The sequence below is a fragment of the Xyrauchen texanus genome, chromosome 28 (assembly GCF_025860055.1).
Source record: "Xyrauchen texanus isolate HMW12.3.18 chromosome 28, RBS_HiC_50CHRs, whole genome shotgun sequence".
Taxonomy (NCBI): Eukaryota; Metazoa; Chordata; class Actinopteri; order Cypriniformes; family Catostomidae; genus Xyrauchen; species Xyrauchen texanus.
This window is the reverse complement of record NC_068303.1, coordinates 42,028,267-42,080,497: the sequence shown is the minus strand read 5'-3', so window position 1 is coordinate 42,080,497 and position 52,231 is coordinate 42,028,267. Positions and strand designations below refer to the sequence as shown.

General features: G+C 40.7%; 2 non-coding genes across 2 annotated transcripts; both read right to left on the bottom strand.

Annotated features, from left to right (window-relative positions):
* Nucleotides 1-32,899: 32,899 nt before the first annotated feature.
* trnaq-uug (transfer RNA glutamine (anticodon UUG)) lies at nucleotides 32,900-32,971 on the bottom strand. The gene has a single exon. It is a non-coding gene; the product is annotated as a tRNA-Gln (tRNA).
* A 6,118-nt stretch (nucleotides 32,972-39,089) lies between these two features.
* On the bottom strand, nucleotides 39,090-39,162 carry trnav-cac (transfer RNA valine (anticodon CAC)). The gene has a single exon. It is a non-coding gene; the product is annotated as a tRNA-Val (tRNA).
* Nucleotides 39,163-52,231: the final 13,069 nt, after the last annotated feature.

The following is a 52,231-nucleotide window of genomic DNA, read 5'->3' as shown; positions in this document are numbered from 1 at the left end:
AGAACAATCTAATATTGAGACTGTTATACTGTCTGGTTATTAGTCCCTGATTCCAGGGTGGTTCCCCGTCGATGTTAATCCTAATTAATATTTGTAAAGCAGTTCGATGGAAAGGAGGAGGCGAGAACTGGCTGACAATACAAATAATATTTTAATAATAAACTTAAACAAAAGACACACACATGACGGCATGTCTGTAAACGATCTCTCTCTCTCTCGCACCATCCTCCACAGTCTGCCTTTATCCTTCTCTGAGGCTTAATTAACCTGATAAGGGACCGGGTGTGTAGAATCCCAACCTGGCCCCGCCCTCCACCCTGACGCAATATTCTATTGATTTTGATTATTGACAATTATCTTTGATGATGGTTGATTTAATGGATTAAAACTAACATTGATTCTAATCAGTGTTCTATTTATTTTAATAATTGATAATTATCTATGATAATTATTAATTATTGCTAATAACCAAACCCGCTCCTAAACTGTGAGCCCTACATAAAATGGTGCCCCTTGTGAGGCCTCCTATGTGCCAGTTTGTCACAGTGTGTATTAGTGTTGTCACGGTACCAAAATTTCAGTAGTCGGTACCAATACCAGTGAAATTTCATGGTACTCAATACCATTTTCAGTACCAAAGCAAAATCAGGTTACTAAACAACTCTTTTATTAACAAAGTCTACAAAACATTAGCAGCAGAACTAAGAACAGAAATATACCATTGAGCAACACTTTAATTTAAATATATTATTTTTTAATTATAACAAAACTGAACAATGTATGCTTTAAGTATTTTTGAACACTTATATAAGATTTGCTTCAAGTTTTGCAACTTTTAATTTAAGTTTTTACCAAGTACTAAAAAAAGCCTAAATAAACAAGCATACAATAGAATTAATAAAAAACAATTTCCAAACTAATGTGCAAAGTGCTCTCTTATTAATAAAGCTGCATATTGACAATTTTCTTCAAGATAAGAAATACACAGTGACATATATTATGATTAGCCTAAATAAGTTGGGAGCAATCGCTTTCTAATTTAGCTGCATTTAGCGCGCGAGTATGGAAGCCGGTTTCCGCCACAGTTAAATAAAAAAAGGTGATTTTGTAAGTCAATATAATGAGATACTAAGTCATTATTATGAGAAACTTTCTCATAATAATGACTTAGTATCTCGTAATAATGACTTAGTATCTCGTAATAATGACTTAGTATCTCATAATAATGACTTAGTATCTCGTAATAATGAGAAACTTTCTCATAATAATGACTTAGTATCTCGTAATAATGAGAAACTTTCTCATAATAATGACTTAGTATCTCGTAATAATGAGAAACTTTCTCATAATAATGACTTACTGTATGCATGCTAATGTGCTCAGTCAGACGAATTGTGCGTTTCAGATTGAGACGGATCACACAAATGACAACAGCACAACTCTTTTGAAAGTAAGTATAGTTTTATAGCAAGAGGTTTGCAAATAACAACAATTTAGCGCGATGTAAGTGCAGGGCAAGTGTGTTGACTCATGAATCGGTTTCACACCGCAAGCGAGGTGTGCATTATTAAAATACATATATAATAATCTCGTTTATAATACCACAGTTGTTACACCTCAAGACATTTTCAGGTTTTAATTCCTAAAACGCTCTTGTGAGTATAACTACGTTCTTACGTCAGGGATTCAGGGGTGAACCTCACTGTTTTTAGTTCTTCACCTAGGGTCTTGCGTACAAAGTCTCCGTTACGGATTCGAAAGCGTCACTTTAGACCTACTAACGGAGGTTTATTGGAGTAACGTGTGTGTGCGTGCGTATGAGCGCTGGAAAGAAAGTGTTCAGACCTGCGTGTGTACCTGTGGGTTCGAGCTGTTATGAATCAACTGGGGATCGTTTTAACTGTGGATGTGCGCTTGCACACTGTGGTAAAGTTAGTTTTACGTTTACTGTTACAATGTGATATGTAAATAAATAATAAAACAATGTGACAAGCAATACATCTTGGAAAAATGAACCTAACATTTATATACTTGCACTGTTTTAAAAAGATGCCCATCCAAAAACGTAGGTTTACATTCCATGTTTAAAAAAAGTTACTCTGGGTGCTATTGGATGTTATTTAAATAAAATACTTGATTTTAAATTTGTTATTTAGGTGATGGCTTAAATTTCATAACTGACATATGTTTGTCTACAGGATGGAAGATCTAAAGGAATTCTTGAGACAGAGGAATGTCCCTGAGGAAACAATAGAGACACTGGAACATGAAACGGTGAAACAGATACAGATTAACACAGATAATGTTCATAAAAGTTTAAAAGTATTGTGTTAGAGATTAACATTTTAGCTCCAAACTCAAATATAAGCCGGCAAATCCATTCTTGCACTGACATTGGTAGTATTACAACATGTTGCACAAGTAATTGATTAATCGAGTACTCGTTCAGCTTTAAACATTCGACTAGAAAAACTTGATTTTCATTTGTGCCAGCTGTGGGCAACAATGAAACTGCTTTTCTCACTAAAATCTTGCAGTTACAACCAAATGTATTGGCTGGCATTGTACACTCCTGAGCACAAAAAAAATGGGTCAAGCCCAAAATGTCAAAACATTAAGTGAGGAATATTAGCAAGAATTAAACAAATGCTCTCCCGAGGCCTTCTGTGCCACCATTTGTTCATTAACTGTTTGGGGGGAAAAGATGGAAATGGGGAAATTCACTTATATAGTCTTACTATAGGCAAATGTAAAACCTTGATAACATTTTCCAAAAATGTCACTTAGCCTTCACAGTGGTGCGCAATATTTGGGCGCTACTCAAGAACAGCATCTCAGATGTAGATGCTCAATAGTTCGGTTCACATTCATGCATTTAGAACGGCACCAGAGGTGAATTTTAACAGAATATGAATGATAAGAAGCAAATTAAACTACTGTGAACTTGCCTACTTTGAGGGACAGAGGGTCAGAAACAAAGAACACAAGCTCTTAACTGAAAAGATTGGTCTTTATTTGAACCCAAATAAAAAAGGACTTACAAACTCATAAATTTCTTATAACAAAATCCACAAACAAAAAGAAAATAAAATAACACAACATTCAATAGAAAACAACTAACAAACTAAAGCTGTCCCCTGTAATGAACAAAGCAACAGCTTATAAAGGAAAGGATGGGCCCATTACATCACAAGAAGGAAAACAAAGTAACTTTACATTTAACAATTAACTCTACTTAAATCATGATCAAATCAACAAATACATTTATGAAATCAAAATTGAAGAAAAGCAAATTTTATAAAGATACCATAAATATAGAACTAAAGAAGTCAATTAATAAAGATATCAGTTTTTCCTCCTCCCCATGCAATCTGAGCAAAATGGTATGTGCGGACGGAACCAATAATGCTTAAATTCCTCATCCTGCCCGGACTCTAATTTTCATCACCACAATATGCTGCTTCTGCCATCCTTGTCTGAAGACCATCGCCACTCATCACCGGTAAACTTAAACTCAAATTGAAACAAATATAAATAACAGACACAACGAAACTAACTTGTGTGCACTCCAAATCAGTAACGATGTAAATAAAGTAGGGCTGTCAATTGATTAAAATTTTTAATCGAATTAATTACATGGTGTCCCGATTAATTAATCGCATTTACAAATATTTGCTGAAAAAGCCCCTCATATAACAATAATTCAATATATAATGATGAAATAATGATACATAGTTATCTTTAAATATAAAAAAAATAATATATATATATATATAAAATAAACAAATATTCAGATAATTAAAATGCATTACATTCCTGTAGCAGAAGAGTTAATCATAGATAAGACCATACAAAATTTTCAATTTACACCTACATCAGATGTCTCGGGTGTGTTGCATCATAAACATAAAATGTTTAGGTCACTGTGTCAAGTTAAATATAGTTTAATACTCAATCTTTAAACACATCTTGAGATCCCTTAGATTGCATTTGCGCTCCAAGTGTTTTGAACGCAAGAACTTAACGCATGTTGTTCTGCCTACTAAAGTGTTTTCTTCACTGTATAAACTGTGCGTTGCTCATACAGCTGAAATTTCACTTACTAGGTGGTACTACAAGCTTGCATTTCTCAGGAATCTTCCTTATTATGGTCCGTGGGCATGCGATTAATTGCATTAATTCAGTGCGATTAATTGTACAAAAAATTACTTAAATTAATTGCAATTAAATGAGCATGTAAATTGAGACATTCAAAATAGTTTTTTTTAATATTTCTTGTTGCAGTTAGGTAAATGCTTCAAAAAAAATCCCAAACTAACATTTGGGCTTTCTTTAAGATTTTCTTTTCTTTATTTCTGTATTTCATTAAATTTTTCAAGTTTTTTTTTTAATATTGTGACGTATCTCCAGCAGGCTCTCTCGAAAGGCTATGAAATTCCTCATCCCCTTCCCCTCCTCTTACTTATGTGAGTGCGGGTTTTCAGCTTTGACCCTGCTTAAAAGCAAATACAGATCAAGGCTGCAGGTGGAGGACGATTTACCTTTATTCCTTTCTAACGTTTATTTTTTTTGCTTAATGTAAGCTTATACTGTGACAAAACAGCACTGTCCATCTTGCTGATGTTGTTTGATGTCTGATGTTGATGTTTTCAAAGTTGAATTGGCTTAAGACCACTGTGCCACGTGCTGTGAAAGATTGTCAGGTGTGCCGTGGAAAATTATCAAATTCCACAAAATAAATAAATGCATGAAAATAATAATAATTTCAGGGATCTAAACTGCTCACCTTTCGGAGAAATTCGCCATTATGAAACCACAATCTGTCACTTTTGTGATTGTGAAGAACAATGATTAATGTGCAAAAGTGAGTGATATTTATACACATTAAGAATCTTTCACATGACTCGCATCAGCACTGCAGAATACATTGAAGTCTATGAAGTGACTTGACAACAAAGTGTTTTTCACACATATGTTTTTTCTTCACGATAATATTTTTGAGATACTAAGCAACAAGAAATATTATTTTTTTTCCCCAAATTTGGTAAAAAAACAAGTGCATTTCCCGTTTCCAGCTTTTTCCCCAAACAGTTAATGAACAAATGGTGGCACAGAAGGTCTCGGAGAGCATTTGTTTAATTCTTGCTAATATTCCTCACTTAATGTTTTGACATTTTGGGCTTGACCCATTTTTTTTGTGCTCAGGAGTGTACAATGCCAGCCAATACATTTGGTTGTAACTGCAAGATTTTAGTGAGAAAAGCAGTTTCATTGTTGCCCACAGCTGGCACAAATGAAAATCAAGTTTTTCTAGTCGAATGTTTAAAGCTGAACGAGTACTCGATTAATCAATTACTTGTGCAACATGTTGTAATACTACCAATGTCAGTGCAAGAATGGATTTGCCGGCTTATATTTGAGTTTGGAGCTAAAATGTTAATCTCTAACACAATACTTTTAAACTTTTATGAACATTATCTGTGTTAATCTGTATCTGTTTCACCGTTTCATGTTCCAGTGTCTCTATTGTTTCCTCAGGGACATTCCTCTGTCTCAAGAATCCCTTTAGATCTTCCATCCTGTAGACAAACATATGTCAGTTATGAAATTTAAGCCATCACCTAAATAACAAATTTAAAATCAAGTATTTTATTTAAATAACATCCAATAGCACCCAGAGTAACTTTTTTTAAACATGGAATGTAAACCTACGTTTTTGGATGGGCATCTTTTTAAAACAGTGCAAGTATATAAATGTTAGGTTCATTTTTCCAAGATGTATTGCTTGTCACATTGTTTTATTATTTATTTACATATCACATTGTAACAGTAAACGTAAAACTAACTTTACCACAGTGTGCAAGCACATCCACAGTTAAAACGATCCCCAGTTGATTCATAACAGCTCGAACCCACAGGTACACACGCAGGTCTGAACACTTTCTTTCCAGCTCATACGCACGCACACACACGTTACTCCAATAAACCTCCGTTAGTAGGTCTAAAGTGACGCTTTCGAATCCGTAACGGAGACTTTGTACGCAAGACCCTAGGTGAAGAACTAAAAACAGTGAGGTTCACCCCTGAATCCCTGACGTAAGAACGTAGTTATACTCACAAGAGCGTTTTAGGAATTAAAACCTGAAAATGTCTTGAGGTGTAACAACTGTGGTATTATAAATGAGATTATTATATATGTATTTTAATAATGCACACCTCGCTAGTGTGTGAAACCGATTCATGAGTCAACACACTTGCCCTGCACTTACATCGCGCTAAATTGTTGTTATTTGCAAACCTCTTGCTATAAAACTATACTTACTTTCAAAAGAGTTGTGCTGTTGTCATTTGTGTGATCCGTCTCAATCTGAAACGCACAATTCGTCTGACTGAGCACATTACGCATGCGCACAGTAAGTCATTATTATGAGAAAGTTTCTCATTATTACGAGATACTAAGTCATTATTATGAGAAAGTTTCTCATTATTACGAGATACTAAGTCATTATTATGAGATACTAAGTCATTATTACGAGATACTAAGTCATTATTATGAGATACTAAGTCATTATTATGAGAAAGTTTCTCATTATTACGAGATACTAAGTCATTATTATGAGAAAGTTTCTCATTATTACGAGATACTAAGTCATTATTATGAGATACTAAGTCATTATTACGAGATACTAAGTCATTATTATGAGATACTAAGTCATTATTATGAGATACTAAGTCATTATTATGAGAAAGTTTCTCATTATTATGAGATACTAAGTCATTATTACGAGATACTAAGTCATTATTACGAGATACTAAGTCATTATTATGAGAAAGTTTCTCATTATTATGAGATACTAAGTCATTATTATGAGATACTAAGTCATTATTACGAGATACTAAGTCATTATTATGAGAAAGTTTCTCATTATTATGAGATACTAAGTCATTATTACGAGATACTAAGTCATTATTATGAGATGCTAAGTCATTATTATGAGATACTAAGTCATTATTATGAGAAAGTTTCTCATAATAATGACTTAGTATCTCATTATATTGACTTACAAAATCACCTTTTTTTATTTAACTGTGGCGGAAACCGGCTTCCATACGCGAGGGATGGGTTCCCCGGGGCAGAGTCTCTCTCAGCTATGGCACGCCGTTTTAACTTTTATTCATTTCCAGAATATGAATCCTTGATATCAACAATTTAATTTTCACTAGTTAAAATGATATCAGGAATTCGATATCTACTAGTAACAATGGCAATTTTTGATATCAGAAATTACATTTCCACTAGTAACAATGCTAATTCTTGATATCAACAATTACATTTTTACTAGTTAAAATGCTCATTCTAGATATCAAGAATTGTATTTCAACTAGTAAAAACTATTATTCTTGATATCTGTAATTGTATTTTCACTAGTGAAATGTCACCATAAAATCAATTGATTTCTTACTAGTTATAATTCCGAATACACATATCAGCTTTGTATTTCTTACTAGTAGAAATATCATTTTTGATATCAATAATTACATTGTTACTAGTAAAAATGTGAATTGATATCAAGAATTACGTGGTTACTAGTAAAAAATGACTATTCTAGATATCAACAATTGAATTGCTACTAGTAAAACTGTTAATTTTTGATATCTGAAAATGTATTTCTGATATCAATATAATTTCAGATATCTAAAATGGCTTTCTTACTAGTAACAATCACATTCATGATATCAGAAATGAGCATTGTCACTAGTGAAAATGGAAGTATTGATATAAAAAATTACCATAGTAGCAATTCAATTGTTGATATCAAGAATAGACATTTCAACAAGAAATCAATTCTTGATATCAACAATTGATTTTGAATGGCAGCCTATGGTGACATTACACTAGTGAAAATACAATTACAGATATCAAGAATTATAGTTTTTACTAGTTGAAATACTATTCTTGATATCTAGAATGAGCATTTTAACTAGTGAAAATTGAATTGTTGATATCAAGAATTCATATCCTGGAAATGAATAAAAGTTAAAACGGCTTGCCATACTCAGCCGGGTGCAGTTTCAATCTCTCCCCCTGAGATCGGGACATTCGCGCAACTCATTGAAGAGGCGCCGACCACACAGAGAAATGCCAGTTTCTTAGTTTATAGTTATTAACATGACCTGCTGCTGTATTATTTGAACTTTAATAAGGACATTTTACTGCATTTAAGATGTTACGCCGGGATGCTTCCTTTAAAGAGCCCCGCCTCCGCTTATTCCACGGTACATGCTTCTGAATTTTTTATTTTTTTTTAATCATTCCCTAATACTTTGGGATCTACATAAAATAAACTGTGAAAGTTTCGAGTGCATCTGGACTGATCTGTGTAATTCTTCCTCCATCAGACGTGAACTGCTCCTCTCACGCGATATCGTTACAGTTTAATGTGATTTCTTGTTACGTTAAATGAGATCAAACGGCTATTCGACAAGAACATTTTTCTCATCAATTTTGTATTTTCGACGATGTCGATAAAGTTGACTAAACGTTTCAGCCCTAATGCAAATGATAATATTCTTTTCAACTCACCTGCTTTATTTGCTTGAATAAATCTGGGTGTCTGTCTTTATTAAGTTTGATGTGTTCCCTCCTATCATCAGAAAATTGCGAAAGCAGCGTTTACAGCCTTTTCATCAGCCTCAAATGCAAATCATTTCCAAACCTGGCTTTTTCCACTTTTCATTTCGACATGATTCAGTTGAGACTCAGCAGCTACTTTGCTTAGCTGCAATCTTTTGCTTGTTGTGAGTGTTCGAAAATTCCCGCCTCTGCGTGGGTACCGGGTAGACCCGGTACTCGGTACCTTCAGAAATTCTGGTATCGTAAATAATTTTTTGTTTGAGTACCGACTTGGTACCGGGGTACCGGTATTTTTGACAACACTAGTGTGTATGCATAGGAATCCAAAGTAATAACTTGAATCATTACTTCAAAGTTTGGTTCTGTTTGACTTCTCACGACTTGCCAAACATAAGCCAGTGTGGTGTGAATGTGGTCTTAGAGAGAATTAGGGGTTGGTAAGTGTACTATAGTCTGCTCACAGACTGCTGTTGTTGTTATTTAACTCCTAACGCTTTCACCTAGATGTTACAGAGTGGTGTCAGGTCACCTTAGTGACATCCACGCAGTGAAATTGCATAAAAGTGAAACATTACATAACAGTAACTCGTAAGCCACAGGTCGAAGCCTCAGCTGTGTGTTCGTGTTAGCATTACAGCAACTGTAACTCAACAAGCTATCAGAGCCACTGTGTTGTGAGCATTTGTACTGCCCAGTAAAATGAGTCGCCAATCACCCCACGTGGCCGGAGCTGAAGCTCCTCAGAGGTCAGACAACCCAGCACTGCAAAGTGTGGTCACTGCTGTCCTCCATATCTCCGTAGAAGAGATAGATAACCTTAACAGCTACGATATTAGTCGTTGTGATGAAGCATTGCAGGAACTAGCTGATTATGTCAACAACCCGGTCGGGAAGCCAAAGCACACAATCCTGGATCTCGTGGGCCAAATGTTCCTCCTCCATCACCACAGAACCCAACTGCAAACTGCAGAGCACCAGGCCCTGCTCGCCCAGCTGCAGAACAGCTACCAAGCGGTGCAGAGGGAAAATATCAGCCTGCGCCAAACAATTAGGTGCACCCAGCTAAGAGCAGTGTCAGATCAGGCAAGTGCAGCTGAAATGCACAGCACAACATCTGACATCGAAGCGGGCCCCCTCTTTAGCACAACACATGCTAGGAGCCGAGCTGCCCCTAGTGGTACAGTCTCTGACTTTGTCCTCCTAGACGCCTTTCAAGCTCCTCTAGCGGCCCGCTGGTTGGACACAGGTGTCCCTCACTACAGTCAGGTTTCAGTCACGCCACCTTGCATTTCAAACCAACTTATTCCACAGCACGGAGGGGGGAATTTTACTTCAGAGCCCAGAGTGGTGTAAGCAGCTTGAAGATCCCATTAGCCAGGGTGTTGTACGCAACCCGGGATCCACCCCCACGCATCGACTGTACTCCTTCCCCACCATGAAAGGGAGGAAGTCGTCCTCATCGCCATAGCGATCTGAGTGACTATGGTGCTTCGGAAGACTCGGATGACCCGCAGTCATACCAACACCAAGGTTTAAAAACTACCAAAGTTACCACCTCGCTATTAAGAAATGTACCTTGGCTAATAACTTTCCTATTTGTAATGAAGCTACTGTCCATCATTGCTTATAAGCATGTTCGAGTGTGAACAAATTGCATGTTCGCTCAACTGATAGAACTTTCACTTGCAATACAAAGTACTGGGTGCAAGTCCTGAAGATCACGTGAGAAAATGTAATTGAAGCACCACAAAAATATGTGGTTTGTTTTTCATCTCACATTTATTTTTTGACACTACCGGAAAATGTAATGAACCACAATTGCGCCATTTTCATGAGAACATTTGAACACACTTTACCTTTAACTTTACCTAATCTTGATTCCACAGTTCTATCAAATTTTAGACCCATTTCCAACCTCTCTTTTTTATGAAATACAATGGAGAAAGTAGTTCTCCACCAACTTCAGTTTCTTGGATGAAAACAAGATCTTTGATACATTTCAATCAGGATTTAAGAAATCTCATTCAACTGAGACAGCCCTCTTAAAAATTTTAAATGATGTTTTATTAGCCACTGACTCCGGAGATTCTGTAGCGCTAGTGATGTTAGATCTGAATGCTGCTTTTGATACTGTGGATCATAATGTTCTTTTATCTCACAAAGAAGAGGTTGTGAGCATAAATGGTTCTGCCTTTAGTTGGTTCCAATCATTCCTTACAAAGTTTTTCAGTCAATATAGGGCAATTCCACTCTGAGTCTGTTCCTTTGACTTGGTTCCCAAGGTTCTAATCTAGCTCCCATTCTATTCTCACTCTAAATGCTACCACTTGGTTCTATTTTTAATAAACATGGCATATCTTACCACTGTTATGCAGACGACACACAAATGTATCTTCTGCTGACTCAAAAGAGCAGTTTAGACAAGATTAGGGTTGTAGCTTGCTTTGTGGATGTTAATCCTCTGGGGTCTGAGGGTATTTTGGGCCCTGGAGAAGTTTTGACATGCCTTGACATTTGTGCTTTTTTCAGTTGCTTAAAAACATATTAATGGCTAAAGTCTGATAACACTGTATTCAACACAAACTGGGCTACAATAATATGTGAGCAACATGTGTGTACATGTTTGTATTTTTGATAAAATAACGTTTATGCGTGGTTTTTGAAAAACTAACATTTTAAGTCACTGAAATAAGGTCATATAACACATACTAAACATTTGTCCACAATACTTTTGAGAACTGGATCTTGTAGCCTAGAGTTTGTGCTACAAAATGATGTGAAAAGCTCATTCATACAAAACAATATAGTAATTTAACTTTTGTAAGACAATTTTAGTGTTGAAAGGCAATATGCGAGGAGGCGTGAACGATCATGAATATTCATTGTAATTCACACATAAGAGACAAAGACCCTCCCCTGGCCTATCAATGAGGGACAGAGAATGAATGTGAGGAGACTTAATGATCCAAATCAAGTTTTAAATTAAAAGAAGTAATCTGACTATATATTTTTTTACATAAAGTCTTTACTTAATTTTAGACCTACACCTAAAAGAAGTCTCTTCTGCTCACCAAGACTGGATTTATTTGATCCAAAATACAGAAACAACATTGATATTCTGAACTCTTTTTACAATTTAAAAGAACAGTTTTCTATTTAAATATATTATAAAATGCAATTTGTGATCAAAGCTGGATTTTCAGCATCATTACTGCTGTCTTCAGTGTCACATGATCCTTCAGAAATCATTATAATATGCTGATTTTCTAATATGGGCATATTTAAAGGGCATTTTACTAATTTAACCCTAACACATATTTGCAAGCACAAGCTTTGTTGATGATAATGAGGCATTCTAAACACTAGATAAATATAATCTAAACATTCATATTATTTTTATATCATATTTATATTATACAGAAAACAATTTAAATACCTGCTTTGCCAAAACAGCATTTCAATGTAACTAAAACTTGCTTATTAGGACATATTTCAAATGTCAATACTCTGAATCCTGGCTGGCAAGTCTGGAAACAGTCCCACTAGTAAAATATGTACATGTTTATATAAAATAGTATGTCAGCTAATGAAAACTAAATGACTTACCTGTCCGAAATTGTATCCTCGGCTGGATCAAATCTCTCCCGCTCTTTTTCTGAGGAAAATGTTAACTCTTCCTTAATATCCTGGAGCTTTCTCGCCTGTGTATCGTTGCAAACTAGCAGAAAAATGAATGAAATGCATTTACATCAAACCTCACTGTCGGGGGCGTTTAGCATTTGCATTGATCGTCTCAGCACATTAGCGTATGAATGGCGCGCTCTGCTGGTGGGTGGGATCACATTAGAGATAAATTACATCGCTTTGTTTCATACAGATTACATTACAGGAGAATATTTTTTTTTAAATTTGACTTGTTTTATTTAAAAGTAGACATTTTAAGCTTTCTTTAGACATATGTTTCATGTTTGTGTGATAAGTATTCACAGAGTTTCAGTTCATTTTTGTGACGTGTTTCTGAAATATGCTCGTGAACACAGAGACTGCTGAAAGCTCACCCTTTTTATTTTCTTTATTTTACAAAAGCACAAGGTTTTGTTGTTATTGTGAGTGTACACAAATAAAAGTAGACCCTTTATAGTCTCTAATGATGTCTTACACTAATCTGTATGCCCCAAAATGATGGAGTATTTTAAGTTGTTTCTGACGAAATGTATGAAATGATGAAAATATCCAGCAGGACGTGCCGGCGCCGTCAACCCCAGAGGGTTAAAGCATGATGTCTTTAAATTATTTAAGTTGAAATTAGTCTAAAACAGAGATTGTAGTATTTGCTTCTTCTAACATAAAGAGTAATGCCAATTTAAATTGTTCTAACACTCCAGTTAGGGACGGAGGTATTGCCCCAAGTGAAGGAGTTCAAGTACCTCGGGGTCTTGTTCACGAGTGAGGGGACAAAGGAGTGGGAGGTTGGCTGGAGAATCGGGGCAGCGGGGGCGGTATTGCACTCGCTCTATCGCACTGTTGTCACGAAAAAGAGAGCTGAGCCGGAAGGCAAAGCTCTCTATCTACCGGTCAATTTTTGTTCCTACCCTCACCTATGGTCATGAAGGCTGGGTCATGACCGAAAGAACTAGGTCGCTTGGGCTTCCTCAGAAGGGTGGCGGGCTTCTCCCTTAGAGATAGGGTGAGGAGCTCAGCCATCCGTGAGGAGCTCGGAGTAGAGCCGCTGCTCCTTTGCGTCGAAAGGAGTCAGTTGAGGTGGTTTGGGCATCTGGTAAGGGTGCCCCCTGGCCGCCTGCCTAGGGAGGTGTTTCAGGCACGTCCAGCTGGGAGGACGTGTAAGGCCTCGGGGAAGACCCAGGACTAGGCGGAGAGATTACATCTCCACACTGGCCTGGGAACGCCTCGGGGTCCCCCAGTCAGAGCTGGTTAATGTGGCTCGGGATAGGGAAGTTTGGGGCCCCCTGCTGAAGCTGCTGCCCCGTGACCTGACTTCGGATAAGCGGTTGAAGATGGATGGATGGATGGATGTCCTAACACCCTATGTTAAGCCCTATGTAAAAATAGAGTCCTTTTGGACAGTGCTCTAAAACTTGATAACTGTTTCTTAACAAGTTAACCAGGTTGTTAAAGCTAAACAATCTTTTCTCTCATTTCAGAATTTTTAAACTGTGATTCATGCTTTCATTTCCAATAGGCTCAATTACTGCAACTCTCTATACCTGGGAATTAGCCATTCTTCTTTAGGTCGCCTTCAGATGGTTCAAAACACGGCTGCTAGAGTTTTAACAGGGGCTCGAAAGTGGGAACATATTACCCCATTTTACAGTCTCTGCATTGGTTACCTGTTCACTATAGAATTAATTTTAAAGTGCTCATATTGGTTTTTAAGTCTAGAAATGGTTTAGCACCCTCATATCTCTATGACCTGTTGATAGATCACCACCCAGTGCGAGCTCTCAGGTCTGCCGATCAAAGTGGTGGTTCCAAAATCAAAGTTAAAGTCTAGGGGCGATCGGGCATTTGCAGTAGCAGCTCCCAAACTATGGAACAGCCTACCAAGTCAAATTAGAACTGCCCCCACACTGCCTAATTTTAAATCTAAACTTAAAACATTTTTATTTGATTTGGCCTACAATTTATGACGTGATGCTTCACTGTATCTGCTCTGTTTCGGTATTATGTGTGACTTTGTGCTGATTGTATCTGATTGTATTTTATGTTTTATTGTACAGCACATTGGTCAACGGTAGTTGTTTTTAATAGTGCTCTGTAAATAATAAATTGAATTGGAATGAACTTGACAATCTTAAAAAGGAAAGGCATAAATGTAATATAAGAATGCATTTTGCGTGAATGCGCCTATAGGACATAAAATCAACAAACCTGATTAAAGGTCAGAACTCCTTGTCCAAACACTCTGCATACAAGCAACGTGATTATAAACTCAGTGAGTGGTAATTTGCTGATGGAAGGTTATTGAGAGAAATAAGAAGCCCATTCACTTATAGTGGCCATGATGAGAGCTTATTAACAAAGTATGCAGTTTGGAACACATTTCTCCAGAGCAGCTTAATGGGCTTTTTGAGGAAACGACTCAATGATGTATTCTTTTACACCAGTAGTATGTGGACGACTAGGATATATATGCTGGATATTTGGAACAACACAGAATAACTGTTCATGAGCTGAGCAGGACTTTTTCTTCAGATATTAATGGTTGACCAGCTTAAATGGCATTAAGTAATTTGATTTTCTCTCTGCCTGGTTTCTCTACTTCATCCGACAGTGTAGCCACTGCTCACCAAAGAGTAGAGGATTGACTATCACCCATGGAGACTCAGAATCATCTGAGTGTGCAACTACAAAGAATAATCAAGTAGAGACAGAGAGAGAGAGAGAGAGAGAGAGAGACTTTTTTTTACTTTTAACACACTTTATTAAAACATCTTAAAAACGAACACTTCATTATACTTCACACATCATATTGTAAAATGTTCATAAGAAAAATTAAAAATTAAAATAAATTCCACTCAAAATGACCACCATACATCACCAATTAAACATTAATCCTCCTTCCTCAGAAAATGACAAAAAAGCTCCATTTGCACACCATTTAAACTCAAACTCAAGCAAGTTATTTGTCATTTGAAAAAATCTATGTTCCACTTTTATTCTGGATTCTACCAAAGCAATAAACAGCAGAACAACATCTATATTTCACCCTTCAGCAGCCAGTCTGCAAGACTTCCAAATGGCTAATTTGGCTTGTCCAGTTATAAAATTTGCTACAGTACACTGCTGTCGGTGCGCTCTTGAATACTTACAACCATATATAAACAGCATCTTGTTAAAAACAAAACCTAAATTCCCAAATAGTCTTTCAAGCAACATAAATAATGGAGCCAATCTAGAACACTCAGTAAAAACATGAAAAACAGATTCTGGTAAAGAGCAGAAAAAACTAAACGGTAGTACATTCAGATTAAATTTAGAAACATGAGAATTAGTAGGTAGTGCACAATGTAATAACCTCCACTGTAGGTCTCCAGATCATTTAGGTAGTGGACCCTTATAAAAAAGCCTCCATGAAGGAGAAATAGCTGCAGGAACTGTTAAAAAATCTCTCCATTTTGTATCATCCCTGCCCTTAATTTTCTCAAAATAATCTACTTTAACACATAACTGATATAGGTCTCTTTTTCCTACTAGCTGAAAATCAAGCTCTTGTAACCTGTTAAATGTCAGCAGCCTTCCTACATGATTATCTTCCAAACCTACCTTGGGAGAAACAAATAGCTTAGGAAACAAAACTTCAGAAGGACCTCCAGACAGAAAATTGTTAACAAACAGGAGGAGTGTGGAGGGAAAACCACCAATGAGCCTCTCCATCGTCCTGACTGATTTAATACCAGCCTGATTAGCAATCTCTATAATTGGCCTCCATTTTTTAGACAAGGTATCAATCAAATCTGAAACTTTTGTCAGTCTTTTCTCCCAAAAATTTTTAACAATTGTATTAGATGTACAAATGTTATCACCCAATATTGTGTTGTAAAACAGTGGTTCTTCAAGGCCAAAATGATTATTTCCATTTCTAATCAATTTAAAACTTGTCCAGGAGTTTAACACAGAAGTATACAATTTTACATCAGCTGAAAACTTTCCATCATAAGAAGACATTAAAAACAAATGCCTATCAAGACAGAAACCACCAAAAGTTCTAAGCAGAGCCAGACCAAATGATACCCATGGCCTAAAATCCACCGTCTTTAACCTCATAGATTTAACCTTAGCTGCCAAATCAATCAACCCTTGGCCCCCTTCATTGACTAGCAAATACAGAATTGCAGGGGGAAGCCAATGGTACCCATCCCAGAAAAATTCAACAAAAGTCTTCTGCAGACGTTGCAACAAATATTTTGGTGGGTCAAGCACATTTAAGCGATTCCACATCATGGAAGCTGCTGTTGTTAATGATGAGCACTCTTCCTCTATATGACAGTTGAGTTAATATCCATCTCCATCTTTGTATACGCCCAGAAACTTTTTCAAACATTCCATCCCAATTTTTCTGAATATATTGGTCAGTCCCAAGGAAAATTCCCAGCACTTTAAACTCCTCTAGACTCCAGGAACCGTTCTGAGGAAGTACTAGAGGGCATCTATTCTCCCATTCACCCAGTAAAAAGGATGCACACTTTTGCCAATTAATTTGAGATGAAGAAGCTTTCTGATAAACCTCCAAAGATTCTCTCAAAGTCCTGACATCCTGAGCAGATCTAATAAAAACAGTGACATCATCAGCATAGGCACTAAGCTTAACAGTTTTCAGGTCTGAGGTGGACGGACACACTGTTGATATGCCACCCAACTTGTTTCTCAGTGCAACCAAAAAAGGTTCAATTGCAATTGCATACAGGATTCCTGAGAGACCACACCCCTGCCTTATGTCTTTGCTTACTCTGAAAGGTCTTGTAAGGGTACCATTCATTTTCAGCATGCTGTAGGTGTCAGTATACAACAGTTTAATATAGGCAATAATAGATGGACCAAAACCAAAAGCCTCAAGGCACTTAACTAGGAAACGATGATCGACTCGATCAAATGCCTTCTCCTGGACCAAAGACACAAAACCAATGTCAAAATGTTGTATCTTTGCAAAAGAATCAGATCTCGAATCAAAAAAAGGTTATAAAAAATAGTCCTTCCTGGAATGCAGAATGACTGATCTGGATGAATCACTGAGGAAATGTACAATTTAACTCTGTTAGTTAAAGACTTTGAAAATATCTTATAGTCTACTCCGAGTAAGGAGACCGGACGCCAGCATCTAATGTCTTCAAGATCCCCCTTTTTAGGTAATAGGGTGACCACAGCTCTTCGTAGACTCAAAGGAAGTGTCCCTCTTTTAAAACTCTCCATCAAAACGGCAAACAAATCCTTTCCGATGACTGGCCAAAAATGTTTATAAAACTCTGCATTAAGTCCATCCAATCCCGGAGCTGTGCCAGAAAACAAGTCTTTAACAGCAACAGATAGTTCATCAAAAGTCAATAGTTGATCAAGCTTGGTTTTCTCTCCTTCCGAAAGCTGAGGTAAATCCTTAAAGAGAAGTTCAGCCATCTCTTCATCACAAGGTGCAGCTCTGTAGAGATCCTCATAAAAAGATAGTGCATAAGAAATAATCACATGACCTTCAGTAACTTTCCTCCCCTCTGGAACTTTCAAACAGCCTAAAATCTTCTTATCCACAGTCTTCTTCTCTAAGTTAAAAAAGAACAAAGTAGGAGAGTCCATGCTATTGAATGATGCAAATCTTGCACGGATCAGCGTCTCCTGGGCTCTTTCCTCCAGTAGATTCCGCAAAAGAAATGTATTCTGTTTCAAAGACTCAGTGTCACTATCCCCTTCAAAATTAAGTAAAAGTATTTCCTGTTCAAGCTGTTCCATCTTCTTGTCCAGAAAACCTTTATTGTAAGCAGAGTAACTCTGGCAAAACAATTTAATTTGAGTTTTGCCAATATCCCACCACTGGCTCAGGGACTTAGACTGTGTTTTACTCTCTCTCCAGATCTCCCAGAAATGAGTGAAAGAGTGCACAAAATTTTGATCTAATAAAAGTCTGTTATTAAAAGTCCAAAAAAAATTCTTACACGTGCTCTCTGCAGTAAAGAAATTAATAGATACAAAATGGTGATCAGACAAAGCAGTAGGAAATATACAGCTATTATAGAAAAGATCGCTTTTGCTTTTTTGTACATAGATCCTGTCCAACCTAGCCCCAGATACCATATTAGAATTTATTTTCACCCAGGTGTATTGCCTAATCTGAGGAAATGATTCTCTCCAAACATCTACAAGATTGTGGTAAACAATTAAAGACCGAAGCACGTCTGCAGATTGACTGTGGGGCTCTTCATGATTCCTATCTAAAGTATGACTTAAAGTGCAGTTAAAATCTCCTGCCAGAACAATGGTCCTATCATGAGAGATGTCACTTAGAGCAGTTTTAAGTTTTTTTTAAAAAAAAATTTATACGTTCTGACCCAATACATTGACAAAAGAACAATTATTACCCTGAACAGTTACATCAACTCTCAGTAAACAACCAGAAATGAGTTCAAACACACTAACAGGTTGCTCGTTATATTCAGGTGTCAGCAGTATAGCCACCCCTGCACTGGCACTAGAGCCATGACTCAATATAGCCTGACCCTTCCATTCACTCAGCCACTGTATCTGATTGTTCTCATCTGCGTGCGTTTCCTGCAGAAAAACCACACTAGCACTTTTCATCAATATATAATCAAAAAGACTAGCCCTTTTCATAGCATCACGACACCCATTAACGTTCAATGAACTAATCCTCAAAGGTGCCATGAAAATCAGTAAGAAAAAAACACACAATATAACTAATCGGCAAGAGTTTTTAGGTAACCAAAATATAGTAATTTTTTACCTTGTAAGTTCAAAGAACTTCTAACATTGCTACGAAGCTTCTTAAGACGGTACCTTTTGGGTTTGTCAAGCTCTTCCAAGGAAGCTTTTCTCATCGCCATTGTACTAGACAACAAAAACAATTTTACGTCCAGAAAATGAAACTCAATTTTCGGTTTACGGAGTCCTTTCGTTGTATCCAAAAAGTGATTAATCTGCTGAAGAGAGTAAAGTTTTGTCTTACCTCCAGAGATGAACTCCGAATCCTCCGCGTCATTTACCATTATCTCTGTATGGTCATGTTCGTTGTCAGAGTCATCCATTAAATCCACAGATTCTTGAGATAAAAAGTCATCTTTACTCGATTTTAATGAATCATCAGTAACGTTAATTGTATCGTTCTCAATTCCATCAGGCTTCGTTTGATTTCCTTCAAAAATCAAATCATTTCCAGACATTGCCTGCAAACACACCTGTCCCGGGCTCGTCTCTGCCTGCGTTACAGCGGGAAAGTGACTCGGGCCGGTCTCCTCCTCAACAGCCTCCGCCAGGCCATCTTAAGAAGCCTCCAGCACCGGTCTCCCCTCGGGCAAGTCACCGAGCGCAGAAATCACTCCATCCGGCTGCGGTTCTGACGCCACAGCGGTCGCAGCAATATCCGCGCTGGCCGCCCTCTCGCTGTTCTCCGCACCTGCAGCCGGAGCTGGCCTGTCTCGCCTCGGGCAAGTTTGTCTGACATGTCCAAACTCACCACAAACAAAGCATTTCATCGATTCTGAACTAATAAAAACAGTGTAATCTTTGCAATCGATGCTCAATTTCAATGACAGATTGAATGGATCACTATGAGAGTTTAAAATCATTAAAACCTGATGCCGAAAAGACATCACATGTCTAATCTCGGGGTTTTTACATCCAAGAGGAATCATTTTAACAGTACTCACTAGTTTACCATACCTCTGAAGTATTTGTTCGTTCGTTTTTAACAAATGGCGGTATGTTTGACAAAATAACTTTCTTGGCCGGGCTTGACAAAGACAATACAGGCACAAAAATGTCCTTTATTACCAAACCAGTTTCAATCAATTCGTCCACCATTTGGCTTTCACTGAGAAAGAACACAATGGCTTTATTCATACGGGAGGCAGATTTGATATTAGCACCACCGATCGCCACACTCACGGCTATCAGGCAATCCTCCACTGACACCGCGGCCTCAGGCATGCATTTACAACCATGTTTGATGGTTAACCGTGAGAGATCTTCCGTTTCCGACCCCATGATCCCCACTCTCTGACCGAAGTCAGGGGAAAACTAAACTAAACCTATTTTCTGTAACTAGACAAAAAAAAAATTTCTGTAACTAGACAAAAAAAAAAGAGAGAGAGAGAGAGAGAGAGAGAGAGAGAGAAGAGAAGAAGGCTAGAGCTTTCTGAATGAGAGATGAAGTCATGTCACAGAGGACAGCATGTTGTTTGTCTACATACCAATCAAGTGGACATAGTGAAGGATGAAGGACGAATTCCTGCAGACAGTTGCACTTTACAAATGTACACAATTTACAGTAGGTAGACACCTTCAACAAACTCAACATTTTGAACCACAAAACTGTTAAACAAAAAAAATACATCATCCAGCACTTGACACAACTGGCAGTTTTTACTAAGGAAATAACCTCTTCAAAACAAACTGTCTACATTTATTATGTGTATATATATATATATATATATATATATATATATAGGTCCTTCTCGTGAGCCTGAAGTGCGTTTCGGCGCCTATTCATGACGGGGACGCTGAATCTCTTGAGCTACCCACCTCTGAACATTCCACGCATAATAATAAAGCGGCTGAGGAATTACTCGAGGTGGTTACTCGGGCTGTGGCCAGGCTACAGTTAGACTGGCCATGCAAACAAGAGACCCCCAAACGCTCCAAACTAGAAGACAGGTGGCCAAAAAAAAAGGAAGGGAACGCTATATCAGTCCCTTCCTTTCTTTGATGACCTCCATAACGAGCTTTCTCGTTCATGGAGGAATCCTTATACTTCCCGTGTCTTCGTGCCCTCGACGTCGACATATTCAACTGTCGTGGGTGCTCAGACACGGGGGTATTCCATGACGCCGCCGGTAGAAGAGACACTTGTGGATTATCTCTCGCCTGGCTCGGCATCATCTCTTAAGAGACCCACTCTCCCCACAAAGCCGTGCAGGACCACCTCCATGCTTGTGGGAAAAGCTTATCAGGCAGGAGGTCAGGCTGGTGCTGTCCTGCACACTACGGCAGTGTTGCAGGCGTACCAGGCTGACCCGCTGAAGGACTTAAGTGTGGGCAGTATGGTCGATGAGGAGGCTTTCGCCGAGCTTCATCGTGCCACAGATCTGTCTCTCCAGGTGACCAAACACGCCATTGGACGGTTTATGTCTGCTTTGGTCAGCACAGAAAGACACTTATGGCTAAACCTTTCGGCATCAAAGACAGAGACAGAGTGTTCCTCCTCGATGCCCCGGTTTCGCCTTGAGGAAGCCTTCGGGCAATTCCTCCCTCGTCGCACTCAGGGGAGGGGCCGCCGACCACCCAGCCCTGCCCCGGTCCTTCTAGAAGGGAGGCTCAAAAACAGAGTGTGGCGAATCGCATTCCCCTTTGCAGAGACTGGGGACCGGTACGTCGCCCTCAGCAGCCCCTAAATCAAGACCTCATGACCGTCATCTCTAAGAAGAGAAAGCCAAGACGGTGTTGCGCCCAGCCGTGGGGGTAGCCCCCCTTGGGACGGGTCAGGTAAAACATCCACTTATACCCTCCCGATACCCCCACGAAACCGTTCCATTCCCGCCGCCTCTGGCGTTTCGGGAGTTAGCGGTTTCCAGCGAAATGTTGGGTGTTCCATTGCTTCCTGCCATAGCCCAGGACACTCGACATCCCCTAAACAGGAAGCGTCAGAATTTAAACAAAAAAGGGCAAAACCCATCTCAGAGAACCTGGTAGCGTGGAAACTACTGCCAGGTGTTTCTATGAGGGCCCTAAGGACAGTAGAAAAAGGCTACAGAACTCTGTGAAACCGGAATAAGCATGTCTACTGTGGGAAGAACTGCAAATCTCTTGGTCAAAGGGGCCATAGAACATGTTCCCCTTCAAGAGAAAGAGTACGGTTACTACAGTGATACTTCCTGGTCCCCAAGAATGATGTAGGCTTGCGTCCGATTTTAGACCTTCAAGGCTTGAATCGCTCAGATGGTGTTCAAGTTCAATATGCTAACCGTCAAGACGGCCATGTCTCAAAACCAAAATCGCGATTGGTTGGTCACGATCAATCTCATGGCACGGCAGATTCTCCTTTGGGCCCATGGCAAGCTCCTGTTAATCAGAGCAGCTTATATCCCTGGATGCCTGAATAGGGAGCAGATTTACAGTCCAGACAGGAAATACCGATGGGGGAGTGGAAACTCCCCCCCGAGGTAGTGAAACAATCTGGTTGAGATTTTTACAGAGCGGAACCTCACAGACAGCGCAATGTCCCCTCTACTCCTCTCTAAGTCACCCAGCCCCCCCCCCAGAATAACATGGAGCCATGCGATAGGACCAGGATCCCTTCATGGGACTTAGCAACAGTCCCTAGGGTCTGGTTTAGACTCCCTTTGAACCTCTAGAGTCAGTGTCTGAGAAAATTCTGAGATTTTCTTATGGCAATTACTTCTCAAAAGAATTGGAGGCTGTGTCTGTCTTGCCAGCCTGCTTAGATTTTGTCCAGTGGTTAAAGCAATATTCTACCCTCATCCTGACTACCTGCCTAAGGTTCCTTCTCGACCGTACATCTGGTCACTCTCGAAGCCTTCTGCTCCCCACCGTTAACAACGCCGGAGCAGGAAAGACTTCACGGACTGTCCAGGCCGTGCCCTTCAGACTACTATCCATTTGCCATGGGGGGCGCAACAAGTGGGCGGCCACCACCAAGCAGACAATATCACCTTGGGTGAGGGATGCTATTGCCCTGGCCAACGAGGCGCATGGTCAAGCTTCGCCAGTAGGGATCAGGGCTCACTCTACCAGAGGTAGAGCTCTAAAGCCTTGGCTAGAGGTTCCCTCTGCTGCATGCTTGTGGTGCGGCAGGCTGGTCCTCCCCGCACATATTCATAAGATTTATGGATGTTCATGCCACTCCGGGCTCTTACGTCCTTGAGTCAACATCACAAGCTCATGTCTGAGACCTCTCGCGCTCTTGTGAGCACAACTACACAACCGTAAGGGGTCCGGACACCCACAGTGCGGCGGCATGGGCATTCTCGTTCCCAAAGCGCTAAATCAGCGCTGCATCAAAGTGTAGCTTTTTGATAGTGAACATCTCGGGTTACTTAACTGTAACCTCTGTTTCCTAATAAAATTGGAACGTGATGCTGCGGTTCATTGCTGCACTGAGGATGCCCCAGGACTGCTCTTCAGACAAAATGCCTGACGATGCACCTGTGATGCATCTATTTATAGCCCTGCTACAGGTGCATCCTGATGATGTCACCAGCAGAGGCTATAAATTCTAGTCAATTTCATTGACGTGTTACACACATATTCACAGCTGGTCACTCCTAAAGACGTTCAAAAAACGCTAAATCAGTGCAGCATCTCGTTCCGCATTTATCAAGGAACAGGGGTTACAGTTAAGTAACCTGAGATGCTATCACACTTGATTCAACCACTTGAGTTCAATTCCACCCTCAGAGTACCACAGTGAATACTAGTAGTAGCTGTTTACCACTGTAGCTAGATACATGTTTGGAAAAGAAGATGGCAGTTTCACAGTTAATTACATAAGTATTTGTCCCTTTGAATGTACCACCAAAACCTTACACGCACAAGAATGGCACAGCCATTTTATTCTGAGACAAGAAGATATAAGAAATTCATTAAAATATAAAAAGTGTGGATCATGGATCATGCAGATGCAAAATATAGCTGCAAGCAGCAATTACAGGGCCAAGCACTGAAATGTCCACATTTGACCTACAGGCTCCACAGAGTGGACATCATGTACACTGCAATTGCATACTGGTTTACGAGACACCCAAGGCAGGGTTTGAACTTGTACCTTTCAGAACTCCTGTCAAGCACACAATCCTCTATACCACAACTTTAAAAATGATTGCAGAGAAATTAGTTATTGTTACAGCTAAGTTGTTTTGAATTGTATCAGGAAATATGCTGTGAAGTACGGCCTGCATTGTAGTAATCTCAATGTAAAGACCCAAAGGTGAAATGAAGAGCAAAATTAATAAATAAATAATAATACAAAATAAACATTTCTGCGATCGAAACAACCAACTTTTGAGGAAGTGCTGGAATATAGCCTATATATTGAATATTCATAATTTTCATCATCATACTGACGATATAAAATTAAGCAATATTGTGAATAATATTTTATTGTGCTTTTTATTTAGCCATTAAGTTTCATAAAGTGCACATCCATAGACTAATTTCCCAATCATTCAGGGCAGCACAATTATTTTAAATAACATATTTTTGTAAAAACGTATCCAATTAAAAGAGTACTCAAGTACTGAGTAACTCATTATTTTCACAAATTACACAATAGACATTAAATCCCCTATATTCCATTCAATAATACACATTGAACATGTACTACAGAATTATGATTATTATTAATGGAAATTCTGTCATCATTCACCATCATGTTGTTCCAAACCTGTATGACTTTCTTCCATGCAACACAATAAGGAGATATTAGACAGAATGTTTGCCTGAATCACTATTTACTTTCAGTGAATCGTGACTCAGGCAAACATTCTGTGAATGGTGAAAGTGAATGGTGACTGAGATTGTCAGTCACTAATATTCCATATTTCATGTTCCACATAATACAAAGCCTCACACTGGTTGGGGGTAGAGAAATTATGACAGAACATTAAATTATGGCTGCACTATCTCTTTAAAGAGATAGTTTACCCCCAAAATTCTCTCATCATTTACTAAACCTCATGCCATCCCAGATTGTGTATGACTTCCTTTCTTCTGCAGAACACAAATGCAGATTTTTAAAAGAATATTTTAGCTCGGTAGGCCAAAAATTGTATGCTCCAAAAAGCACATAAAGGCAGTGTATAAGTAATCAATATGACTCCAGTGGTTTAATCCATGTCTTCAGAAGAGGATATGATAGGTGTGGGTGAGAAACAGATACATATTTATGATGGGGTGATATGCAGAGAACAAATTCAATCACCAAAAACACAAGAAAAAGAATGTGAAAGTGATCTGTCCAATCACATCACTTCTGAAGATTTAACCACTAGAGTATTATGGATACGTTTTATGCTGACTTGTGTTTGTTTGTTTAGCTTTAAAATGTTGTCACCGATTCACTTGCATTGTATGGACCTACAGATCTAATAAATTCTTCTAAAAATCTTAATTTAAGTTCAGCAGAAGAAAGAAAGTCATACACATCTGGGGTTGCATGAGGGTGAGTAAATGAAGAGATAATTTTCATTTTTGGGTGAACTAACCCTTTAAGAGCTCTTGTCAGATCTGGATGAATTTGTCAAGAAGAAGAGAAGTTTGGAAACATTTCTAGTAATTATTACAGTGAAAACGTGAAAATGTACCACAAGGACATTATATATAATGCTGAAATATAATGCCTTCTTTTGCTATTTCATAGCTTTTAAAGTCCTGTGTAGATTCTTATTTCTGTGTACTTACAGATTTCAGTGTTGCAAGTATTTAGATCGTTAGTTCTGTACAGCAGTACTGCCGCTCTCTAAATGCAGAGTACACAATCTACGTAGGGCACCAACTCCGGTCGTGGAACACTCACTGTGTCTGAAACTGCCCCCTATCCACTATATAGTGCACTATTTCGAGTTTTCGCTATTTTGTAGGAGTGTCTGAATTCTGAGTGAGCCACTCGTTCCCTACTTTTGTTCACTTATTCTTACCAACAATTAACTCTAATTTCAAGTGTACATTTCAAGTACACTCAATGATGGTTAATTTCCCGCAATCCACCATGGGGAAGATGTATGAGCAAGGAGTTTACTGCTTCCTTCACTCCTGCAATATTTTATTTAATGCTGAATGTAGTATATTACTTTTTGACAAATTATTACTGGATTAAAATAACATAATAACATATAGAGAGACAAAACATACAGATATATATTTAAAATGTACTCTTTATTTGATCAAATGTGTTTACTCTTTATATTAACAAACATTAAGAATGACAAACAGAATGAAGATGTATTGTATTAATATATTATTTAATAAGAATAACAAGGCCCAAGTATTTTAAAATGTCATATGTGACGTTTCTGCACCAACCTCAGAGCTCTGATACTCTCATCCGAATTCACTAATTTCATTCACTTACTGCTGAGATATAGTGCACTAACTGGCATTCACTATATAGGAAATAGTGAATGAGTGAACGATTGCGGACACAACCACTCTAGTCACGACGATTGCCTTGTGCACATCCCACGCACGCACCCCACGCACCTTGCTGTGCACACGCAGAAATGCTGTCCGCGCTCCAGTTGTCTATCACGTGAATGGCAGTGATTTACACTTAACTTGGATTTTTACATGTATTTATACAGTTAATCTGCCTGAAGTAGCTGCGATAGTTTCCAGTACCCCCACGAGGGTGCGGAGTAAATGCATAAATACTGCTTATGACATGTGGGACTAAGCACACTGATGTATTGCTGCACTGATTTAAAAATGTACACTTAAAAACTGATGTCATAAGAGCCCAGTTACAGAGTCACCCTGAAAATAACCATCTCATTACACAGAAAAGCCCGCGTTAGAATTAGAGCCAAAATGTACCTCAGCGTGCTGCCTGAAGTTGGAGCTGTGACTTTAATCTTGAAATATCAGCTTGTCTTGGTGTTAATGAAGGCAATGCATGATGAAACTATTCTTTTTTTTCACTGTGTGGAGTGAAGAAAGTGTTTCACATTGAAGAGTTTTATGCTGCTGCAGTGATTGAGTGACAGTACGTGAGCCTCTCATCGCGTGTAGCTGTGAACTTCCACTATCGTAAAAGTCCCATTCAATAATCCCTCAGTAAATTACACATTAATCCACATTAAACCCAGTAATGTAATGACAGTAATACCACACATTGTAAAGAAGTAAATGTACAAAAATGTCATAAAAAATTTACTTGCGTGAGAGTAAAAAGTACCCACTTTTAAACCTACTCTAAAAGTTAATTATTTCCCAAAAAGTTACTCAAGTAAATGTAACGGAGTAAATTTAACTTAACATGTTACTACCCATCTCTCCAGGCTAATTAAGCCCTTGAGAGGGATAAAGGCTGACCGGAGACGGCAGTGTGACAGAGAGAGAGATTTACGGGCAGGTGCCCGACACCTGTGTGTGTGTTTGTTTTTTTGGTTCAGTTCTTCATTAAATATTATTTATATTATCAAGTCGGTTTTTGACTCCTCCTTTCCATTAATCCCTTTACAATCATATATCAGTTTCTGTGAGGATATGTGCATCCCTACTAGGAAATTTTCATTCAATAATGATAAACCATGATTTTCAGGAAAACTCAAGATAGCTTCGTCATGCCAACGAGGATACTTACAGAAGTGTGGATAAAATATTGTACAACCAGGCCAGGAACACACTTACTAAGGAAATCAGAGTGGCTAAAAGAAGCTACTTTGAAAAGCTGAAAAAACTGTTTTCAGCAATTGATCCTGCATCTGGAAAGGACTTAAAAGCATAACCAAGTACAAGACATCTTCCAAGACACTCCATGCTATATAGAGTGTCAAATAATGGCTGATGAACTGAATTTGTTTTACTGCAGGTTTGAAAATCCCAGTCTAACACCCCACCCCAGCTCTGATATTCACTTCACACACACACACACACACACACACACACACACACACACACACACCCACCCACCCACCCACCCCTCCTGAAACCCCCTCATGCTACTCAATCTGCACTTATGCTCTGTGAGGAGGATGTGTGCCCAGCATTTTGAAACAAAAGCTAGGAAATCTTCAGGCCCAGACGGTGTTTCATCTGCCTGTCTGAAAGTCTGTGCTGACCAACTGTTCCCCATCTTTACACGGATCTGCAATAGATCACTGGAGCAATGTGAAGTTCCCTGCTGCTTCAAATGCTTCACCATCATTCCAGTCCCCCCAAAAAAAAAATCACAGGACATTATGACTACAAACCAGTCGCTCTAACATCTGTGGTCAAGGTTTTGGTCTACCTGAAGGAGATCACTGGACCCCTGCTGGACCCCCTTCAGTTTGCTTACCAAGAAAACAGGTCTGTGGATGATGTTGTCAATACGGGACTGCATTATATCCTGCAACACCTCGACAGACATGGGACTTGTGCAAGGATCCTATTTGTGGACTTCAGTTCTGCCTTTAATACATCATGCCTGATCTTCTCTCAACCAAACTGACCCAGCTTTCCATGCCCACCCCAATCTGTTGATGGATCACCAGCTTTCTGACAGATAGGAAGCAGTTAGTAAGACTGGGGAAACTCAAATCCAGGACCCTCACTATTAGCATGGTTCTCCTCAGGGATGCATTACACTTACACATGACTGCACTGCAAATGACCCCACTGTCAAGCTCCTGAAGTTTTCAGATGACACCATGGTCATTGGCCTAATCCACGACGGTAACGAGTCTGGCTGTCTGGTGCAGTCACAACAACCATGAGCTGAACACGCTTCAAACAGTGGAGATTAGGGCTGGGCGATAAAACGATTTCGATATGGCATCGCAATAATATTTATTTAGACTACGATGATAAACTTTTGACATGTTTACTCGATATGGATAGACCTAACAGCCTATTACAAAGCAGAAATAAATGGACAACAGCCAGTCAGAACGCAGATTTTGGCTTGTGCGTCTAAGTACATGCCCATTTGCTAGCAGAGCACTGTTTGAGCTACCGGCAGTGAAGAAAGTGAATGTAAAGAAAAAATTTGTGGAAATGATGAACACGAAAGCGACGGTGAAAGTGAACTCGAACTATCTTCCAAAGCTGAGGAAATTGTTGACAAAAAAGGTAACAAGACGTCAATTATATGGAAGTTGTTTGGATATCTGAAAAGCGACGATGCGCAAATAAAGACGGTCTGCAAAATATGCCGTTGGTCGGTGATAACCAAGACGGGAAACACAACAAACCTTTTCGGTCACCTGAAAAGGTACCATCCCAGCGACCACACCGAGAGTATGAAAATGCGGGCCCATGTTAATGTTACTCCGTCCACAAGTTTTGCCCAACATGCTAACGTTAGTGGTTCTTCTGTTGTTAGCAGCGCAAGCGGGGCTGTACCTAAACAACAATCAATCGTGTCGTCTTTTGCGACCATTGCCCCATATGAAAAACGATCAAAAAGGAGCAAGGATATAACCAGCGCACTTTCTTACTTCATAGCGAAAGACATGATGCCCCTGAACACAGTGGAGAAAGACGGGTTCAGAAAATTGATTAAAGTGTTGGACTCCAGGTACGAACTCCCAGGCAGAAAATACTTTTCTAAAACCGCACTGCCTCATCTTTATGAAGAGTGCCGTGGGAAGCTGGAAATTCAGCTAAGGGATGTGAAATACTTCGCCACAACTACCAACCTATGGTCCAGCCATACATCAGAGCCATATATGAGTCTGACTATTCATTACATTGACAAGGAGTGGGCTCTTCAAAGCAAATGCTTGCAGACGGCCTATTTTCCGGAGGACCATACTGCCGAAACGATCAGCCAGGGGTTGGAGGATGCACTCGCATCTTGGGGCCTTAGCGAAGACCGACAGGTGTGCATCACCACGGACAATGCGGCAAACATGGTCAAAGCTGCTTCCCTTAAAGATTGGACTCGCCTGCAGTGTTTCGGTCACAGACTTCATCTAGCCATTGGTAAGTTAATGAACACATCTTCTGTGTGTATTTATGTATGTATGTAATAGAATAATGAGAATAATTACAATAATATTTATAATAATATTTTATATATACATTTTTTTTTATTATCATCTTTGCCTAGTAAAGTTTTACAACATGTCCCTATATTTTGTTTTCTTCTTTATCTTTAGAAGGAAGTGAGAGATCAGAGAATCCAAAGAGCCATGGGTGTGTGCAAGAAAGTGGTCAGTGCTTTTTCTTTTTCTTGGAAAAAGAAGAGAGAACTAGCAGCCGCTCAAGAGGAGCTCAAACTACCCAAGCACAAGTTGATCACAGAATCACCCACCAGGTGGGGGTCCCGCCATGCAATGATAGCATGAGTGCTGGAGCAGGAGAAGGCCATTGCAAAGGTTTTATCAGCTGATAAAAAAACAAGGCACTTGATTCCCTCGTGGCAGGACATTGATGTCCTGGAGTCTGTCCACAAGTCTCTAAATCCACTTGTTGAGTTCACTGATGCTCTTTCTGGTGAAGCATACGTGAGTGTGTCTTACCTGAAGCCTGTGCTGCAGCTCTTCAATGAGGAGGTCTTGAAGCCAGAAGCTGATGACTCAGAGCTCACCAAGACCATCAAGGCTACTGTCATCAGGTAACTGAATGATAAATACATTCATTAGTTGAGATTTGGAGGCTCCCTGCTTTTGATAAGTACTTTTTATTGGGTCCTCTGAATCTTTGGTGCAAAATGCAAAAAAGAATCAACTGAGTTTGATCACAGTTCACTGGATTCCAAATCCAGACTATTAACCATTACACCATGGAACAAATTTATTTGACTGCACAGCTCTGGGTGTGGAGAAAGAACATGCTTTGTGGAAATTGGCAAGAGAAGTTTACATTTTAGGCATCTTTATGGGAATTCCAACAGCCAACCTCTGTCCCTTGAAAAAAGGAGATATGCAGGTTCCACCAGGACTTGAACTTATATCATTGGATTCAAAGGCCAAAGTGCTAACCATTACAACATGGAACCGTCCTCATTAACTGTTGGCCCACTATTTTTTAATATAAGTGCATGGTGAAGTACTCATGGACCTGGTCATCAGAGCATTGCAGCGTGCCAAACCCATGTACAGCTTTTATACTCTTGCAAGCAGAGCTCTGATCTATGTGAAGGGGGAAGTAGAGAAAGCTTCAAAAGTCTTGAGCAAGAAAACACTTCAAGAATATACAAATTTACCAATAAATCTTCACAAAAAAAAAAAAAAAAAAAATATATATATATATATATATTATTTTCATTTTTCCTGTTTCTCATATAATGCTCAGACAGCTTCATTTATTTATTTCTTGAAAGCAAATTTATTTTGCATTGAAATTTTCTTGGGAACTGTTACATGTCACATTCTTCATGGGTGCTAAACAACTTTAACACAAAACAAACTTATGATACAGTGTATCGCTCTGCATTCCCCTGTTGATGATCCTCTGACCTTGGCAGGAGAGTATGAATCCATTCATTAGTTGAGATTTGGATGCTCCCTGCTTTTGATAAGTACTTTTTATTGGGTCCTCTGAATCTTTGGTGCAAAATGCAAAAAAGAATCAACTGAGTTTGATCACAGTTCACTGGATTCCAAATCCAGACTATTAACCATTACACCATGGAACAAAAATGTATTTGACTGCTCAGCTCTGGGTGTGGAGAAAGAACATGCTTTGTGGAAATTGGCAAGAGAAGGTTACATTTTAGGCATCTTTATGGAAATTCCAACAGCCAACATCTGTCCCTTGAAACAAGAAGCAAAGCAGGTTACACCGTGACTTGAACTCAAATCACTGGATTCAAAGTCCAAAGTGCTTACCATCACACCATGGAACCGACCTCTTTAGCAGTCCATGAGTATTTCACCATGACCTATTTTTTAATACAAGTGCATGGTGAAGTACTCATGGACCTGGTCATCAGAGCATTGCAGCGTGCCAAACCCATGTACAGCTTTTTTACTCTTGCAAGCAGAGCTCTGATCTATGTGAAGGGGGAAGTAGAGAAAGCTTCAAAAGTCTTGAGCAAGAAAACACTTCAAGAATATACAAATTTACCAATAAATCCTCACAAAAAAAAATATATATATATATATATATATATATATATATATATATATATATATATTCTTTTTTTTTTTCATTTTTCCTGTTTCTCATATAATGCTCAGACAGCTTCATTTATGTATTTCTTGAAAGCAAATTTAATTTGCATTGAAATTTTCTTGGGTACTGTTACATGTCACATTCTTCATGGGTGCTAAACAACTTCAACACAAAACAAACTTATGATACAGTGTATCGCTCTGCATTCCCCTGTTGATGATCCTCTGACCTTGGCAGGAGAGTATGAATCCATTCATTAGTTGAGATTTGGAGGCTCCCTGCTTTTGATAAGTACTTTTTATTGGGTCCTCTGAATCTTTGGTGCAAAATGCAAAGAAGAATCAACTGAGTTTGATCACAGTTCACTGGATTCCAAATCCAGACTAGTAACCATTACACCATGGAACAAAAATGTATTTGACTGCACAGCTCTGGGTGTGGAGAACAAACATGCTTTGTGGAAATTGGCAAGAGAAGGTTACATTTTAGGCATCTTTATGGGAATTCCAACAGCCAACCTATGTCCCTTGAAACAAGAAGCTAAGCAGGTTCCACCGAGACTTGAACTTGGATCGCTGGATTCAAAGTGCTAACCATTACACCAAGGAACCAAAAATGTATTTGACAGCACAGCTCTGGGTGTGGAGAATGAACATGATTTGTGGAAATTGGCAAGAAAAGTATACATTTTAGGCATCTTTATGGGAATTCCAACAGCCAACCTCTGTCCCTTGAAACAAGAAGCTAAGAAGGTTCCACTGAGACTTGAACTCAGATCGCTGGATTCAAAGTCCAAAGTGCTTACCATTACACCATGGAACCGACCTCTTTAATGGCCCATGTCCCAGTTTAGACAACACACTCCATCCAAAAATAACAGTTCTGCAGGAAAACCATCAAGTGTTTCCACCCAGTTTCAAACTGGGGACCTTTCTCGTGTGAGGCGAACATGATAACCACTACACTATGGAAACTAGCCTATGAAAAAAATGACCAACAATTCCTGTTACTCATTTCTTGAATATATGTCTTGACAAGACACTCCATCCAAAAATAACAGTACTGCAGTAAAAGTAACAAGTGTTTCCCTCAGCATCGAACTGGGGACCTTTCGCATGTTAGGCGAACGTGATAACGCTACACTATGGAAACTTATCAATGAAGGAAATTACCAACAATTCCTGCAACTCATTTATTGAACATATGTTTACACAAGACACTCCATGCAAAATTCACAGTACTGCAGTAAAAATATCAAGTGTTTCCACCCAGTTTCGAAAATAACAGTACTGCAGTAAAACTTAAAAGTGTTTACACTCAGTTTCGATCTGGGGACCTTTAAAATTTTAGGCGAACATGATAACCACTACACTATGGAAACTTGCCAATATGAAATTACCAACAATTCCTGCTACTCATTTATTGAATATATGTTTCGACAAGACACTCCATCCAAAAATTACAGTACTGCAGGAAAACCATCAAGTGTTTACACCCAACTTCGAACTGGGGACCTTTCGTGTGTTCGGCGAACGTGATAACCACTACATTATGGAAACTAACCTATGATGGAATTTACCAACAATTCCTGTTACTCATTTATTGAATATATGTTTCGACAAGACACTCCATCCAAAAATCACAGTACTGCAGGAAAACCATCAAGTGTTTCCACCCAACTTCGAACTGGGGACCTTTCGTGTGTTCGGCGAACGTGATAACCACTACATTATGGAAACTAACCTATGATGGAATTTACCAACAATTCCTGCTACTCATTTATTGAATATATGTTTCGACAAGATATTCCATCCAAAAATCACAATACTGCAGGAAAACCATCAAGTGTTTCCACCCAACTTCGAACTGGGGAACTTTCGCGTATGAGGCAAACGTGATAACCACTACACTATGGAAATTAGCCTATGAAGAAAATTACCAACAATTCCTGCTACTAATTTATTGAATATATGTTTCGACAAGACACTAGATCCCAAAAATAACAGTACTGCAGTTAAAAAATCAAGTGTTTCCACCCAGTTTGGAACTGTGGACCTTTCGCGCGGGAGCCGAAAATAGTTAGTCTTAACTTCCCTTAACTTTTCCCATTCATTCTCTATGGTAGTGTCTTACACTACGGATGTAATATATTTGTGGCCACACGTCGACATGAGCGGCGCTGTTCCGCATTTTCGTATTGTAAGGGAGACAGACAGGCGCAGATAACGTCAATCAAAACGTGTCAATCGCATCTCAACCGCTAGAATCAAGGTAAATAATGTTTGATTTAGTATTTTATTCTATAGTTTTCGTTGTTTTTAACACTCTCAATGTCTATATTTTATGACAATTTAAACGGAAGTTTAGGTATTCAAGATTTGATTGAAGTTATTTTTGTTGACGTGATTACACTTAAACTAACGTACGTGAACAGCGAAAAAATTATTACAAACTTCGTTTACACAACATAGTCTGTCATACAAGTATTTAGATTATGCTATATTTGGGCCTAAATACACTGAAACCTGAATGATAAAGTGAAGTAGACTAACGTTATATATTTACCAGTGAGTTATTAGCTTACCTTTGTAATTTCCATAATTGTGAATGGAAGCTAAGTTACTGTTAAACTTCGCTAAGGACATTAGCTCATATTGATAACGTTACTGTTTTGTTTGTCTGCAATGACTGCAATTATATCACTATTCTGTTACTGAACAACTTTTTACTAATTAATTTATCTATACTGCACCTTTCAATATAGGTAATACAAATATATTATAACATTCTAGCTAAAACATAATTCTAAGACAATAAGATCTACATGTGAACTAACATTACATCTCATCAGTATTAATAATAGTATTACTATGTAGTATGTGTTATTAATAATGAAATATTACATGTTACTTTCATTAATATTTGTTTTATCTATCAACACTTTAACTAAATTAGTCTTTATTAAAACATTTTTTTAAATGTGCTTTAAATCTACAGGATGAAGAAGATGGAGTTCTTTCCCGGAAGGAGGACAGTTCAGTTTAGAAGAGGCCCATCGGGGCATTTAAGACAGGACCCCTCCGCTGAGGCAATGATGATAAAAATCAACCCCTCCCTGCAAGACAAATCTGCACCTCAACGGGAGGAGGTTGTCTGCAGCTGAACCACGTAAAAGGGGAAGGAGCTGCTGTTCCTATCTGGATCCCCGTCAGAGGAACCTCTCAGCAGGAGGGCTTCCACTTTCACCAGGCTCGGTGGGTGACGGGCAACAACATCTCTACCGAGCTGTTCAAGGCCCAGGGGATGACCGGAGTGGTTCACTGGAACTTTCAGATGCTGGTGGACCTGAAGCTGCCTGACGTGGTCCTACCGGGAGTGTTTGACCATGTTTTAATTGCAGAGCTCAACATGGCATCCACGAAGGTGACTGGGCAGGCCAAATATCCAGCACTTCACGTGTCAGCCAGAGACACGGGCGAGAGGTTTGGACTCCTTCTGAAGGGAACGTCTCTCAGGTAAGACGCACTGAATTTACTAATTTATGTTTGAATTCACATGCACTTTCAGATTTGTGCCATTGATATTTAACCTTATTGGGCCTACTTTTTAGGAGATGGACGTTCATATTCCATAACAATTTATTTTACCCTCTCACGCACAAGCATACATGGACGAACGCACGCACACACACACGTGGAGGTACTATTCATATAGACACATACTAACATATTGCATACCTACGTGACTTACTATTAACATTGTTTTATATCTCTTCTACAGATCTGCTGAGCACTTCCCCACTGCCCCTGACAGCCTCTCCCTGTGCTGCACGCACAGGACCCGTTTAGACTGGTGGACGTATCTTCGTACTGGACCATGGCGAGTGGACGCAACCCATGAGAGATGCCATTGATGGACTTCTAGCAAAGCACCATGGGAAGAAAAACATGCTGAAGCAGGTGGATGCTGACTATGCTGCCCTTGTGCACAGATCTTGCAAAGACCCCAATAGTCTCCTTCATCCAACTACAAGGCAGCATATCTCTCGGTATGTGAAACACCTTGCCAAGCTAATGAACACCAGCTCCTCCTTGAACACCAGCTCAGAGAAGCTGTTGGAGACTCAGCAGCTTTGGCAGCGTCTGACAGAAGGCAGTGAGACAGTCAGTGTACCAGTCACAGCCTTGAAACCTGCTCCTGTAAATCCACCAGTGGTGAGTACTTCCCTGGATGCTCCTCTGACCCAGGCTACACTTGTGATGATGGTGAAGGAGATTGTGGAGAGTCAGCTAACAGCTCAGCAGTTGCAAGAACAACAACAACAGCCAAAGAAAACCAGGACTTGTCTCAGTTGTGGGCAGCCAAAATCTCGTTACCTTGGCGACGGCTCCTCTGTCCATTTTTTTTATCAGTCAGCAGAGGTGAAGTACTTTTACTGCTCCAAAAAAGTCTTCATGACCTACGCAGCTGAAGGACTCACCAATCCCAGAATGTGCTTTGAGGATTTTGCATCAACTGCCTTCTTCCAGCGGGAGCTCGACGCCTCAAAACAGAGAGGGGCAGAACAAAAGAGGGTAACAGAAGAGAGGAAAAAGAGGAAATCTGTAGAGCTTCATCCTCCTGGTCGCCTGTGCAGGTCCTGTCATCTGCCTCTCAAACAAGGCCCCAACAACCCTCACATCCATGCCTATTTCCCTGGAGTCCCAGGAAAGTACATTTACTGTCCCACCAAGGTTTTGTACATGTACCAGTCCCAGGGCATGATGGGAGAGATGACTTGGACTGAATTCCAGAAGTCTGCATTTTATGAGACTGAAAAGCAGAGATGGATGGTGGAGAAACGGGCGTAGAACTGAGACTCACTGACTCATTCAGTCACTCACTCACAAAGACAAAACTGATGTTTTCAATTACTCTCACACTCATACTGTCAGTTGGCAGTCAAATGTTCTGTTGTCTATTTATATTATATATTCAAGTATATATTTGATAGTACTTTAATGTTTTTTTTTACTTGACAGGTTTTATTTGGAATAAGTTTTACTAATATATATATATATGTGTGTGTGTGTGTGTGTGTATAAAAGATTAATTAATCTCTACCTGGGTTTTCTATATGTAAATAAGTTTATAGGATGTTGTCTATACCTCTGTACATATTACACATTTTGACTTTGCACTAGTTAGATTTGAAGCAGTGGGGACTCCTTCCCTCCCTATCTCCCTCCCACACTTTTATTCAGCCCCTTCATGTTTATACTGCCTTTTATCACCCTCTTTATGTCAGGGCTGAGTTTGCTATCAGGTTGCCCTCGCACTGCTGCCACCTTGACCTAGACGACAGAGGTCCCAGCTTCTATACACCGATGCTACTCCATGCTCTATGCTCCATGCTAATGCACTTCCATTTGCTGTTAGGTCTTGCTCCTCACTGCCGATATTTAAATGTAAATTGAAGACACATTTTTTCTCTTTAGCCTATAATGTTGGTTGAGAATTTTAATAGTTTTCTGTGTAGGTTTTATAATGTTTTATTAATTAGTTCTTTGTAACATTTTATAAGTTCTATTAAATTTTGTTATTAATGTTTGTAAAAAATTGTACAGCACTTTGGTTACAACATTTGTTGTTTTTAAGTGTGCTTTATTAATAAACTTGACTTGACTTGACTCTACTGCAGGATGTCAATGAGCCACCTAGACAGCCACTTCTACCCTATGCCACAATGACTTTTCTGAATGTTACTCCATGTAACATAACTGGTTAATATTGACTTTGTTAATTGTATTTTTGATACCATTTTTTCCTGTTATACGTCTTTTCATTACAGGACCATTTAACGTCTGCTTTAATGTTGTCTTTTAAAATACAGAATTAGAATAAAACTTAAGTAAACAGATAAATCAGTAAACACAAAGGTTGGACAATTTATTGCAAACTGTATTAAGAATTATTATTTCTCAAATGCTTAGTTATATAGGTTGCAAATCTTAGTTAAAAAGTTATATAGGTTGCAAATCTCATCTACAGCTATACATGTGGAAATACAAACCTAATGTAAAATATGAAGTATCCAGTTTTGTGGAAGGTTAAAATACAATTGAATAATGGCTTGACGTGAATAATGAGGAAAATAATAAATATTGAAAAAAAAAAACATTCAGCCGGGAATCGAACCGTGAATCTCAAATCTTGGCTGAAAAGGTTACTTGAGGTCACAAAAGCCCTTTACACCTATACGTGACTGGCCTTCGCGTGTGAGGCCAACAATTCCTGCAACTCATTTATTGAACATATGTTTACACAAGACACTCCATGCAAAATTCACAGTACTGCAGTAAAAATATCAAGTGTTTCCACCCAGTTTCGAAAATAACAGTACTGCAGTAAAACTTAAAAGTGTTTACACTCAGTTTCGATCTGGGGACCTTTAAAATTTTAGGCGAACATGATAACCACTACACTATGGAAACCTGCCTATAAAATGAATTACCAACAATTCCTGCAACTCATTTATGGAATATGTGTTTAGACAAGACACTCCATCCAAAAATCACAGTACTGCAGGAAAACCATCAAGTGTTTCCACCCAACTTCGAACTGGGGTCCTTTCGCGTGTTCGGCGAACGTGATAACCACTACATTATGGAAACTAGCCTATGATGGAATTTACCAACAATTCCTGCAACTCATTTATGGAATATATGTTTAGACAAGACACTCCATCCAAAAATCACAATACTGCAGGAAAACCATCAAGTGTTTACACCCAACTTCGAACTGGGGACCTTTCGCGTGTTCGGCGAACGTGATAACCACTACATTATGGAAACTAGCCTATGATGGAATTTACCAACAATTCCTGCTACTCATTAATTGAATATATGTTTAGACAAGACGCTACATCCAAAAATCACAGTACTGCTGTAAAAGTTACAAGAGTTTCCACCCAGTATCGAACTGGGGACCTTTCGAGTGTGAGGCGAACGTGATAACCACTATACTATGGAAACCTGCCTATGAAGGAAATTAACAACAATTCCTGCAACTCATTTATGGAATATATGTTTAGACAAGACACTAGATCCCAAAAATCACAGTACTGCAGGAAAACCATCAAGTGTTTCCACCCAACTTCGAACTGTTGACATTTCGCGTGTTCGGCGAACGTGATAACCACTACATTATGTAAACTAGCCTATGATGGAATTTACCAACAATTCCTGCTACTCATTTATTGAATATATGTTTCGACAAGACACTCCATCCAAAAATCACAGTACTGCAGGAAAACCATCAAGTGTTTACACCCAACTTCGAACTGGGGACCTTTCGCGTGTGAGGCAAACGTGATAACCACTACACTATGGAAACTAGCCTATGAAGAAAATTACCAAAACCTTCCACTTCTCATTATATAACATTGCTAAACCCCCGCCGCGGCCTGAGGCACAGGGTTTGCAGGTGTATACATAGCCTGGGGGTACTGAATGATTCAGTTGAGAGAAGTCATTACTTTGTTGCCACGTCTCAGTCAGACAGAGAAAATCAAACTTACGGTCCAAGAGCAAATCATACACAATAGGGCCTTTTTTGGACAGCGATCGAATGTTCCATAGAAGTGTCCTAGCCGGGGGAGGGCACATCACAGGGGGCAGCATACCGAAAAGCTTTTTTCCCTAATTCTGTTCGAACAAATGGAACCGAAAGGTATAGAAATTCTGAGAACGTAAGGAATACTTCACAGCAATTTTCGTTGTATAAGAGAGCAGAGATATGATGGCAATAAACCCAAAATTGATTTATAAATGAACAGATGCCGATGCTTTAATTGTGGACAATGAGTGCCAAGTGACCCTATTATAAAACTCAATGATGGGTAGTAAAGTTACAATGTTATAAAAGTGCACCATGATTAATAGTGTCTAATGAACGGAAAATAGAAGATGGATCTCAGTAATCAAGCACAGGCAGAAAACTAGCTGAGACTAGTTTCTTTTTTGCATCAAAAGAAAAACAAGAGTTATTTCTAAAGAAAACGTCTAGGTTACGGATGTAACCTGCGTTCCCTGATGGAGGGAACGAGATGTTGTGTCAAAGAAGCGACATTAGGGGTCTCTGATCTATGAAAAAAGGCCAATGGGAATTAGGCAGACAGTATTTGCATAACCCGCCCCCGGGCATACGGGTATATTAAAGTGGGGAAATACGTCGAGTTCATTCAGGATTTTTCTGAGGAGCCGGAAATGGTCGGCCACTACAGTGGCTCGGCTCAGCGACGTGGCCAGGAGGACACAACGTCTCGTTCCCCTAGACGTTCCCCGTCTGTCGCTCACTTCAACGTTGTGTCGAAGAAGCAACACTAGGGGTCCAATTAAAATCATGCCATGCACTGAGCCGTGTACGTGTACTGCTGACACAAGAGCGGGCAAGTATTTCACATGCAAAGGTGACCAGTTGTGTCAGACTGCATGTACCCTTCCCCAATTCCCCATAAAAAGTCATCGGAATCCCGGCCTCTTTTGCCAAATGGCTGGGGCCCTTACATGCATCGTGGGAAAGGGGTCTTACCCAGTTGGAAAAAGACCCTGCGGAGACCACACCTGCCCAGGAACGGGGAGGTAAAGTGGCAAAATACATCACATGCGCCACTCAGGTCACATGTGGAAAAAATGCCACAGGTAGATCCAGCCTCAAGGAGGGGGGGGGTTGCTACAGCACGGCGACCAGAGGGCAGCTGGAACTGCCTAAGAGAGACGCGGGTCCACTCGCAAGGGGACCGTACCGCGGAAAATACAAACAGGAGGAGTCCACGCACGAGTCCCGACCTGTGCAGCACCTATTCCAGCACAGGGTAGATTTGAGTACCCGCAGTGGATTCGGTCAATGAATTCCTCCGCCGAATTCCGGACCCATAGGGCTAAGGAGGAGTCGTCCAGGGATCCGAATATATGGAATCTCCTGGGAGAGAAAGCGCACAGTTTTACCTCAACCGAGGGAACGGGCGCTAGGTGCAAGCGATCCACCCGGCCAGTCTGTCAGCGTGTTACTGAGTTCTACCGGCTTGGACCTGAGAAAACACGTGACGATACTGACTCAACCCTGAGATTGTAAAATCTCGCAACGGTATAAGGTGTTGCCCAACCCACTGCTCTACATATGTCTGCCAGGGAGGTGCCCCTTGCCAGTGCCCACGAGGACGCAATACTCCTTGTTGAGTGTGCTCGGACCCGCAAGGGGGGGGGCACGGCCTGGGTGTGATAGGCCAATGAAATGGCGTCCACCACCCAGCGGGAAAGCCTCTGTGACAGTGTTCCCTTTCCGCTGACCAACAAAGCAGACAAAGAGATGCTCAGAATGTCTAAAGCTCTTTGTGCGGTCCAAGTGGGTACGCAATGCACATACCGGACACAGCAACTAAGGGGCTGGGTCTGCCTCCTCCCGGGGCAGCGCTTGCAGGTTCACTACCTGGTCTTAAGGGCGTGGTAGGAACCTTGGGCACGTAGCCTGGTTGTGGTCTTAGGATCACGTGTGTCTGCCGGAACGAACTCTAGGCAAGTGTCGCTAACAGAGAACGCTTGCAGGTCCCCGACCCTCTTGATGGAGGTGAGCGCGATCAGCAGGGCAGTCTTTAGAGAGAGGGCCCTGAGTCCAGTTGATTCTAGCAGCTCGAAGGGGGGTCTCTGAAGGCCCGCGAGGACCACTGAGAGATCCCAGGAGGGGAATAGGCTTGGCCGGGAAGGATTTAACCTCTGGGCGCATCTTAGGAACCTGATGATTAAGGCGTGCTTACCAAAAGACTTGCCGTCTACTGTGTTGTGGTGGGCCACGATAGCATCAACATACACCTTCAAGGTGGAAGGGGACAGCCTCCCCTTCAACCTCTCCTGCAGGAATAGGGAGCCACTAAGGTGACTTGTTCCTCGTCCTCCCTGACCCTGCACAGCACCTGTGCAAGAGGGCTCACTGGGTGAAATGCGTACTTGCGCTGCCCCGAGGGCCAGCTGTGTGCCAGTGCTTCTGCCCCGAGGGGAGCCTCTGTTTGGGCATACCAGAGCGGGCAGTGTGATGTCTCTCAGGATGCAAACAGCTCTACCTGAACCTTGCCGAACCATTCCTAAATCAGCTGAACCAACTCGGGGTGAAGCCTCCACTCCCCACTGGGCCAGCGTTGTCGTGAGTGGCGCGCAGCAACTTAAATGGCTCCAAAGGAGGATACGACGGGCAAGTCGCGACATGTGGCGGAGGCGTACGCCGCCTTGACGATTTATGTACGCTACCGCGGTGGTGCTGTCTGACCTGACTAGATCCAACAGCAGAACTTCTGTCTGCTTAATTCCCATTGGCCTTTTTTCATAGATCAGAGGCATATTCGGTGCTCAAGAGAGACCCCTAGTGTCGCTTCTCCGACACAACGTCGAAGTGAGCGACAGACGGGGAACCCCTAGCTTTACCTTGAGAACTGATTAACATGAGACTTAAAAGATAACGATTCATCAAGTATAAAAGCAAGATATTCAGATACAGACACTATCGTAGTGCCCTGCAAAGTGTGAAGAGATGCTAGATATGTTGTTGATTTCTTTGAGTTTGAGAAAAACATGGCTTTAATTTTATCAGCATTTAAAACACGTTTTCAGTGTAAAGTCTTTGTTGCACAGCATCTCACACAGACTGTAGCTGACACACAGCAATAAATAACAGTGCCGTCGGCATACAAATGAAAACTACAATTTATAATATCAAAATCAAGGCAATTCATATAAATAGTAAAAAGTAGTTGCCACAATTTTTTATGTGACTATTTTCAATATTCTGTTAATTATGATCATGGACACACACACACACACACACACATTGCACACAAATGTCACTATTACCCGAGAATGAGCCAGAACACCCTGACTGACGAGGATGTGTTTTGTTTTTGTCATAGGACTGGGGCAGTGATTTCACCTGTAAACACATCCAACCTTCCAGCAATGCTCCTACTTCAGGTGAGAAAAGAAAGAGCAAAACATCTGATTCATAAGGGCTTCATTTACTAGCCTGAAACTTGTTTAAAATGGTCTGAAACGCCATGACAGCTTGTTCTCCCGTCCGTAAACTTTAATGACAGAACTCAACTTAAAGAAACATAAAACACACACACACACACACACACACACAGCGCCCGCATGTGTGTCTCTCTCTCTAACTGGTGTCTCTGGCTCCCCTTTATTTGTCTCTCCCGCTGATTAGTTGACTCAGCACTGGCAGTTGACCCTCTTGGCCCAGCCATGCACTCCTCCTCGTCACAATCCTCCCCCTGCCCAATTCAGGCTGGGGTGCCATCTGGACTGGCCTAATCCCCATCCCCTCCATCTCTGGAGGGGAGACACTGCCCTTCCGGCTGTTTTGCCAGCCTATGGTCCACCCTGCCTCCTGGGAACCTGGGGAGAGACGAGACGAGTGTAGGGGAGAGGGAAAGGGCGAGTGGGAGACACAGAGAGAGAGAGAGAGAGAGAGAGAGAGAGAACTTCGTTGGAAACCATACAATAGCTTTTTGTGAGAAAGAGACTGAATGTACAGTAAGTAGTTTATCACTGAAAACATTTGCATTGCTTTCAGCTCTCAAATCTCAATTGCACTACACATTCATTCAACATGCCAATGGCATTCACGTCTGTTTGGTTTATTTTTATTGTTGACTTTAGCTCAGTCATCTGGTGTGGTTTGGTAGGTTCCACTGTGTTCATGATGTGTCTGTATGTTTTTCAGACTGGCCTTGGCGTAAAATCCAATAATTATTTTCAGTTGAGCACTGAATACATGGGAGTGTCCTGGAGGTATGAGAAGCACACACATACATTCATGTATCTCCCAGCAGAATACATATGTATAATTGAGAATGTGTCTTTTATGCCCATGAAACTGTATTTTGCACCATTGAGTTTTTGCCTCAATGACAATGGGACTTTATTTGGTGAGTGTTTGATATGCAATAAATGTCCTGCTACTGTATTTACAGTATTGGTGGTGATGACACGTTGGATACAATCACAACACTGCCCAGTAAGTGTCTCCTTGGTTCTTGTTTGAGTTGAGTTCATGACTATCTAATGAGACATTGCTCGCATTTGTTGCCTCTGTCAGATATTCTGAGGAAATTTAACCCCAACCTTCAAGGGTTCTCCAAAGGTCAAGGGTCACGTCTGGAGAAAAGCTTCAACATGGCTGTGAAAGGTGCCAAAGCTGGGTGAGAGAACATCAACGTGTCTCGTTTTGACCTCTGCACTTCTACGCCTCGTGTCTAATGACATTTAGTTTGTGTCATGAATGATACATTCTATCTTTCTCTGTCTTCAGTGATCTCTCAGCTCAGGTCACAGACCTCGTACAAGCTTTAAAGTCCAGCAAGGTGAGCAATTCAGCCGTCTTCAGCACTGAACCGGCTGCTGTCCATTGTCAAAGTTGAGCAAAAACTGAAGGAAACAATGTCACGTGTTCATGTGCTGTGTTTAGTTTCAGCATCTGAGGAAAACATGTCAATTATTAAAACCAGTCATGGACTGTACTGTCCAATCAATGTCATAAACCTCATATATATGCAAATAAGACATTATGAAATCTCAAAACCAGACGATCCAGAATCGATTACTAACAAACAGTGGTTCACATTGTCCAGTCTGCAAAGAATATTTCCAGAAAGCAATCTCTTCCTTTTCTCTCTCTAGGATGTGGATGTGGAGAGCGAATGGAAGCTGGTGACCCTCTTTATTGGAGGAAATGACATGTGTCACTATTGTTTTGACCAGAACAATCTGTCACCGTACAACTACAGCCATCATCTCATGCAGAGTCTGGACCTGCTCTATAAAGAGGTTTGTGCACAAAAGACCTTTTAGAACTACCCACAGTGTGTGTTTTTCTATGTATTGCATCAGTATGTCATATCTGTGTGCTTGTAGGTGCCATGAGCGCTCATCAACATCCTCCAGCTCCCAGAAATCGACAATTTGAGGAAGATCAAACTGAACTCATTGGCCTGCTCCTTTTTACCAAGGTTTGTGGGCTTATATCGGTGTCTCATGAACAAGGAACAAACTATATAAAGGGAAATCAAATTTGTCTTGATTGTTTGAGAATGGAACTCAAAACTTTCTCCCAAAAACAGCTTCTATTGAATCTCAACTGCAGGGTGGGAAATGGTCATGAGACACTAAATTATGACACAGTTATAAGTTAATTAAATAATAAAAGAAATGGGTGACACTTTATTTTAAGGGTCCACAATAATGCACTAGTTAAGCATGAAATAGACAGTAATTAATAATTAATTAAAGCTAGATTAATTTTGCTATAATTTTAACTTTTTAAACATCTTAATTTGTGTAGAATGTAGTGTAATTAATGCTCCGTTTCAGAGATATATCAACTTTACTAAATAATAAAAAGCCAGTATTAAGGCTAATTATTGGCTTTACAAAGCTGTTACTAGTAAATTAATAACAACTTGACCCCCAGTTCTAAAGTGAAAGTTAACCTGTCCAAGTTATGGATTTGTTGTGCATGCTTCAATTGCAATAAATTAAGTTACTGCAAATATTGTAATTACCTAAATGAGTGTCAAACAAATTAATAACTTGTTAACGTAAAAGTTTCACATCAGAACAAGGAGTCAAATTGTCTTTAAGATTTTAGCAATTCTATCATGTAACAATTTAGAAAAACCAAAACGAATTAGTCATAATTACTGTTTAAATATACAGTATTTAAATAAACTTAAATACCAGCTAATAAATGCAAAACAAACCTATAACTTAAATAGGCAGAGGAGGTCAAGTTGTCTTTAATAGAATGTTTTAATAATGTATTAGTTACAGCTTTGTAAAGCCGATGCTAATTAGCCTTAATTACTAGCTTAATAAATTATTTAGTAAACTTAATATATGATGTGTATTGATATCTGAAAAAAACATTAATTGCATAACTTTCAACTCAAAAATAAAACATTTAATTAGTTGAAATTTATGGCTAAGATACAAGCCTTACTGTACATTGAGTTAAGCATTAATTACCATCTTATTCATGCTTAACTAGTGCATTATTTTGGACCCTTAAAAAAAACTGATGCCAAACTATTTGCCATTTCGTCACACCAACAATCAGTCTTAATGTCCAACTGTATATTTAAGCATTAAGTATATTTCTGGAATATTTCAAATGAACACACATGAGGGATCTTGTTACGCTCTTGTAATTGAGTGTTCTTTAGCTGGTGTACTGAAAGTCATGTGACATTTTTAGGGAAGAATGTCCATGTCTTATGATTCCAAACGAGAATTCTCCAGAGCTAACACAACTGCAGAGAATTAATCTGGAATATCAGGTAAATGGATTGTATTATAAATATGAGTGATGACATAATTTCAAATGTTAAAAGTTATTTGAATTTAAACTATTTCTGTTTTTGCTTTGGAATTTTCTTTCTCTCGGTTCAGACAGAGATTGAGCATCTGATCTCCAGTGGACGTTATGATGGTCGTGATGATTTTACAGTCGTCATTCAGCCTTATTTTCAAAACACATTCATTCCTCTGAACAAGGTATGTATGGATGTAAACTACTGGACTGGGGAAAAACATTGATTTTCCAATGCTTTATGATCTTCATTTGAACGATCTCGATATTGGTTCTGAAATCCCAAGATCAATCTTTTACTCTATGTGCAACCCTCTAAAATGTGAATAAATCACTCACATACAAGACCAAATTTCACACTATGCAATTAAAAATGTGTGTGATTGGCCACTGGCTGGTAAATGTTGAGATTTCACTCAGCAGTGATTGTTTGGTATAGTGGAGAAGAAATTCAGCTGTGAGATCCTTTCACTGTGTTGAGAGTAATAGTTTGGTTTGACTCGTTCCGTGTAATGTGTGTCCAAAGATGAGATCCACACAATCCATTTGTCATTGAAAAATGTCTCTTAATATCCTCTCTGTTCTTTACACTCAGTTGTTGATCTTAAACAACAAAAGGAACATTTAATTCCAACCACACACAACCGAAACTCTTCTGTGAGTCTGAACTGCTGCTATTCTTAAATAGACTGTAGCAGTTTAGCACGTGCACTACATATCCTACATACTTGGAAATAGTACAAATTACGCATGTAAACAATACACATGTAACAAAAAATTATATTTGCAATACACTATCATATTTTATTGATTGAATACATGGATTTGTTCATTTTTATAAAGCTAAAATATGACCAAAATTATGAAAAACTAATCAAATATAATTAGTGAAATGATTAATGTAAACAATAAACATGTAACATTTTATATATATATGCACTATATTATATTTATTGATGGCATACATAGATTTGCACATTTTTAAAAAGCTAAAATGATATAACGTATGTAACCTCCATTCCCCGATGGAGGGAACAAGACGTTGTGTCAGAGAAGCGACACTAGGGGTCTCTCTTGAGCGCCGATATCCACCTCTGATCTATGAAAAAAGGCCAAGGAGAAGTTGGCAGCCAGTATTTGCATGTCCCGCCCCCGGACATACGGGTATTTAAGCGACGCAAATACGGGAGTTCATTCAGGATTTTTCTGAGGAGCCGGAAATGGTCCAGCCACAACAGTGGCTCGGCTCAGCGACGTGGCGGGGAAGACACAACGTCTCGTTCCCTCCATCGGGGAACAGAGGTTACATACCTAACCTAGACGTTCCCCTTCTGTCGCTTTCTCCACGTTGTGTCAGAGAAGCGACACTAGGGGTCCACTTATAACTTAGCCCTTCTTTGAGGGGGAGAAGACCCTGCGGAGGCCACACCTACCCCGCAGGGGAGGCAAAGGGTGGCAGATACCTCACATGGCCTGTTAGGACCTATGTGGAAAAGATGGTGCAGTGGTAGATCCAACCTCGTAGAGGGGGGATAGCATACAGCACGGCGACCGAGGCAGCTGTAACTGCCTAAGGGAGACACGGGAGTCCGCTCGTGAGGGGACAGTACCGCGGAATTACACACAGGGGGAGTCCGAATAGAAGGCCTTACCTGTGGATCACCTATTCCACTACAGGATAGATTGGGTACTCGCAGTGGCTTGGGTCGGCGAGTTCCTCCACTGAACTGCGGACCCACAAGGGCTAGGGAGGAGTCAATCAGCGACTCGAAGATGGGATCTCCTGGGCACTATTTTACCTCGGTTGAGGGAAAGGGCGCTAGGCACAAGCGATTCACCCGGTCAGATCGTCAGCGTGTTACCGAGTTCTACGGGCTCGGACCTGAGAAAACACGGGACGATACTGACTCAACTCGGAGATTGTAGAATCTCGAAAAAGTGTTAGGTGTTGCCCAGCCCGCTGCTCTGCAGATGTCTGCTAGGGAGGTGCCCCTGGCCAGTGCCCACGAGGATGCAACACCCCTGGTGGAGTGAGCTCGGACCCGCAAGGGGGGGGCACGGCCTGGGTGTGATAAGCCAATGAAATGGCATCGACAACCCAGTGGGCAAGCCTCTGTTTGGAGACAGCGTTCCCTTTCCACTGTCCACCGAAGCAGACGAAGAGCTGCTCAGAGTGTCTAGTGCTCTGTGTGCGGTCCATATAGATACGCAAAGCACGTACTGGACACAGCAACGAAAGGGCTGGGTCTGCCTCCTCCCGGGGCAGCGCTTGCAGGTTCACTACCTGATCTTTCTGAAGGGTGTGGTAGGAACCTTGGGCACATAGACCGGTCGCGGTCTTAGGATCACATATGTGTCTGCCGGACCAAACTCCAGGCAAGTGTCGCTAACAGAGAACGCTTGCAGGTCACCGACCCTCTTGATGGAGGCGAGCGCGATCAGCAGGGTGGTCTTGAGAGAGAGGGCCCTGAGTCCAGCTGAATCTAGCAACTCGAAGGGGGGTCTCTGGAGGCCCGTGAGGACGATCGAGAGATCCCAGGAGGGAAACAGATTAGGCCGGGAGGGAGTCAGCCTCCGGGCACCTTTTAGGAACCTGACAATTAAGTCGTGCTTACCAAGAGACTTGCCATCTACCGTGTCATGGTGAGCCGCGATGGCGGCGACATACACCTTGAGGGTGGAGGGGGACAGCCTCCTGTAGAAACACGAGCACTGACCTAACCGCGCACTTCTGTGGGTCTTCAGCTCGGGAAGAACACCAGTCTGCGAACAGACACCACTTTAGGGCGTAAAGATGCCTGGTAGAGGGGGCTCTGGCTTGGTTGATAGTATCTATGATGGTCGATGGTAGGCCGGCTAGATCTTCCGCATCCCGTCCAGGGGCCAGATGTGGAGGTTTCAGAGGTCTGGGTGTGGGTGCCAGAGCGTGCCCAGAGCGAAGGTCCTTCCTCAGGGGAATTCGCCAGGGAGGGGCTGTCCTGAGGAGCGTGTCGTGAGGAGCGTGAGGTCCGAGAACCAAGTCCGGGTGGGCCAGTAGGGGGCCACCAGAATGACCTGCTCTTTGTCCTCCCTAACCTTGCATAGTACCTGTGCAAGAAGGCTCACTGGGGGAAATGCGTACTTGCGCAGCCCCGCGGACCAGCTGTGTGCCAAAGCATCTGCCCCGAGGGGAGCCTCTGTCCGGGCATACCAGAGCGGGCAGTGGGAGGTTTCTTGGGAGGCAAACAGGTCTACCTGGGCCTTGCCGAACTGGTCCAAATCAGCTGGACCGACTGGGGGTGGAGCCTCCACTCTCTGCCGTGCAAGCTTCGTCTTGACAGCGCGTCCGCTATCACATTGAGGTTGCCGGGGATGTGAGTGGCGCACAGTGACTTGAGTCGCTGCTGACTCCAAAGGAGGAGACGACAGGCGAGCTGTGACATGTGGAGGGAGCGTACTCCGCCTTGGCGATTTATGTAGGCTACGACCGTGGTGCTGTCTGTCCTGACTTGGACGTGCTTGCCCTGAATTAATGGGAGAAACTTCCTCAGGGCAAGGAAAACAGCAAGCAGCTCTGTTGCACACGGGGAGCATTTTGAACGGGAGTTTGGACAAGGTACCTGCAAGGGTACTCCTGCCCGTAGAAAGCAGAGGTCTGTCCAGGGTTTGAAGGTTTGGCGGCAGGCAGTGGTAACTTTCACGTTGTGCGCGCCATGCTCGTCTCGGGACTCGAGTCTGGAGCCAGTGCTGAAGTGGTCTCATATGCATCAACCCCAGTGGCGCGGCCGCCGCGGAGGATGCCATATGCCCCAGGAGCTGTTGGAATCGTTTTAGAGGGACCACGGCACCTGGCTTGAAGGAAGCAAGGCATTTCAGCACTGACTGAGCACGCTTGTTGGAGAGACGTGCTGTCATTGAGACTGAGTCTAACTCCAAACCAAGAAAAGAGATGCTCTGGACCGGGGTGAGCTTGCTCTTTTCCCAGTTGACCTGAAGCCCCAAACGGCTGAGGTGCCTGAGCACCTGGTCTCTGTGCGTGCATAGTAACTATTGCGAGGGGGCCAGGATGAGCTAACGTCTTGGACTCTGGGTGCGTTGTCTCAGGAGTGCCTGGGAGCCTTCCGGGTCCTCGAGGGGGTCCGTGAGACAGGGGGCGTGCGCTTCCCGCGGTTTGCTCGAAGCTGGGGTTGAGATCTGGGCCCGGGTTGAGGCAGAGCAGAAGGTCTTCTGGCCGCGAGAGGACGCCCTCGGCGAGCAGACGGGGCACGGGCTGTGGCAGCAGGCTTGCGGCAAAGCATGATGTGAGAAATGGCCTCCGTCTGTTTCTTCACCATGGAGAACTGCTGGGCGAAGTCCTCAACGGTGTCATATGCATGCAGCAATGATCAGGGCCAAGCGCTAAAGCCGTTCCCAAACCACAATGCAAAGAGCTCTGGCACAACAGGGTCACAACGTTTATACCAGCTGAAGAGGATATCAAACTGGGATTCATCCAGACCTTTGAACTGAAGCCCAGAGCTCTAACAACTGCACCACTGACAAGTCTGACTGACATCAAAGAGCCATTCTTGATTGAGTATACAACTCTTACTGAGAAAATTAGGTAACAGCTTTTTTAATTGAAGCAAGAATTACGCAATAAAGTACAGTCTGCATTGTTGTAAGCACAATGTGAAGACTCAATTTTTAAAACTGCCCTTACCTGCACTTGAACTCACTTTGTATGGTTCATATTGCTGCTATAGACTCTCTGCCAAAAGAAGAAGAATACTAATGGATACAATAAGGGCTAGCCCCTAATGAGTTGGTGTGTCTAAACATTACATTTACATTTATGCATTTGGCAGACACTTTTATCCAAAGCGACTTACAGAGCCCTTATTACAGGGACAATCCCTCTGGAGCAACCTGGAGTTAAGTGCCTTGCTCAAGGACACAATGTGGCTGTGGGGTTCAAACCAGTGTCCTTCTGATTACCAGATTACCAGTTATGTGCTTAGACCACTACACCACCACCACTCGCATGTGACTGGTACTGTGTGTTTGTTGTGTCAAGTAGAGAGTGGCTTGTCATCAGTGGTGTAAAGTAACAAAGTACAAATACTTTGTTATTGTACTTAAGCAGCTTTTCCCAGAATTTTTACTTTCTTGAGTATTTAAATATGTTGCAACTTTTATTTTTACTTGTTACAGAGCCTCGTTACTTGTTACCGTATTAACGAAGACTGATCAAATATGCTCTGCTAAACCACTCTCTCATATGAATCTTTAGAAAGTCCAATTCATTTTAGTGAGTCGGTTCATTTGGAGGATTCATTTACATGAGCCGAATTAAATTCGTTGATTCGTTTGAGTTTTACGCAGAATACCCTATTTTTACGTCTACTTGTTTGTTGTTGAATATTTAGTTAAATGCCTCCATTCAGCACTGTTTTCGACTCAATTATTTACATGGATGTGTTTACATGATCTATTCAAATACTGTTTATTTCTGATAGTTATATATTTAGTAATATAATACTTTAGTGTAGTAAGGCCCTACTGTTAACAGCTTATTTTTAAGAAGTGTAGCTTCAACTTAAAATTGCTCAGGGACAGAATAAGTAAATATTTTAAATGTATACATTATAAAATGTCCATGAATTATAGGTTATTTTCAGAATAGAATGCCTGTCCTTATCCACCAGTGACTAAGCTTCA